Source organism: Sminthopsis crassicaudata, chromosome 2 (genome assembly GCF_048593235.1).
Source record: "Sminthopsis crassicaudata isolate SCR6 chromosome 2, ASM4859323v1, whole genome shotgun sequence".
Lineage (NCBI taxonomy): Eukaryota > Metazoa > Chordata > Mammalia > Dasyuromorphia > Dasyuridae > Sminthopsis > Sminthopsis crassicaudata.
Genome location: NC_133618.1, coordinates 187,515,004 through 187,587,092, shown reverse-complemented (window position 1 = coordinate 187,587,092; position 72,089 = coordinate 187,515,004). Strand labels below are relative to the sequence as shown.

The 72,089-nt window shown below is 34.8% G+C and overlaps 1 protein-coding gene across 3 annotated transcripts; it reads left to right on the top strand.

Moving 5' to 3' along the window:
- The first annotated feature begins 35,167 nt into the window (after positions 1–35,167).
- Positions 35,168–49,864, top strand: CLN8 (CLN8 transmembrane ER and ERGIC protein). Of its 3 annotated transcripts, none has more exons than XM_074287970.1 (3): positions 35,168–35,400; positions 41,303–41,956; positions 45,121–49,864. In XM_074287970.1, the coding sequence occupies exons 2-3, from the start codon at positions 41,414–41,416 to the stop codon at positions 45,442–45,444; spliced, it is 867 nt and encodes a 288-aa protein (XP_074144071.1). In that variant the 5' UTR covers positions 35,168–35,400; positions 41,303–41,413; the 3' UTR covers positions 45,445–49,864. The 3 variants fall into 3 exon arrangements, with proteins under 3 accessions (XP_074144071.1, XP_074144073.1, XP_074144072.1); XM_074287972.1 differs by having other exon boundaries at positions 35,170–35,486; XM_074287971.1 differs by lacking the exon at positions 35,168–35,400 and adding an exon at positions 35,505–35,710.
- Positions 49,865–72,089: the final 22,225 nt, after the last annotated feature.

Genomic DNA, 72,089 nt, shown 5'->3' with positions numbered 1-72,089 from the left:
GCTTCCCTACACTTTACAACACTGATTACTCCTTTACTTATACCATACCACTATCACCATCAGCACCATCATACCACCACACACATACACTTACTCATTTATCATGGTGGTGAATAGAATATTCACAGCATTCTATTCTCACTTCTAGGATCTTTCTCTACCTCCACAATTCAATAAATTCCTCTATCTCTCAATTATATCCAGGGTCATCATTCCCAAAAAGGGTATCCTCTCCTTTCTTCCCATCTTGACCCTTTGGTGAATCAATTAAAAATTATGCTTCTTTTTTTTTTTTTTTTTTTTTTTTTTTTTTTTTTTTTTTTTAGAGTCCCTTGCCCCTTTATCCTACTGAAAATTTTGTCCTGCCAACCCTCAGAACCCTCAGTCATATATAATTCCCACCATTCATTGCTTTTATTTCTACACATAAATTACTAAATGGAATTAGAGGAAATCATAAAACCATGATGATTGAGTCCATTACATAATCTGAAGTAAGCCTTCACAAGAACACGATCTTTTTATTATTGTTATTCAAGTAATTTTTCAGTCACATCCAACTCTGGATATTGGAGTGGCTTGTTATTTCCATCTCCAGTTCATTTAATAGCTGAGGAAACTGAGGCAAGTTAAGTGACTTGTCCAGGGTCACACAGTTAACTAAGTATCAGAGGCCAGATTTGAACTCAGGAAAATGATTCTTCCTGATTTCAGCCCTGGTACTCTATCCATTGCATAGCTTAATTGCTTGATCCTTTTATTGACTAAATAACACTAATTGACTCACTATCTTATGAATCACAGAGTGGCTTTTCCAAACTTCCACATTCCTCCTTTAATTTCCAGCTCTGGGATCCACCCTCTTAGATAAGAATCTTGCCTCAAATTTCACTGAAAGCAATAGAAGCCATTCACTAAGATCTCCCTTTTATCTCTCTTCTTTACTTCACATCACTAAAATAACTTCTGCCATTTTTTCCTCCTTCACCCCTGTTTCACAGGAAGCCATGGCCATTCTTATCAAGGTTAACTCTTTCTACATGCTCAGATTGATCTCAATACATTCTATCTTCTCTAATATATTGCTCCCCTCTATAATACTCATTCCACCAATTATTTTCAGTTTCTTCTCTTTTACTGACCCCTCTCCTACTGTTTATAAGTTCATGTCTTTCCACCCTCAAAAAACTTTCACTTGCTCCACTTTATCTTACTTGCTACTAGTTATCATCTTTGATCTCCCTTTTCTGACAATAATGCATAAAAAAGTCTTCCCTAGCTGGGGTCCACTGCTAACCTGAGGAGTCTTGATCTCAATTTGTTATGCAATTGGCATGCATTGCTTAATAAATATTCTCAGAAGCTCAGACCTCAGTTATTTTAGATTTTATTTATCCCAAGATAGAAGGTTGGGAGAAGCTTTTGTAAAAGGTGGAATTTTAGATGACTTTTGCAAGAAACCAGGGAAAGCAGGAAGCAGAAGATAGGCAAGAAAAAGTTGCAGGCATTGGGGTTAACCAGGAGAAAAACTCAGATTTAGGAGATGGAGTGTCTAGTATGAGAAACAGCAAGAAGGCCTATGTCATTGGATTATAGAATATGTGGATGGAGGGATGGATGAATGAATGGGAGTCAAAAAATATAAAAAAACAGGAAAGGCAGGAAGGGGCCAGGTTATGGAGTACTTTCCAAGACAAGCAAAGAATTTTATATTTGATCCTGGAAACAGTAGGGAACCATTGGCTTTGATTGAATGGGTATTGGTGGAGCAAATGGTCAAATCTGTACTTTAGGAAGACCAACTTGACAGCTGAGTGGACAATAGAATAGAATGGGGAGAAACATGAGACAGGGAGACCAACCAGTAATCTAATACAGCAGTCTAGACATGAAGTGATGAGGGCTTGCATCATGGTGGTTAATATTAGAGGAGAGAAAGAGGCAGATATAAAGATGTTATAAATATAAATCAAAAGACTTGGCAATTAATTGCATACTGTGGTTGTTGCAAGATGAGACAAAATGAAAAGAACTTAGGTTGTAAGTCTGGTTGACTAGAAAGATGGTGATACCTTCGATAATATTAAGGAAATTAGAAAAAAGGGGAGGGAGTGGGGTTAAATAATGAATTTACTTTCATACATGTTGAGTTTCAGATAATCTGTCACATCTAGCTATTGGAGATATAAGATGGAAAGCTAGGTAAGAAGTTGAGACTGTGTAAATAGACCTTAGAGTCATCAGCATAGAGATGAAACTTGAAACTATATGAGCTGATAAGATCATTAAGTAAAATAGTCTAGAAGGAGAAGAGGGCAGAGGACAGAATCTTGAAGGCATGATTTGTCTGAAGATCCAATGAAGAAGACTGAAAAGAAATGATCACAGAGGCAAGAGAAGAACTAGGAGAGAAAATTGTCATGAAAACTTAGAAGAAAGTGCTCATGAGATGGAAACAAATTGGTTTTCTTGATTCTCACACCAAACCAATTCCTGTGTGACTGACCTATACTCTATTTCTTTGCACTTTCTCTGTGTGCATACATAGATACATAAATAAACATAGACACATGGATACATATATATATACACACACATATATATACAACTTGATATGGATACATACATCTATACATATATGTATATTTACATACATATATACATATACTCATGGCAGTCAGATAGTTCAGTGGCCTGGAATAAGAAAGACTCATATTTCTGAGTTCAAATTTGGCCTCAGACACTTATTTGAGTGACCCTGAGCAAATAACTTAACCCTATTTGCCTCACTTTCCTCATCTGTAAAATGAGCTGAAAAAGAAAATGACAAACTATTCCAATATCTTTGAAACCCCCCCAAAAAAAACCAAAAATTCCAAAAGGAGTCATGAAGAGTTGGACATGACTAAAAAACAACTGAACAGCAATATAACATACATACACACATATATAAAATATATCTATATGTAGTTTATACAAAGTTTTCTTTCCCATTAAACTAAAATGTCCTTGAAAACAGGGGCTGTCTTTATCCCTCTTTGTTTTCCCAGTACTTACTTAGCACATTGTACCTACCACATCAGAGATGCTTAATAAATATTTGTTGATTAGTTGTTGACTGAAAACTGGGGCTAAATCTGTTTCCTAAAAAATTATTCATCTCTTTTTACTAAATTTTCAATTTCTTACTACTTAAGGGACTAAAGATATTTTGGATTTAAGGGGCATCAGGATCTATTCACCAAATGATTCTTATCCTAAATAGGATGAGGAATGGAAATAATAAATAGATTTTGGCATTCCATTGACCTTATATAATAGCAGATATCATCTGTCTGTCTTCCCATTGTACAAACTGTCAAGCAGTAATTTTCACAATGGGTTTAATAGACAAAACCCTCTTATGTATTATTTTGTGAAATGAAATTTTAATTTGTTTTTATATTTAATATCTCTTTTAATATATAATATATTTTAAATCCCTTATGACAGATTTGTTTTCTCTAATATTCAACCAGAAAAGACAGATATCTCAGCATTTGCTATAATAATTTCAAACTTACCTAGTACTTTCTCTGCAATAGGAAGAAAGAACTTTGACCCTGAAGCTTTAGGCATTCAACAATCATGAACAAAAATCTTCTTGCAGTGCTTTATTGTAGTATGGTGATAACTTGAGTTCCCAAAGGCTATATACCAGGTGAATCTTAAAAATGCTTCAAGTACAAACCTTGATGCTAGGTTTATGTCTCTACTCTGAAAATCATCCTATATCATTTTGGAGATCATCAGCAACATTGCTCAAGGGTGATATTTTTGGTCACAGCAACTAAAAATAATAATCATAACAACAAACATCTGCATAGTACTTTAAGCCTATAGATCACTTGTATACTTTAGCATATTAAGCCTCCCCACAACTCTGTGAAATAAGTATGACTATCTCTTATTTTAAAATAATAGTCAAATGTAAGGTGGTATGAACTAAACAGAGGTGTGGTAACTGCTCTCCTGGCCTATGCTCTGTTCTAGGAGAGACTTTTTTCACCCCATGTCTATAGTCTTTACTCCCTTACTCATGCTCTAGTTTGCTAGTGCTCCTCCTTGCACTGAAACTGTAACCCACGATCTTGTATGGGTAATGCCAAAGAGTCCTGCGCCAGTGCCAGCAAAGGGATTCTTATGATCTTCTGACCAATTGTCTAATCCCCTAACCATCTGTGGGGCTGAGAGCTCTGGAAGTGGTCACTCATGAGCTCAAGTGAGTCCCTGCCTTTATTCTGTCATCTTGGTTTTGCCTCACATTATATATTCATTTGTAATTCCTTCGTGATTCTTGTATTCCATGTCCCATTGCCATTCAGCAGTAAAGGCAGATTATTGAAATTAATCTTAATTGAAATTAATTGAAATTAATGCCATGGAAAATTTGATATTATTAAAAAAGCTTGGCAATTTCCTGAAAGAAATCCAGCCCACTCTTCTTTTCCTGTTCAACTTTAGGCCCAACATTTTAGAAATGGGGAGATAGATAAGTAAAATGTTAAAAGTTAAAAGATAAATAAAAGTAAATGACTTGCCTAAAGCAAATCCATTAACACAATGAATAAGTGTCAGAGATCAGACTCAAACCCAGGTCAAACTCTCGATGTCTACCTATCTTTCATCATGACTCTCTACAAAAGCATAGCAACATTAGGATGTTGATGCACTCACATAGGAAAAAAAAATCCAATGATCCTTGAAGCATTTATAAATACTAGCATATATCATTTCGTATATCTTTACAACACTTAGAGGCAGGGTTTTATGTTCATTTTATAGCCTTTCATAAACCATAACAAGTAAATTGCTGCCATGCATGCCCTCCAATCATTCTTATTAAGGGAAGCAAAAGAATAGAATAAGAAAAAATGTCAAATTTAAATAATCTATAAAGAAACTAAAATCCTTGTGAGTTGTGGAGTGTGTTTATCGTGGGTGTCCCTTTACCATTCAAAACTTTTGCATTGACCACTTTCTACTTGACTATTGATCATGCTGATTAAAATATGAGTATTGTCTCTTAATCAAACAATGTCTGATTTTATCACTTGGAATTTGTGTAATGTCAACTTTGATGTAATCCCAACTTTACTAGTTCCTCCTACAAACACTGCAGAACTCCCCACCCTCTGCCCTTGGGCAATTGGGGTGAAGTGACTTGCCCAGGGTCACACACCTAGGAAGTGTTAAGTGTCTGAGGTCACATTTGAATTCAGGTCCACCTGACTTCAGGGCTGGTGCTCTATCCACTGTGTCACCTAGCTGCCCCTGGACAATTCACTTTTAAAAGGGAATAGAATCTTGGGAAATATATACCTGTACACATATGTGTAAAAAAATAAAATAGTTTTATGGTTAGCAAAGCACCTTAGCTTATTGTTGTCTCACAAACCTGAGGTAGGTAGCACAAGTAATATTATCCCATTACAGAATATGAGAGATAAAATCAGACCTGTAATTTAGGAAAATTACTTTGGTGGAGGATGGATTTTGAATGGAGGAAGAATTGGAACAGGGCAAAACTTAAGGCAGGCAAACTCCTCAGGAAGGAGGTGATGAAGGCCTAAGGTAATGGCAATGTCAGAGGAGAAAAGGGGGAGTATTTGAGAGATATTGTAGAAGTGAAATCAACAGACCTTGGCAATAACTTAGATATGGGAAGAGATAGGGAGGTATCCAGAATGACTGACTCCTGGCCATATGTTTATATAACCTGAGGGACTAAAAAAATAATATTGCCTTCTACACCAATAGGGAAAGTAAGAAGAGGGAAAGATGTGTGTATTTGGTGCTGAAGGATGATTGCCTCCTGGGTGTGGTTTTTCTTTCAAACCTATACAACATAACTGCTATCAAAGGAGAGAAATGCATTGAGCTTGTCTTTCAAAATTGTTCCTCTTCGTACTTTTAATTTCCTTGCACAAATTGTTCCCCTAATTCTAATCACTTTACCCTAAATCTGTTCATATTAGAGAGCATTCTATGAAATCTTTATTGTCATATTTTTGCACAATAATATTCTGTTATATTTATATACAAAAATTTGTTCAGATATTCCCCCCTTGGGAATATCTGTGCTCTATTTAGATTTTAGTCCTTTGCTTTTATTTTTCTTCTCTTCTTTATAAATCCCCTTTAGGATGAGGGAGCTTGTTTTGCATATGGCTTTACTCCATTTTTAATGATTAATTATAAACAAATCCCCTCCCAAATTTTTCTTCGTTGAGAGTTATACATGTGAGTTTAACCCTTATTTATCCATTTATTTCAGAGAAGAGTTAGACTTATTTGATGCCCATTATACTAGTATATTTCATTCTCTTTTCCATTTTCAAAACCTCAGAATAGAACCAATAGATTTCCCAGTTCTTCTGTTTTGCTTGAGTCTCTTAATCCTCTGAAAATATTAAGGATCTAAAGAGACATGGGTGATAGTGAAGGAAGCAGGGTAGCAGCTAGGTGGCACACAATGGATAGAGTACTAGGTCTCTAAAATTCATTTTCCTAAATTCAAACCTAGAAAGTCACTAAACTATGTTTTCCTCAGGTTTTGTTTTGTTTTGTTTTTTCATCTGTAAAACAAGCTGGAAAAGAAAAATTGCATCTCTACCAAGAAAGCATTAAATGGATTATGAAAAGTCAAACCCAAATTAAAAATGCCTGAGCAACATAGGGACAATCTGTTTTGTTTTGTTTTGTTTTTTAATCCCCTTACTAGAATGTTAGTACTTCATTATCATTTCTAATGGCTCAAATAAATTTGTTTTTCCTGGTTTCTCTTGATGCTTCTGTTCATAATTCAAAATGAAGCTGATATTTTCATCAGAAATGTTTGAAAATCCTCTATTCCATTAAAGATCCATTTTGTTCCTTCTAGGATGATATTCAGTCTTGCAGGGTAAATTATTCTTAATTATAAACCTATATCTTTTGGGTTTTTTAAAATACTGTATTCCAAGATCTTATTTCATTTGTAGTAGAAACTTCCAGATCTTATGTGATCCTGGCTGCTTCTTTTTAGATGTTTGTAATGTTTTTTCTTAAATATGGAAGGTAAAAATTTTAACTATTGTATTCTTGAAATTTTTCTTTATGGGATTTCTTTTAGAAAATGATTGGTAGATTCTTATATCTTCACTTGACACTCTGGTTCTAATATATCTGAGAAGTTTAATTTATAATTTCTTGGAATACAGTTCCTATGCTTTATTCCAGAGGTCAATGATTCTTTTTTTTTTTTTTTTTCCTGAGGCAATTGGGGTTAAGTGACTTGCCCAGGGTCACATAGCATAGTTAGGAAATGTTAAGTGTCTGAGGCCAGGTTCTCCTGACTTCAGGACTGGTGCTTTATCCACTACACTACCTAGATGCTCCAAGGCCAATGATTCTTAAATTATCTCTTGTCTTATTTTCTAATTTAATTATTTTTTATGTCTGATATTTTCTTCTATTCTTCTTTAATCTTTATAATTTATTCTAATTTTCTTATTATCTTATGGTTTTCTAGACTGGAACTAATTCAGATCAGTTTTATTTTTATTATTAATTTATTATTTATTATTAAAACAAAATGAGATAATTAAAAAATTAGCAAAAAGAAATTAATTAGCCATAGGAGGAGAAGGATACTCAATAAGAATAGGCAGTGAGAACATCTTCAGTTGATTCAGCTGAGTAAAGTTCTCTCCACTGAGTTATTTATTGTGATTGTCTCCAGGCCTCCAAATAAACTGTATTTCCTTTGTATTTGAGTGATCAGGAAATTATATCAATCATGTGAATATTTAGTGTCTTAAGGCAATCAATTCCCAAAGATGTCTCAATACCATTAAAGAAAATAAATAACTAGCTTAGCTTGCAATGGCTTAGGGAGAGGTGACATAGGAAACAACATGATAATTTCCATTATGGAAGTCTGGTCTGTTCTAATTTTTAAGAAGTCTGATGCTTGGATGAGTTCTACTACTTTTTTCTAAACTTCTCTCTAATTCCTTCCTCTAGAGCTTTTAATTAATTAATTTTTTTTTTTTTTTTTTTTTGTCTCTAACTTCACTATTTCTAGGTATTGGTAATTATTAAAGAAATTTCTTTTTCCCTGAATCCCTGTTTGTAGTTGCTATTGAGTTACTTTCTTCTTAAAAGCTAAGACCTTTTGACTCTTTGGATGTACTATATTTTTTTGTAATGCTGATTAAAGTTTTTTCTTTGGATTATTCCTCTTTCCAGTTTTGGATCCAGAATTGGATCTTCATTACAGGATCAAATTTTATACCTTGATATACTTTTAGATACATTGGTTGGCCTTCCTTGGTCCAAGTCTAGGTCACTTGGGTTCCTCAACTGACTTCCTCCCTCCCCCAAACTTTATTCTGAGAATCAGAGGATTACCTCCTAAGGACCTTCAATGACATCTCAGAACAAAATGCTAGGAAACTCCAAGTTTTCTGAGTCTGTATGCTGCTACTCTTTCTTATCATTGTCACTGCTGAAATGATTCTCATTGTGAGTTTGTAACCCCTCTGCTGCAGCTTTCTGATTACCTGAGGGCTTTATTTGAAGAGCCCTCTACACTTGAAACCTACATAAGTGCCTCTCAAGCTACATGTATCTCCAGCCATTTCTGGCTCTGTGAAGAGGTACTCAATACAGAAAAAAAGTTCAACAGAATAAAAAGAGCATTGAAGTTGGAGTGCCAAAGTTGGAATCACAGGAACAGAGCCTGAATATTGGTTCTATTGCACCTTTATGGTAAGTCACCATTCTGGGTCTCAGTTTTCTTATCTGTAAAATAAGGAAGTGGAACTTGATAGCATTTTATATGTTCTTTCTCTCAAACCTATGAATAATGATCCTATGGTTTTGAATGATGAATAGAATTGGGAAAGCTAAGGAGGAAAACTGACTCACTAAACCCCAAGTGTGGGAGTGTTTAAGTTGGTAAAACCCCACAATTGGCATAAAATCAAACAGTAAATGAATCGTGACACAATACAAATATTCTGTTCATTCAATGTCAACAAGGTCACTGGACAATCATCAGACCAGTCATGAGTTCACTTGTGCTCTTTTAAAAAATTTTTTTGCAAATATAGACCCAAGCAAAATGAGCACCGCCCCTCCAAATAAAAAAGTTGAACCTAGTCAAGCTGCTTCCCCAAACTACATTTCCTTGCTAAAATATGCAGTTGCAGATGTATAGACCTATTTCCAAAGCAGTAATAGCAGTAATAGTTGGCTCACCCTAAAAAGAGACCAACTCCCAACTTTAACACATACTACATGATTGTGTCACCTAACGTGTTAATAGCTCTGATAATTTTTTCAAAAAAACAAAAGTAATAATATTCATGCTATCTATCTCAAAAGGTTGTTGGGTGGAAATTCTAAGTTATCATAAAGCAGATAATTATGAATTATAATTATTCTTCTCATCTTTTTTTAGGGGGTTCAAATAAAACAGCCAAAAGAATAAATCACAATCCTGCTGCTTTTATTTTCTATTTAATGTTTTTTAAACTACATTGAACAAGATAAAATGATTGCTTTTTGTAAATGAAAAAGAGTATTGGTATATATGCTCAAAAGACTCACTGAAAGTATCTTCAGGACAATTGCATTAGCAGACAGGATAAAAAAGAGGGCCTATGAGTTCATTATTGGATTTATTTCATTGGAGAAAAAACATTTCATCCTTATTCAACAATTATTAGTTACTAATTGTTTTTCCTTTCTTCCTCTCAAATTGTTTGATTTTTGAACTCTTCAATCTCTCTTGTTTGAGGAATTTCTTACTTTGAAAGTTCCATATTGCTGTTTGCCCAAATTTTCAGGTTGTATGTAAAATATCTTCCTTTGTTCTAGAGGTACTAAAAAAAAGGATGCTCCCCAGTGGTATTAGCTTAAAAATTCTAAGTTTATAGGAAAATTTTCATAAAACACCTGCTGAAATATTCTGGCCTTATACCTTCCTCCCAGAATGACTGTGAAGAAATTATTTTTAATTGTTGTAAGAAAAGTGATTGAGGTGTTGCAGTTTTGTAGAAACTGCTTGTACAGAAACTGTGGTTCCATGACCATCAGATTTCCAGAAAGTTCCTGTAGCATATTAATTATTCTCTTTTCTGAATATATGTCACGTGATGTCTTAATGCAGTGCTGGGTTATTCAAATTTTGAATTGAATTTCGTTCAAAGAAGTTGTAATAAAACTTGAGGAAGCTCACTGCAAGCAGCCAAAGTCATATTTGAGATATATTCCTCCACACACTATTATAGAAAGTGTCCATAATAGTCCTCCTCTGGTTATTGCATTTCTTCTGCTGCTGCCTTCTCACCTTCCCCATACACACACATTGGACTTTAACAATATATATAGATTCTCCCTCAAATACTCTTAATCATTCACTTTCTAAATTTACTAATTTCCATAGTTCCCCATACCATCTAACCTACACATAAAAAAGGTAATCCCTTCACCTACAAACACATCACCTCCATGTTCAAGAAATTCCCTTATCTAACCACAGTCTTTGGTTTTCCACTTTTCCTTCTGCCTGTGATCTATAATCCCTTAAGGCCTCTGTTGTCTCCCAGGTCATCACCTTTAGAAATTTTAGAAATTCACAAAAAGGGACTCACAAGAGTATATAAATAATCATTACAATTTTCTTTTCTTCTAAGAAATTCTTACTTTTCCTCAAGATCAACTACCCTCTGGTTTAGCCCCACCTTAGTTAGGTAAAGCTCTTATCAATCCTCCTTTCCCACAAGGTTCTATATAATCTCCTTTTTCCCCCTCTACTATTCCCTCCATCAAAAACAAACCATAAAGTTATCTTGTGAGTTGTACTCCCAAAAAGGAAGAGAAATACTGTTTGGAGGTGTTACTAATGTAACCTGTCCCCAACAGACTTGCATTATCTGAAGAGTACACTTAATAGTAGGAAGAAAGTCAAGGTCTATCATTCCCTCATATTATAGTCTGAGTACTTCACTGCTCCTTCACTGTGAAGGAGATACTATATAGACAATACTCCAAGAGACATGTTGTTCAGGAATTCAGTTTTTCTGGATAGAAAGCTGAATCTTCAACTCTCAAACTTAGTACCCAAGACAGCAAGAAATCTCACTTCTCTGACAGAGGGCTAAATTCTTGGATTATAGTACAAAGAAAACAGATTCAAGAATAATGTTGTCTGTGAATTCCCTGCTTGAGCCATATGGGAGAGCTCATAAAGCTCTTATGTGCCTTTCCAAAGTACTTTACATCTGCTCTGGTTCCTGCCACATTTGGGCCAAAAGAAGTGAATTTTTTAAAGTATGTGTCTTTGATCTGATTTCAGAAACACAAAAGAAAAGGGGAAAACTTTCTTCTTAGATTGAGAAGAAAAATAAGCAGTTCCTTTTTGCGTATTCAACAAGATAGTCACTTATTAGTTCCTCAAGATGTGCACAGAATTCCCTTCCTTTTTTCCTTGCTCTCTCTCCAGTAGTAGAGTAGAAGAGAAAAAGCAAAAAATAAATGCTAAATTTTAAATGAAGAATCCAAGGTAACCAATGCAACTCACAACAGTGCCATTTATCCTTATTACTTTGTGACTTAATTAGGAATTCTCCTTTTTTCCTCATTTAATCATGGGTCAATGGGCATGTACACACCATCTACTGAAGTTAGGAAAAACATCCAAATAAAGGCTTACTTACTGATAAACTGATCTATTGTACTGAAGAGCTCCCCTCACTAACTCCTTTTACAGGTATATATTAGCAAAAATGTTTTAAACTGATAGAGTTCATGTTTCTACCATAAAACTATATTCAAAACAATCATTCAAAACAAAGTACTACTTTCTTGGCAAGAGCTGTCCTGTCTTTCTTTTCTTTTTTTAAAAAATTCTTCTTGCATTTAAACTTGCATGGTATAGTTTAGTGGTGTTATAGCTTTCTCTAAATCAGAAGAGCATTTGGGTAAACACATGTTCAAAACTACAACTATATTTTGGAATTTGCCAAGTAAATTTTAAATGGTAATTTTAAAATGCAAGTACAAGAAAAACTACAAGGAAAAAAATAACACAGTAATGATGTTATTAAAAATTCAGTTAAATGCATAAACCATGCAAATGAAATGATTAAAATGGTTGTCCTAAATTTTAATCTTTTGTCATTAGGCATGACACATAACATTCCAGTGACTGTGTCATCCCATCTAGGACTATGAAGAAATCTGGGATACAAATTATTCAGTATCATAGGATCATAGATTTAGAGTAGGAAAGAACCTTGGGTAGTTGGTGTCAGAGGCAAGAAATAAATTCAGGTTCTCTGGCTCCAATAAATTTTTATGCTATTCCAGGGTATATAGATACATGATGGTGTTGGAGTAGCAATACCTAGTTCAAAATATACATGTGACAAATTCACAAAAGCCATTTTCTTTGGCAAAAGGCGGATTTATTTAGGGAAAGAGGTTACAGACAAATGATGGAATGCATTAGACACCAGGAATGTTAAGTATGAAAAAAGTTGGGAAAGCATCTAGTTAGACCAAGGAAAAAGACAAGTTTCCAGGGGAAGTCACAATTAACCAGCAGAAAGAAAATACTTCGTGAGATGGGAGTAAGCTTTTGATTGGCAGGTTAGATTCATAGAAGAGTTTAGCAGACAAACCAGAGTTAGCTAGTGTAAGGAGAAAAGCACCATTACAGGGAAGGCACTGTCAGTAGCAGTTTCAGCAAACATCCTAAGCAAAGACCCTAAGTAGGCTTAGCAAAGACCATCATAAGCAGATATTTTATACAGGAAATACAGTCTTGGGGGCTTTTTTCAGGGAGATCAGAGAAATAAAGGTAGAACTCAGAGAGAAAAAGAGTCAAGGAGCCAGGTAGCAGACCAGGTCCCAGTTTTATCTAAAGACATGCTAATCAATATTTTTAAAGGTTGTTTTAAAATACCCAAAGGTTGGACAATGGGATTGATAAAAAGTTCCTTCCAGGAAAGTCAAGGAATTATCTGATAATAGCTTCTTCTTGACTGGGAAAGAGAGTAAGTCACATCAGATATGTAAAATAAGTATAAAAGTCAAACATATACTGAAAATAAATCATAATTTTGTGACTCTCACATTCAGTTACCCATATGGACTTTCAACCCACAGATAAAGAAGCTTTGGTTTAAGCCAGGAAATAATAGATAAGGTTTCAAATAATTCATGGTTCATGTCCATCTCATAGTCAACCAAAATCTGCCCTTCTCACAGGTAATACAAATATTATACAGCATTATATATATAAAAACAGAATGTTAAATAAAACATGGTCTTTACCTTCACAAATTTCATAACCTTCTACTTATCACTTCTGAAGCTTCTTCTAATTAATACCTCAGAAAAAATTTTAACTTCTACCATATTTCCCCTTTTAGTTTTCTCTCTATTTTTGTTTTTGTGTCTTTTGTTCTTTATATACTTCTCAACTTTCCTACAAGAATGCTAACCATTTGTTGGTACATGTGAGCAAAATAATTTATAATAATATCCTTTATGTAGTCTTAATTTCATGTGAATTCTTTTTAAATTTTCTTAAACTGACAATTTAATTTCCCTTTTTCTGCTTTTTAAACAAATTAGCTAGTTGTTTACCTTTTAAAAATAGGTCCTATTTTTATTTATTTATTAATTCAATGGGGTGCCTTTTGTTTTCCTTTCAACATAGCTTATACTAAGTCACTATCATTCATTTTTCATCAACTGCTCTGTTTTATTTTTACTACACAAACCTTCTGCCTCTCACAGAGTAAAAGTCATAACCCAAAATCATGGAGATTTGTTTCAGCTTTGATACTCAAAACCTCATCATCATCATCCACAGAAGTCTCTTCTCTCTGACTAAAGAATGGAACAACAAACTCCTCTCCAAACCTCTCTTTAGAAAGACATCAGACTTTTCCAATTATTCATTTCCTATCAATTGCTCTGCTGGATTTGATGAGGTCTAGAATTGAGGTACCTAAATGAAATTAGGGTTTAATTGAGGTCTAGTGATAGGTTCAGGGTACAGGGAGTCAAACAGAGCTCCCCTGCAACTCCTTTGGATTAGGCTCTAGGATACAGAGTTAAGTGAGGTCTAGTAGCGGTGCAAGAGTCCTCTGTAAAGGAATTAAAGATCCGAAAACCTAGATTGATAAAACAGGTTTATTTGGGGTTTGGAAGCAAGGTGAAAGTCTAGTTAGTAAAAGGTAAAGAGAAAAGGACACCAGAAACAGTATTCCAATGGGCAGAGATCCTTGGCATGCCAAGTATAAGGCTGTCATGTTTGGAACCTCTGCAAAGAGAGGACTCTAGCTAGGCTCTTATATGAGAGATTTAGCTAAAGGGTGGAGTCCCAAATTGGCTCCTCGATGGATTTCCTTGAGGGTTAAAATTTGCTAGGTGGGGGTTGGGAAACCTGAGCAGATCATTAGAATGGGGGCTGGGACAGCCTAAAATGGGTCAGATACTATGGGGGCTGGGAGAACCCAATCTCCTATTGGAATTCAAAGAGATGCTTTTGACCAGGATATGTGAATTAAAGGTCCTAGCTTCTTGAACTGATAATGTATCAGCTAGGAGGGACTGGGAATCAGAAAGGAATAAATCAATGTGAGCACAACCCTCATCAGATTTCCACTCCATAAAGCATTATGCCCCTGCATAGGATACTCTGCCTTTCCCCACACCCCAACACTAGACCACCTTTTCTGGCTTCCTTTTATCTACTGCTTCTTCCATTTGATCCAAATTCCTTGGTGGCAGAAATTTTTTTTTCTTCCTTGTCTTTTCCTTTTTCTTTCCTCCAACCCCAAAAGCTGACCTCCTGAAATCTCATCACCAGGCAGATTAACTAAAGTCTGCATATTTAACACTTGTTCAACTCCCTCCACGTTGCCTCTCCTTTCTGCAAAACTAGAATTGTTTTCATTCAATAATTTTATCCATCTCAAACTCTTCCTGAGCTCCCATTTGAGGTTTTCTTAACAAAGATAGTAGAGTGACATGCCATTTCCTTCTCCAGTTTATTTTGCACATGAAGGAACTGAGGTAATAGGGTTAAGTGACACGTCCAAAGTCACAAAGTGTCTGAGGCCTGGAACTCTATACATTGTGCTACTTAGCTGCCTTAGGAGGCAGAACATTGCTCCCAAAGTCTTCCTTTATAGAGTTCACAATCCTTTCATATAACTTAATTTTCTACAAGCACCTTTGTTTAGCTTCTACTCCACAGATCACCTTGCCGGTGTACCCTGAGTCATGATAGCCCTCCCCCTTCTTTTCAACTGCCTTTTATACATTGTCTTCTCCCATTAAATAGTAAACTCCTTGAGAATAGGGAGAATCATTTTTTTCTTATTTGTATCCTCAGAGTTTAACATAATATCTGACCCACAGGAGATGCTTAAAAAATGTTTATTGAAATAAATCCAGTGTAATACATAGGTTCTAGATCCAGTTCTGCCACTAATTAGCTGTGTGATCTTGGGCTAGCAGATCCACCCTCTAGTTCTTAGTTTCCTAAGCTGAAAGAATTTGACTAGATAGACTGGTCCCTTATATTAGTCATAGAACTCTAAAATTGAATAACCAAAAATTCCCAAATAAGGTGTCTACTTGGGTGTAATCAATATGATAATTTAAATCTTAAACAATTAAATAGATGCTAACATATACTTAATTTTAATTTTAAATTCTTTCACCTCTTTGGGTAAAAAAAAATAAAAGGCTAAGGATTATAATTGGCATTAGATCTCAATATAGTAAAGGACTCTCAAGTAAGAGAACTTCCTCTACCAATTCAAGCAGGCATCTTCTCTGAAACTTAGGCTCTTTAAAAGTGGCCCAGAACACTGAAAAGTTGAGATACTTGCTCAGAGTCATACTGTAGATATAGAATGCTAAGAACCTTGAATCTTCTTGGCTTTATGACTAATTCTATCATCTCATCATTCTGCTAAAAGGAAGAAATATAAATGAGGTTCTAAATAATTCCCAAACTGGGAAAAAATTAGTATTAGAATAATGAGCATTCAATCTAAAAGTCTAATCTAAAAATTATAACATCCTTGAAAATAACTAATTTATTTCCAGGGAATAATTAATTGCTCCGTAGTTGACCAAAGGCCTTTAGTTTTATATAAAATTTCCCAGAAATAATTATTAGGGGAAAAAAAAAAAAAAGATAAAGAGAATACCAGACCTGGAGTCAGATATCTGAGTTCAAATGGTTACTTTTTACCTTTGTTGCCTTAGGGAAAATTACATAACTTTTTTGATTTTGTTTCTTCATCTATAAAATGAAATGATCTCTAAAGTCCAGTCCAGCTTTAATTTCCAGCTTGTTTGGAGAAAACATAGTTTATTATCAATAAGCACATTTTAGTTATTTTATGACTAAAGTTCATGCCTCCTGTTGTTCCACATTATATCAGTAAGGATAGTTAATGAAACATTAGGTCCAAAACCCAGTGTTTGAGCTTTAAGTACAGAAGACCTTTCCAGGGCTATCACATTAATGATTCATTTAAAGAAGAGAGTAGGTGTGATCTCAGGGCAATCAACCAGGTTGTTAGATAGTCCTGCTTTTCATGTTAAATGAGTCAACCCTTACTTGTGAGTCACCTCATTCCTGTTCACTTGTTATTAAAATCACAAAGGTGGTTTCCTTCTAGTTGGACTCAAACTCACCCAGGAAAGAAAGATGAAGTAAGATTTACGATTATTATAATAATTACAAACAGCCAGATGAAACGTAGTACATTTCTGCTGTAGCTTGTTACCAAAGAATAATAACAGTGTTACTGAAGAAGAAAAAAGGTTTGGAATTAAACTTCCTAATTATAGTGTGTGACTTCTGGTCACCTGATCAGGACATTCTTGGCTATTGCCACAATGACAGAGACAGACCTAACTATAATAGGTTCTACCAAGAGAAAAACAAAACAAAACAAAACAAACAAACAAAAAAAAAAAAAAAAAAAACAAAGGAAAACTTGGATTTTTTTTTTTTTTTTTAAATTGGGATTTCCACTAAATACCTCGATAAAGATACATTCCTTTTGGCTTCAGGGATCTCTCAAGTACAGTATAACATGCTTCTTGACATTTTTTAAATGAACCAAATTATTTTGTATACTAAAAAAAGTTTATATGTGCTTATTATGTGTCATATATTTAACTTCTAGTATTATTTGATATTGTCATAGTGAAGAAAGATAAATGCTGAATAATTGTGTCTTACTAAAATAATTATCACAGAAAAGCTATTTTTTTAAATAGCAAGTAGTTTTGGTTTAATCATATTCATAGAATGTCAGAGCTGAAATAGAATTTATAGATTATCTAGTTCAGCTCCCCTCATGCAATAGATAAGGGATCTAAAGCTTTGTGATAAATACTACCCAAAACATCTTAAACCTTGAAATAATCTTCCCATAGAATGACAAATTCCAAATCACTTTCTGTAGAACACTTAACTCTGGAGTAGGGAAAGAGGAAATCTTCTGATTTAAGTCTGGTAAAGAATATGACAGCCTTAAAAATTAGATAGCCTATTTCTTCCTGTCTCCAGAGTGCTATGCTCTGGTTTTAGAATGCTTGTTCTAGTGACTATTAGGAGAAGAGAAACTATCAGATAAAAAGAAATAATGCTCTCAGTCTGGATTGAGGCTGTGGTAGGATACCAGCTATGAGGGCAAATGAAGCAACTCATGTTACCTGAGGAGGTAATCTTGTATTTAGAACTTTTCTCCTTTTGTTTTTTTTATTGTTATTGTTTAAGCATTCCTAAATTAAATTAGAACTTCCACTAAGACTTTTAGATTTTCTGAGTATTTGAGGGAACCACTTCTAAATTAAACATTATTCACTGATCTGACCTGAAATGGTTGAGGAAGCAGTACAGTTTATATAGTGGATTATAATTACATATGCTAGCCTCAGAGGTTTGGTACTCTGCTGACTGGTCCAGACTCTAAAGCAGGACAGTTAAGTTTATAAAGTTAATAGTTATGTAAACTGTATCCCTCTGATCTTTCTTAAGGGGTGTACCTAGGTTAGAGAAACCCTAAAATCTCAACCTCTTCTGGCCTCTGGGGTGGTCCCCATCCTCCTGTTCCTAGGGGAAATTCTCAGATGGTGATGCCTACCTACAATTCAATTGGAAATCTTGGCCTGGGACATAATCACTACCCATTATTGAATTGAAAATTAGTCCCTTAAACTCATCTGGAAATCTCTCCTTAGCTTCATAAAAACCCAATATAATTAAAGGCTGAATCCCAAACCTTTGCTAAAAATCCTAACAGGATTTGGCCCACTGAGAAGTTATTTCTTCTCAGTATAAACCCATCTTTGCTAAAAACCTACCTTTGCTAATTCCTTTGAAACTAGTCCTCTTGGAAGTTATTTCTCAGTGTAATAAACCCATTTTTTTTTTGCCACAAACCTCACCTATTGCAATTTCGAATTCTTTCCACAAGAACCTGCAGCACTGACCAGGGGTTCTCTCACCCTCATTTCTCACACCTCAACAATAGTACTCACTACCAAAGATTTGTGTTGTTAGTTTTGACGGGGTGCACCTTCTAGGGCAATTGTGGCCATAACCCCACAGCCACCTGGCCTTGGGAGTGTACTTAAAAATGATTATCTTCCCCTATCTTCTAGAGAAAATATAGCAATACCATTAAGGTCCCATGGCGTTGGGAGTGTTGTAGTTCCACAAACTTTGCTGGCTGTCAGATAATAATCTCCTGATCAGTGATAACAAAGTTTCTGAGACAATAATAAGGTACATTCCTCAAATTCACCAGTAAGCCATAAAATTAGTATATCAGTGACAAGAAGCACCTGCTCTCTAACTTTTCCCTTTAAATTTATCTTTCTGCTTCTGGTTCTTTGCTAATTTTTTTCAGAACTTAGCTTTCTATAATTGGCATTACAATTATAATAAACTTTGCCCCTTGACCTGGAGATGAGTCCAAGTCTATAAATTTTTTTTAAGATATCTTACAACACAGGTCTGGAACCCCAGCCTTTTAGGATCTCCTTTGAACCCAAACAGTTTTTTGTTTCTGAAAAGCAATTGGACAATAAATGCTAACTCAAGAATAGTAAGGGATAGCTAGGTGATACAGTGAATAGGGCCTGGAGCCAGGAAGACCCAAGTTCAAATCAGGCCTCAGACATTACTAGTTATGTGAACCTGGGGAAGTCACTTAACTTAGTTTGCCTTAGTTTCTTCAGATATTAAAGGAACTGGAGAAGATAATGGCAAACCATTCCAGTATCTTTACCAAGAAAACTCCAAATTGGGTTATTAAGAGTCAGATAAGACCGAAATGATTATCCAACAATAGGAATGGTGATTGTTGATGCAAAGTCCCAGCTCTGTTCATTTAGGCCATAGCCTCTTCACCCTTTCACCAAACCTTGCAGAACCATAATTTAAAACCAGAAGAACATCAAATACCATCTAATCCAACCTACTCATTTTACAAGACATTAGGAAGCTAGGATAAGGGAAGTGACTTTGCCCAGTGCCCATATATAAATGGCAAAGCTGCGGTTCAAACTCTGGTCTGTTGACTCCAAATCCTGCTGTGCTATTGTCTCCTTTAGATGATGAGAGCCCCATCATTTTTGCTAGCTGAAGCAGAGGAAATATATTATTAGCAATTTGCTGTCAATAGAAAATATACTGAAAGTTCAAATATTTAATCATTAAAAAAGTCCTTATCCTATAGTGACGATAAGGTCCTGAGTAAGTAGGTTGGGTGGCAGAGAAAGACTGAAGTACTTATGAAATTACTCCCTGAGGCAAACAGGGAAAGGCTTTGATGGGCATTAGTTCAACTTTATAGAGAATGGAATTCTATAGAGGTCAAAGGTAGCCCCACCATGCCTCATGCAACCTTTCTTCTTATAACTAACTCTTTCAGGGTATTATATTCTTTTATGGATATAGCCTGCCAGCTAAGGGTATACATACTCTAACTTTATCGGGTGTTACCTTTATCCAGGTTAATGGTTAAGTTCCATAAGAGAACTTGTCTTTTCCATTATTAATTGTCATATACTCTCCCAAATCTTATTTCATAATTACATAATTTCATAAATTTTATCCACTTCTCCTGAATACACTTATCTTTTTGCCAACAAAGGGCATTCTTCATATTACCAAACACCAACATTTCATGACATCATTTGGTGCTGAAATTGTTTACATAAATCACATCAGTGATTTTTTTTTTTTTTTTTTTTGGCTAAGGCAATTGGGGTTAAGTGACTTGGCCAGTTTCACACAACCAGGAAGTGTTAAGTGTCTAAGACCAGATCTGAATTCAAGGCCTGCTGACTTCAGGGCTGGTGCTTTATCCACTGTGCTATTTAACTGCCCCAATACTTCTATTTTCATGTATATCATTCACTATTAAAACAATATTGTAAGTGGAAAGAGTGCTGAACTAAGTGGTAGTTAAAATTCTGATTCTATCACTTCCTAGTCATGTGACCTTAAAAACATCTTTATATTTCAGAGCTTTAGTTTCTTCTTCTCTAAAATAATGAGATAATGGGAAATGGAGCCAAAATGCCAGAGTGAAGCCAAGAAGCTACTTAAGCTTTCTCAGTTTCCCTTGAAAACCACATGAAACCAAGTCTCTGAGCAAAATCTAATGGAATGATAGCACCCTCTAGTTCAAGATAGACTGGAAAAACTTCAAGAAAGGTCATTCTCACTGGGGTAAAAAGGGGCGTTCAGCTTAGCTCAGGCAGCATCTGGGAAAGCTAGTGAGATCATAATCCCAGCAGATCAGCAACTGAGACCATGGGTCCTGGCTTAGTAGTGGAGCAAATCAATGAGGCAGCTTCCAGCCCCAGCTCAGAAAGCAAATTCTTGGAAAACAGATTATTTCCTGGAAAGATCAGGCAAAACTACCCCCTGAAAACATAAAGTCAAGACTTAGAGCTATACAGGAAGCTTGGGACAGTGCCCCCTTTACCTTAGTGGCAGAACTCAAGCATAAAAGTAAAAAAAAAAAAAAACCTTGAACATAGATAGAAAGCTACTATGGTGCCAAAACATCAACTCAAAAAAGGACAAAATGTCCACAGAGAAAATCTCAAAGGTCTCAAGCCCAAAAAGACTTTTTAGAAGTACTCATAAAAGATTTTAAAAGGGAAATAAGAGAGGTAAAAGAAAAAATGAAAAAAAGAAATGAGAGGTATGCAAGAGAGAGTTAATAGCTTTGAAAAGATAAGCAGTTCCTTAAAAAATACAATTGACCAAAAAAATCCACTGAAGAAAAAAACCACTTTGAAAAGTCAAATTAAGCAAATGGAAAAAGAGACACAAAAAATAAATGAAGAAAATTACACATTAAAAAATAGAATGGGGCAAATGGAAGCTAATGATCCTATGAGACATCAAGAATCAGGCAAACAAATTAAAAAGATTAAAACAATGGAAAAAAATGTAAAATACCTCATTGCAAAAACAGTCAACCTAGAAAATAGATCCAGGAGAGACAATTTAAAAATCATTGGCCTACCTGAAGGCCATGACCAAAAGCAGAGCCTGAAGGCCATTCTTCAAGAGATCATCAAGAAAAACTGTTCTGATATACTAGAAACAAAGGGGGAAATAGTCATTGAAAATATCACTTCAAAGAGATCCCATGAGGAAAATCCCAAGTAACATTGCTTCCAAGCAATTTAAGTATCAAAGAGTAACAGTCAGGATTACCCAGGATCTGGCAGTGTCTACAATAAAGTATTGAAGGACCTGGAATACCATATTCTATATAAGATAAATTTCTATCTTATCCTTTAAAGAAGTATGAAGAGGAAGAGAAAAGAAAAGGGAGGGACTAGAAAAAAGGGAGAGTAGAAATACTAGGAGAAAGGGATAAGAGAAGGGGAAAGGTGATAGAAGTTAGGGCAGGTGGTAAAGTGGGTTAAAAACTGTTAGGTTCTTACTACGTGCTAATGAGATAATGAGATATTGGATTTTTACTAAGTGCTAAGTCGGGACAAAGTCGGGACTTGACAATTTTCTAGTTCTGGCCTTTCCTGGTAGTTTGACTTGTGAATTCCTGGGGAAGAGCTTGGGTGCTTGGGAGGAGAAGCTCATTGGTTGAAGTGGTTCTTCCCAGAAGCCCTTGAATTATCCTACACCCATTCTCTGGGAGGATAAAGAGGGCAGCTCAGGAGGAAAAAAAGTCAGTCTCTGCTTTAGACCAGGCTTGACGCGGCTCTCTGTAGGAAGAGTTAACGGCAACTGTCTGGAGACAATGGTTTTCTACAGGAAAAAGAATCTGTCTGAAAGATTTGAGTTGACACAGCAGATCTCCTCCCAGAAAGCGATCGGCAGCTTCTGGAGACAACAGCACGCTACAAAAAACAACACACTATTAAGGATAATCAGGGTGTAAAGAGAAATAAAGATATATACAGAAGAGAAAATAGGAAGGAGGAAAATACAGAGCTGATAATCATAATTATGAATGTAAATTGGATGAACTCTCCCATAAAATGGAAGCAAATAGCAGAGTGGGTTAAAAAACAGAATCTGGGGCAGCTAGGTGGCATAGTGGACAGAGCACCAGCCTTGAATTCAGGAGGACCCGAGTTTAAATCTGGTCTCAAACACTTAACACTTCCTAGCTGTGTGACCCTGGGTAAGTCACTTAACCCCAGCCTCAGGAAAAAAAAAACAAAAACAAACAAACAAACAAACAAAAAAAAAAAAAAAAAACAGAATCCTACAATATGTTGTTTACAAGAAATACATTTGAAACAGAGAGACACAGAAAATAAAGGTAAAAGGCTGGAGTAGAAGTTATTATGCTTCAGCTAAAGCACAAAAAATCAGGGATAGCAATTCTGATCTCGGATAAAGCAAAAATAAAAATAGATCTAATTAAAACTAATAAGGAAGGAAAGTACATATTGATAAAGGGTACCATAAACAATGAAATGCTAACTATACTAAATGAACCAAGTGATAAAGCAATCAAATTTCTAGAGATTTTAGTCAGTTACAGGAAGAAATAGATAGCAAAATAATACTAGTAGGGGACCTCAACCTTCCTCTCTCAGAATCAGGCAATGTAATATTCTTGCCAAAATGTAATGTTCTCTTATTGGGTTTTCTTGGGGTCTCTGGGAGCAGCCTTCGTTTCAGTTCAGTAATCACCACACAAGTAGCCAGGGGTTAAAGTCCAAATCCTTTACTGTTTCCTTGCTTGGGGTCAGGGCCAGCTTTCTTGAGGTACTCCAGAATGTGTCTTGGTTTCTGTGAGAAGGCAGGAGGACCACCATCACGATCTCTGTCTTTCCTAGTTCTGAGAGCTTAAGCTCCTGCTACCAGTCCTTTGTCTTCTCTGCTTCTGAATGAACCTAGGGGAGTTTGTCCCAGCTTATATGCTCTCTCATCATAGGTGTGAATCTTGTATAACTATATTAAGTACTAAGTACATGTACTGAACTAGAGAACTTATTAAGCACCATGCTAAACAACCATTGTCTTTATCAATCCTTTGTTCCAAGTTCAGAGTTCTGGCTCATAACAAGGCAAATCAAAATAAACAAGAAAAAAAAAAAAAAAATAGGGAGGTTAATATAACCCTAGAAAACCCAGACATAATAGACTTCAGGAGAAAACTGAATAGGGACAGAAAGTAACATACTTTTTTCTCGGCAGTACGTGGCACCTACACAAAAATTGGACATGTATTAAGGCATTAAAAACTTTACAATCAAATGCAGAAAGACAGAAATAATAAATGTTTCCTTTCCAGACCATGAAGCAATAAAAATTATATTCAATAAAGGGCTAGTAAAAATAGAATAAAAACCAATTGGAAATTAAATAATATAATTCTAAAGAATGAATGAATCAAATAACAAGTCATAAAAACAATCCATCCAAGAGAATGACAATAATGAGACACCTTACCAAAACCTATGTGATATAAGCAAATCAGTTCTTAGGGGAAATTTCTTATCTCTAAATAGTTCCATGAATAAAATAAAGAGGAGATCAGTGAAATAGGCATCCAACTAAAAAAGCTAGAAAAAGAATAAATTTTAAAACCTCAATTAAATGCCAAATTAGAAATTCTGAAATTCAAAGGAGAGATTAATAAAATTGAAACACAAAAACTATTGACCTAATTAATATAACTAAGAGTTGGTTTTATGAAAACAACAACAACAACAGCAAAATAGATAAACTTTTGGCTAATTTAATTAGAAAAAGGAAAGGAAAAACAAAACAAAACTAAGTTAGCAGCATCAAAAATGAAAAGACATGAACTTAGCATCAGTGAAAAAAAAAGTTAAAGCAATAATTAAGAGCTATTTTGCACAACTTTTTGCCAGCAAGTCTGACAATCTAATTGAAATGGATGCCATTTGCCAAAATCTAAATTGCTCAGATTAACAGAAAAGTAAATAAGTTACTTAAATAGCCCCATTCTAGAAAAAAAAAAAAAAAGTTGAATAAGCTACAAATGAACTCCCTAAGAAAAATTCTCCATGGCCTGAAATAAAATAAATAGATGTCAGTTATCAGCATTTCTATATATTACTCATAAAGCCCAGCAGCAAGAGATAGAAATTCCATTTAAAATAACTGTAGCCAAAATAAAATATTTGTGTGCCAAGACAAACCTAGGAACAACATGCACACAATTACAGAGCACTTCTCATACAAATAAAGTCAGATCTAAACAATTGGAAACATATCAATTGCTCATGAGTAAGCCAAGCTAATATAATAAAACTTACAATTCTATCTAAATTAGTCTACTCATTCAGTGCCATGCCAATCAAACTGCCAAAAAATTATTTTATAGAGCTAGAAAAAAAAATACCAAAATTCATCTGGGAAAATAAGAGGTCAAGAATATCAAAGGAATTAATGGGGAAAAAAAAGGATGGTGGCATAGCAGTACCAGACTTAAAACTATATTATATCATCAAAACCATTTAATCATTTAGTACTGGCTAAGAAATTGAATGGTGGACCAGTAGAATTGGTTAGACACAGATGATACAATAGTCAATGTCAATAGTAATATAGTATTTGATAAATCCCCAAACTCCAGCTTCTGGGATAAGAACTCACTATTTCACAAAAATTACTGAGAAAACTTGAAAACAATATGTCAGAAACTCAGCATAGACCATACTAAAATAAGGTCAAAATGGGTACGTGACTTGGACATAAAGGTCTCATTTCTAAAATATATAAAGCACTGTGTCAAATTTATAAGAATTGATAACTGGTCAAAAGATATGAACAATTTTTAGATGATGAAATTAAAGGCATCTATAATCAAATGAAAAAATGCTCTAAATCACTATTGATTAGAGAAATAGAAATTAACACAACTCTACCTCACATTTCTCATATTGGCTAAAATGACAGGAAAAATACTCATAAATGTTGAAGGGGATGTGGGAAAACTGAGACAGCAGTGCATTGTTAGTAGAGTTGTGAAATGATCCAATTATTCTGGAGAACAATTTTTAATTGTTCCCAAAGGGCATACCGTTTTACCCAGCAGAACTACTATTTATTCTGTATTTGAAGGAAATTACAAAAGGAGGGGAAAGAACCCATATATGCAAAACCGTGTGTAACACTTCTTTTTGTGGTAGCAGAGAACTGGAAAATGAATAGATGCCCATCTATTGGGGAATGGCTGGATAATTTGTGGCATATAAAAATAGTAAAATATTATTGTTGTATAAAAAATGAACAAACTGATTTTAGCAAGGCCTGGAAAGATTTATAAGAATTGATGATGAGTAAAATAAGCAGAATCAGAATTACGTTGTATACAGTACATGTGATGATCAAATATGAAAGACTTGGTTCTTCTCAGTGATTCAGTGATCAAAGGCAACCCAATAAAACTTTGGATAGAAAATGTTATCTGCATTTAGAAAATGGAGGTTGAATAAAAATCAACATATGCTATGTTCACTTCTTTTTTTCTGTTTTTTTTTTCCTTTTGTTCTGATTTTTCTCTGTCAACAAAATTCATAAAAAAGGAGAGAGAACAATGGTATGGAGAAAGAATCATGAAAAATTTCATCTACAGAATGGACTTAACAAAGAAGGATTAAAAAATATTTGGATTTAGAGAAGAGGGAGTTCATATCACATGGCCACAATTTTCTCAGTAAAAATTTTAATTTTTTTAAAGGAAAGGGAATAAAAAATTTACATTTAGTCTTCCAGAGTATATAAAGCACTTTACATGTACTAACTCATTTCTAAAATATGAATTATAATAGTGCCTCTATCTATTTGTGAAGAACAAATGAAATAGTATTTACATAGTACTTTGCAAACCTTAAAATAATATACAAATAGTACTGTTTTATGATTGTTAGTAGCATCATTATTATCATTATCATTATTGTTTTAAATGCTGATGTCCTCAACTAAAAGGATGGAGGAGTGAGAATTGTGGAAAACTTGAAGAGAAATTTGAAAGAAGTTCTATGGGTTATGGAATAGAGAATGGAACTAGGAAAGAGAGAAAAAAAAAAAGATGTTGCACTGAGGGTTTAGTTGAAGTTAGAAAATATAAAATTTGTAGTACAGCATAAAAGGATATTAAGAAAAAAACACCTTCCTAATGTCTCTAGAAATATCAAGAAATATTTCACTAGTTTACAGAGACATTATCCAATCTTATCTCTATGGGAAAGCAGATAGGACAAATGTCCTTTCTTAGAGAATTAGATTAAGAGTAATAATCAAATCATTGAACAAGAAATAATTCTTATATCATTACCTTACCTAATTCTGAAATGACTGAATTGTTGACTCTCTTAAGGTCAATTTTTTCTTCCCCAATCACTGAATTGATGAAGCAACTATAATCCACCCTTCTCCATTCAGAAAAAAATGATATTGATTACAGGGAAGAAACAAGGGAATACTTATGAACATGATTATCATCTCTTGATTTCTCATAAAATCATTAGCTTTCCAATAAATTGGGAAAACATTTTTACATCCAAAGGATCTGATAAAGGTCTCATTTTTTAAATATATAGAGAATTGACTCAAATTTATAATAGTTTAAGGCATTCTCCAATTGATAAATGGTCAAAGGAGTTGAACAAACAATTTTCAGATGAAGAAATTGAAACTATTTGTAGTCATATTAAAAAGTGCTCCAAATCACTATTGATAGAGAAATGCAAATCAAGACAATTCTGAGATATCACTACACACCTGTCAGATTGGCTAAGATAACAGGAAAAGATATGACCAGCGTTTGGAGGGGATGTGGAAAACTGACACTGATACATTGTTGGTGGAACTGTGAATGGATTCAACCATTCTGGAGAGTAGTTTGGAACTATGTTCAAAAAAGCTAACAAACTATGCATACTCTTTAATCCAGCAGTGTTTCTATTGGGATTATATGCCAAAGAGATCTTAAAGGAGGGAAAAGGACCCACATGTGCAAAAATTTTTGTGAAGCCCTTTTCATAGTGGATAGAAACTGGAAACATTGGATGCCCATCAATTGGAGAATGGAGGAATAAGTTATGGTATATGAAGTTATGGAATATTATTGTTCTGTAAGAAACAACCAGCAGGATGATTTCAGAAAGGCCTGGAGAGATCTACATGAACTGATGCAAAGTGAAATGAGCAGAACAAGGAGATCATTATTCATGGCAACAAAAAGACTATCTAATGATCAATTCTGATGGACATGGCTCTCTACAACATTCAGATGATTTAGACCCGTTCTACCTGTGCAGTAATGAAAAGAACCATCTACAACCAGAGAACCATCGGAACAGAGAGTGGAACACAGCATAACATCCTCACTTTCTCTGTTATTATTTGCTTGCATTTTGTTTCTTTTTTAAGGTTGTTTTTTTTTCTTCCTTCTTGATCTGATTTTTCTTGCACAACTGGATGGCTGTGTGAATATGTATAAATGTATTGGATCTGGCTTGTATTTAGGCATATTTGGCATGTATTGGACTTCCTGCTGGGTGGGGGAGGGGATGGGAGGAAGAAAGGGAAAATTTGAGGCAGTGGGCTATACAGGGGTCAATGTTGGGAAAATTGCCCATGCCTATGCTTTGTGAATAAAAAGCTTAATTTTAAAAGCCATTAGCTTCCATTTGCTCAATTCTACTCTTTGAGGAATCATTTTCCTTTGTGAACTTTTGTACCTCCTTTCTCAATTGGCCAATTTTGCTTCCTCATTAACTTTTTGCATTTCCTTTTGTACCACTTTCAATTCTTTTCCTAATTTTTCCTTTATGAAAATCTCTTTTAAGATCTTCCATGGCCTGAATCCATTTCTTATTTTTCTTGGAGGTTTTGGGTGTATGAGGTTTGACTTTATTATCTTCTAAATGTGTGTTTTGATCTTACTTGTCACCACAATATCATTCAATGGTCAGAAACTTTTTTTGTTGTCTGCTCATTTTCCTAACTTATTACTTGGTTTTTAACTCTTTGTTAAAGTGGGGCTTTGTTTACAGGGTGGAGAGTATACTGTCTCAAGCTTTAGAGGTTTTCTGCAGTTGTTTACAGAGATCCTTCAAGGAACCTAATCTCAGAACTCTTTTCTACCTGGAAGCTGTTAGAATTGTTCCTGCCTCCCTATAATTATTAAAAGTGTCCCTACCCCACCGTAGCTGTAAGATCTAGTATACTGAATCAACAGCGTTATGCTTTCCTGGTGCTCAGGCTCTGGAATTGGGGCCAGGGTTGTGCTGGAGTGGCCCCACTGGGACTGTACTGGGACTACACACCAGACTCTACCCTGTTGCCACAGACCCTCTCCACTGACTTTGAATCCTCTCTGATGTTCCCAGTCAAGAGGTCCAGAAGCCTCTAGCTCTACTGCTCATTCAGAGATCTTCTCTCACTGACACTGGGATCCAGATGAGGGTGGGCCCAGGACTAAGGCAAGTCAGGGCTGACACTGATGCTGGGGCTGTGCTGATGTAGTCTGTTATGAGCTAGGTTCCCAACCTAGTTCCACAGACCTTTTCTGCTGACCTTCCAGGTTCTCTTTGGTGTCTCTGAGCTGAGAGGTCTGGAAGCCACCAGTTGTCCCTGATTCAGAGGTTGAGCTGGGGCCAGGGTGCAATGGAGCAGCCTGCACAGGGACTGCACAGTGGATTCCTTCCCTTTTGTCACAGACCTTGTCTACTGATTTTCTAAATTTTTTTCCACTGGAAAATGATGCAGTACATCTTTTGGGGTGTTCTGACACTCTAAATTTTACTTAGAATCATTATTTAAAGGAATTTGAAGCAGTTTGGGGAAGAAGTTGAGTGAGTTCCTACCTTTAGTCTCCATCTTGGATCTGCCTCACCTTCTAGAGTTTTGTGAATAAAAATATGTAGAAGCATAAGAAAAAAGAAGTCCATAATTAATGAAAATTTATTAGTGTACAGGGCTTCCAAAGATCCTTGAGGAAGGAAAAGAGTTGAAAGAGGAGAAAGAGTTTGAAGGGCATCAGAAATAAAAAAGAAGGGAAAAGGAAGATGAAAGAAGGGAATGTAGAATTTTGGAGTTCTTTACTTCTAATCTATCAAAAACTGAAATAAACAGAGATTGGGAGAAAACCAAACTTTCCTAGTACAAAGCACTACTTATCTTCCAGTCACCAAAGTCTGCAACTTTGTTTTCATCCTCACAACAACCCTATATATCTAATCTCATTTGCTAAATGTTGTTACTTTTACCTTTACAACATCATTTGGATTTGTTCTTCTCTCCGCTTATACAGACACAATACTATTTCAGAAATTCATCACCTCCCACATCTATTATTGCATCAGCTTCTAATTCATTTCCTTACTGCTAGTCTATTCTCATTCCAATCCATTCACTAATTGTATTACCAAAGGGATTTTTCTCAATTTTGACCATCATACTAAACAAATTCTGGTAGTTCCCTTTATTTCCAGGACTTTTTCTTTGCATTTAAAACTCTTCATAACTTAACCCATTCCACCCTTTGCATACATCTTCCACTTTCCTCCCCTCCAAATATTCTGTGATTCAACTACATCAATCTTATTATTCCTAGCATATGTTGGGGAATTCTCTGCACCTCCTGAGAGATGAATACTTGTCAACAGCAAACCCTGGGCAAAATATAGGAGGTCAAACTGAAAATGAAGAGATATTTTATTATACTAAAAAATCTTCTCTACTTGATAGCCAATTAATATTTTTAGGGTACACCTATGATTTCAGACCCACAGCAGCATTGTTCAGCCACTTAGGAAAGTAATGCATTTTACAGGAGTCAAAAAAGAATCAATCAAGGGGAAAAGGAGAGTATTTAAAATTGAGGGGGCAAGACATTATCAGAATAATAAAAAAAAGGAGAAAAAGGCCAAATACTTTTATATCTGTGAAAGAAGTCCTTTTAGATAAAAGTACATCATCTTGTCTAAGTGTAGGAAGTACTTATAATAGTAAATGAGACCATGGACTTTACCACCTTCTTTCATAGGGGTTGGATAGTTTCTAATATTAGGCCACCAAGTGGTTAGGGAATTTCTACATTGTTAGTCTATCAAGTTGCCACAGGATAATTGTGGTTCCTATTTTTCCCTACCCACACACATGCCATTGTTTCTAGTTTTTAGTACCTTTGCCTTTACTGTTTCCTGTTGCTGTTGCTCTTACTCCAGTAAGAAAAGCATTTCCAAACGTTACATTATTACATTACATGGATGATATCTTGGGGTGTGCACCTGAGGAGCAAATGTAGAAGCATGCCTACAAAAGACCATAGAAACACTAAGGAACTACAAATTGCACATAGCTCCAGAAAAAATTCATTCACGCTCCTTTTCAATATTTAGGATATGAAGTGTATCCTAAGGTGCTTACGAGAAGTTGAATACCTTAAAAGACTTTCAGAAATGGCTCAGGAGACAAACCAGACCCCAGGACCCATGCTGTGTAACACAGATGTAGCTTTTATGGAAATCCTAGAACAACTGGCATGTGTTCACTTTGTTACAGAGAATATCTTCAATGGCAGCAGAACAGTGGGCAGAATGAGCCAAATGGGATCAGCTAATGGTTCTAACAGTCCTATCTCAGATTCTGTATCAGTTCAAAGAGCAGAAACTAGTTTAAATAACAGTGAAGGTGCTGCTGGCAGCACATCTGAAAAATTAAGAAATGTGCCTGTGACCACTTTGCCTGTAACACAGCAAAGGAAAGAAATGAGCATTTCAAGAGAGGTCAAACAATGCAATACCCTCTCAGTCAAAGAGGTCAGAGAACAACAACTGCCTCTCAGTTTTCTTGTATCATCCTCTCACACAAGGAGATCCATTCTGCAGGTCTGGGTTGGATCTCCAGCAGCCACTCTCAGGTGGTTCCTGTATGTCAACAGTTCTAAACAAGACAAATGAATTAGGATGTGGAAGGTCTTGCATCGCAGTCAATCACCAGATCAATAACATTTTAAATGTGCCACATACTGTGCTAAGTGGTGGGGATATAATTAGAGGCAAAAGACAGTTCCTGTCTTCAAGGAGCTCAAAAATCATTAGGTTAGGGGAAGACAATATGCAAAATATGTAAAAAGCAAGCTATATATAGGGTTAGTATAAAATAGTTTCAAAAGAGAACGGATTAAAATTAAGACAGATTGGGAAAAGGCTTCCTGTGAAGAAAAAAAAAGGGGGGAAGGAGGAGTTGAAGTGAGACTTAAAGGAAGGCACAATAATAGTCAGTAGATAGAGATGAAAAGGGAGAGCATTCCAGGCAAAGGAGACATCCAGAAAAAATGTGAGTGAATGGGCTTTTGAGCCGTGCTGATAGGCTTTAGTTCAAAAACTTCTAAACGAAATCTACCATCTCTCTGTACAGCACATTTCCATCTGCTAGGAAGTTTTTTTTTGTTTTGTTTTGTTTTTTTAACCACTGACAAATTTAAATTCCCCTTTCAGAACTTCACCTGTCACCTTTTCCAAGAAAAACCAATCTAAATTCCTTTGGTATGTCCTGCAAATATGTGAATACAACTTTTATCTCTCCTCTACTCCCCTCTTTTTGTCAATCTTCTTTTATCTGGGTTAAACATTCACAAAGCTCCTTCTTAACTAAGCTCTCATATACAAAAGACCTCCCACTATTTCCTCTTCTACCCTTACAGGAACTGTTGACTTCCTAGTTCTATGGTCCTAAGTCTACTTAAAAATAAAACTGATATCCTCCAAAGCACATTTATCTAGGCTTCCCCTTCCACAAGAAATACATGCAACAATCCATACAAAAAACTCATGTTGCAGATGTGTTCACATTTTCTAAACTAACTACTTTTTGTTATTGTTTTCAAATTACTTTTGTTTACAAATATAACCCAACTCCTTTTCCTCCATAGGGAGCCATGTCTTGGAAGAAAGAATGCAAAGGAGAGGGGAAAGAGCAGTTCCATAAAATTAACCAATGAAGTCTCACAGTAAGTGCTATGTTTCACATCCATAGTAACCTTCTGCAAAGAAGGGAGAGAGATGCAATTCCTGTAATCTTCTTTGGAACTAAATTCAATGGTTTCTTTTTCTTTCTTTTTTTTTTTTTCTTTCAGGTTATACATGTCCTTTTTTTTAATTTTTTATTTAACACATATACCTCAACACTTTCTTTAGGCATTTTGATCACATTTAGGTGTTCAAATGTTTAGCACATTTGAAATAGTGCTGCTTAGAAGGATTAAAAAAAATTTTTTAAAGGTTAAATCTAACCATAAAAATTCAAAACAGGGAATGTTATCTGTCTGGTTTGGGGGAAGACAAAAGTTGAAAAGGAAGTCATTTATTAATGGCTTGAGGACCAGTAAATCTCATTATAAAAAGAATGGTTGATAAAAAAACATTCCTTCCTTGGTGAGCACCCTCCTTGTAGGTGGACCTTTTGGTGAGTAGGTATGTAATCTAAACATAAATTAACTAATAATTTAGTAGCTTTACTACTACCTTTAGAACTGGTTTTTAAAAAAAAAAGAAAGAAAGAAAGAAAAAGAAAGTCTTCCAATAAAAGAGATTTTAGTTAGGGTTTGAAGGAAGAAATGAGTTCCAGAAACTGGGAAGTCAGTGAAAATATTTGTCTGGAGATAGAGTGTCCAATTTGAGAAACAGAAAGGAGGCCAATGCCACTAATTCTAAGAGCTTAGGGGAGTAGAGCATTAGGGAAAAGATTAGGATGTAAAGAAGTTGGAAAGGTGAGGGCTGGGAAGTGGGACAAGTTATGAAGAACTCTGAACACCAAACATTAGATTTTATATTTGATCCTGGAGGTGACAGGGAAGGGGTAGATATACTTATTAAGTAGAAGGGGTTAAGGGAGGTGTGATATGGTCTTTTTTGTGCTTTTTTTGAATATCATTTTGACAGCTGAATGAAGGATAACATATAATGGGAAAGGACCAAAGTCCAAGAGACCAACAAACAGGAGATGACAATCCAGGCCTGAAGTAATGAAACCCTGGAGAGTATCTGAGGAGAGAAGTAAATAAGAGGTGTTGCCATGGTAACATCAACAGCCCTTGACAACAATTTCCATGGGTAACTAGGAGAATGGATGGTGATGCTCTTTATTAGTCATAGGGAAGTTGAGGAGTAGAGAGGAAGAGTTGGGGAACAGATGAGTTCAGTTTTGAATATGTTGATGAGTTTAAGATACCTACAAAGGCATCCAGTTCAAAGTATCCCATAGGAGCTATACCCAAAGAATTATCAAACTGTGCAAATACTTTGATCCAGCAGTGTTTCTACTTGGCCTGTATCTCAAAAAGAACATACAAATTTCCATTATCATTAAGAAAAGTTTGTAAATTTGTTAGAGATAGTATGGTATAGTGAATAAAACATTGTATTTCTAAGAGGACAAACTTCAGTTTTGCTATTTACTGCCTTTATAACTTTGAGGAAGTCATTTAGCCACTTTGGGACTCTCAGTTTCCTAACTTGAAAAATAGGGAGATTGGTCTGGCCCTAAAGAAGGTCTCTCAACTCTAAACATATAACCCCATAAATATCTATATCTATATCTATATATCTATATATATATATACATAGACAAAAATATACAGATAGAAGCTATTATTATATGTATATTCCAGGAATCTGGAGTTGGGATGGGTGAGGAAAACTTCAACCAAAAATTCTAAACCAAATAACCTCGTTAATAAAAACAAGATTTTTGTTTGATTAGGACACCTGATCCCTAATGGCTGCTGATTGAATCCTTTTCTTAACAAATTTTAGACTGCAAATAATTCTTCTTATTGCTCTTCCCCCAATGTCTCTTATCCCCTGGTGATATAAATGAAGCATTTGCTTTACAAGCTGATGTTGCAGAGGAAAGCTCATAGCCATGAAATAATACATTATTGTTCAGTCAGCTCCACATCTCGCCATTTTTCTCAGCATAGATACTTGGCTTGGCATTTCCTTCTCCAGCTCATTTTCCAGATGAGGAAGCTCAGGCAAAGAGAGTTAAGTGACGTGTCCAAGGTCATGGGGCTGGTGCATGCCTGAGATAGGATTTGACCTCAGGAGAAATTAAATTTCCGATTTTTAGTCCCAGCGCTCTACGTGCGCACGGCACGACGTGGCAGACTTAGCCCTTCTGGCAACTCTGTCAGCGACCACCGGCGTGACTTCTCGGGACTGCCCTGTCCTTCTCTGTAAAATGAGGGGCTTCAGGGAAAGCGCGACGGATTTGGGGGCATAAACTCAAAGCTTTAGAGATGGGAGGGACCTCGAGGTCACCCAGTCCAACCTCTTCATCACAAGACCTGGTATTAATCCGGGCTTTGCCACTTCTAAAACTCCGTGGTCCTCAGACACAGCGCTTCAAATTCTGTGGTCTCATTTTCGTTTTTAGTCACGTTGGAGGACTAAACTAGAAGGAGCTTTCTACCTACAATTCCAGTCTAGGCTCTTAGGACAGTTCCTGAATTCTACCTTTCCGCCCTCAGGTTTCGGACCACTTGGTACAGTCCAGTTGTGCTCCACCCCATCTCTCTACAGACATGGCCTGGGCGGGGTTGGGCCTCACATCACGTGGGTGGGACTAGCTCACGGGTGTCTGAGCCTCTGTGGCTCCTCCCTTGTCCCACGCCGGGGGCTGCTGCGTAGGCGCGTCCTGGGAGACTGGCTTTACACCTGGTGCTTGTGGTGACTTTGCATGTTTCGATTCCGGTGCAGGTACTGAGTTTTGTAGATCAGAGACGAACGAAGTAACCCCAAAGGCTTGCAGAGACTCGAGGCCTGTGGATCTGCGTGAGTAACTCCCCCGAAAACAGTAGGAGGGGGTGGGGTTTAAAGGAGACGATACTAAGGACTTAGATCGCTAAGGAGCCGGGCAGGTAAGAATGGCGTGGTCTGCGTACCTGGAACTCAGCAATATGCCGGGCTTCTCGCTCAAGCTCGGCCTCCTTTGGGTGACCATGGTCACACACCCTCTCCATCTTGACCTCCTCCTCTCTCCTCTCCCACGGGATTGTGGAAGAGCCCGAGAAGAGGAGCCCCCTAGGAACTCGACCTCCAGCCCTTCCTGCATGGAGCGGGCCCTCGGCCCAATAAGTGACCGGTGGGTGGAAAGGCGATGATCTTTTCTCTACCCCCTCGTTTGCTCCGCCCTAGTGGAATCAATAACTGGTAGAGTTTTCCTGCTCCTCTAAAGTAAATGGATTGCCTTAGATCTTTTAAGCACGTCCATTCTATGAGTCTGTTTCTGTGAAATCTACTCCTTCCCAGCTCGGACCTCGGAATGTATTTGTATTCCTAGAAGGGTATTGAGAATGGGAGTGATAATTCTATTGGGAGGGATGGAGTGACTGACACCTTTGTGGATTTATAAACTGTGGGGAAAGATAAACAAATCCTACCGGTGTTTAAAAGTTTGGAACTCTCATTACTCATGGTCCTTTTGTAGAGTCCAAAATGGGGGAAAGGGTACTGGATTGTAGGTAGGTGTTAGGATCATTAAAATCAATTTCTGTTTTCAGCCACTTACTACTTCCGAGCTTGGACAAGACACTTCCTTTTCCTAAATCTCAGTTTCCTTGCCAGTAAAGAGAGAGGATCCCACTAAAATTTACATGATCAGAATCTCCCTCAGTTTTGATTCCAGTACAGTTTAACAAAGAAGCACCTACTATGCATGAGGCCTTGTAGCAGATATCTTGCAAAGACGAAAGAATGGCTCAGATCATGCCCACATTCTTCATAGATTCTACTTTTTGGGAAAGTGATCCATCCATACTTAAATGTTTTGGGGTCAAATGGGTCACATAAAAAAATCACAATAGTGATTAGTAAATGCTTGCTGAATGAATTCTGATGAATAATAATTTGTATTTTAAGCTTTTCAAGTCAGTCATTTCACAAGCATTTTTAAAGCACTATATTAAGGTATACAGCTATGTGGTCCAGTGGATACAACACTGGATTTAGAGTTCAGATGTTGCCTCAGAAAACAACAAAATGGGGTGCTGAAGAATTGGACACTATGAAATAAATGGTGTTGAGCTTTAGAAATACAGAAAGACAAATGAAAAATGTCCCTATTAGGTTATAATAATGTACTTTCTACTTAGTAGCCTCCTGAGGGAGAATAGTCTACCCATTTTACAGACTCAGCCAGTGTCTTGAATGGTATTGAACTCAGATTAATTTCAAGGCCAGACTACTTTCTACTATTAGATTGCTTTAGCATATCTCAGGGAGCCAGCCACTTAGGCAAACCTCCCTTAAACCTGAGGTATACTCAAGAAGTGATAAGGGTTGAATAAATCCATATCTGAAGAACCATGCTGTAATAGGCAAGTGTTCTTGACAGATACTTAACATGAGCTTTCTAAACTTTTTATAAGTTAATTTTAAAGTGTGGCTTAAGATTTCTAATAATACTAGAGGGAATATGGCATAAAATGACTTAATCTAAATGGTAAAATGACGGACCTTCCTTCCAGTCGTTGGGATGAGATGATGGGAATGCTATGTGTTTTGGATTAAAATATTGAAGCCATAAAATCTAGGATTAGAAAGAGGCCCATGAAGATGGAATGTATTCTTATTATTTCTTAGTGCAAACATTAAACTGCTAAATAGATTCACAGGCTCATCAAAAGCTAAAAAGGTTACTTTTAATAGCAAAATAGACAATCCCTTTTCATCAATCAGCCAATTGATCAATAATATTAATGAAACACTGTGTTCAAACTCTTAATGCTTGCTCAGACTATAAAGGGCAGCTAGATAGCACTGTGGATGGAGTCAAAGTCAAGAATATTCATCTTCTATCTTCCCGACTTCTAATCTAATCTCAAACTGTAATCTAACCTGTGTGACCTTGGGCAACTAATTTTACTCTTTGCCTCAGTTCCTTGTCTATAAAATGAGTTGGAGAAGGAAATGGCAAACCATTTCAGTGTCTTTGTCAAGAAAATCTCAAATGGGATCACAAAGAGGAAGGAGCAACATAACAGACTGTGACCCTTGCTTTTTGACTTTATTTTCCTCTCTTCTGGATCATTCCTCCTGCCCAGAGAACATTTCTTATAACAATTTTTAAAAATTAGGAAGAAGAGGGGGATAGAAAATTAAGCAGTCTCATTATAGACAGTGTTCATAGCTTTTCTTTGTGATCAAACTTGGTCTTTGTAATTTTGCAACATTCATTTTTAGTTATTTTCTGGTTGATGATCTTTCAGTTTATAGTGTTATATTGTGTATATTTATAGATTAGTTTAAAATCACACATTTAATCTCAATTATTCAATAGAAAATATGAGCCAGACATTTTGCAAGAAGCTGAGGATAAACTAAAAGGAAAAACTAGAAATTGAAAGGAAAAAAAAATACTCCCTTCTTTTAAAAAGCTTGCAACTTATTGAGGAGAATAAATAGAAAGTTTAAATACAGAATTTAAAAAAAAAAAAAAAAAAAAAAGCAATTTCTAGGGTCAAGTTACTAACAATCCAAAGAGGGAAATATGGACAGATTATAAATTAATCTGAGTTTTGAAGGAATCTGGAGATTGTAAGGGAGGACTAAGAAAAGGAAGTGCATTCTAACTTTGGAGGATGGATGAGAAAGGAGAAAATCATGTAGATGATTTTGACTGAGTGACCTTTTGAGTTTAAATTGGTTTAAGAGGCTGAAAATAGATAAGTATACCAATGTAACTAATTAACTAGGAAAACACATAGAGTTCCCAGATAGAAAGTTATTAGTAGGAAATCACAAGAATAGTAAATAGTGCTGTTGGGGAGTTAATAGACTTTTCAGTAGTAGTTGAAGTAAGGATTTGCTTAAAAAGTAGAGACAATATAGTGTCACGGTAAATATAGAGTGATGGACCAAAAGTCAGGAATTTTTGTGGTTCAGTCAACTCTTTGTGACCCCATTTGGGGCTTTCTAGGCAAAGATATTGAAGTGATTTACTGTTTTCCTTCTCCAGGTTATTTTATGGATGAAGAGCTGAGGCAAAGAGTAAAATTATATCCCTAGAGTTGTATAGCTAGTAGGCATTAGAAGCTGGATTTTAATTTATTTTCGGCAAGCCAGATGCACGATCCCCTGTGCCACCTAGCTGCTTAAGCTTAGATCAGGGGATATTAAAATTGAATGTGTGAACTTTTTTCCTTTTAATTTTCAATAACAGCATAATTATTTTATAATTCTATGTTTAGAGTTTACAAACATCCCAAGAAAGTTCAAAAGTTTCACTAAACTGCACACATTCTCATTACTTATGATCTTTTGATTGCCACCTTTAATATAATTTTCTCAATCCTCATCTTCCTTGACCTTCTTTTAAGCTTTGACACTGTTAATTATCCTCCTGTCCTTGATAGTCTTAAGTTTTCCTGATACTTGATACTTTCTTCACTTTTGTTCTCTATTTCAATCTCCTTTTCTAGATCTTCATCCTTTTCACCATAACCTGCTAACTTTGGTTGCATCCCAAAGTTTCTCCCTCCTTCCCTTATGCTATTACTCTTATTGAACTTCATGGATTCAATCATTACCTCTTTATGGATAAGTCTATCCAACCCTGACCTCTCCTGATTTCCATTCTCTGATGTCCAACTGTTTATTAGACATCTTGAACAAAATGTCCTGTAGACTCAACACATCCACCATCCTTGGAGTTACTGAGGATTGCATCCTGGGTATTATCCTTAGCTCTTCACTGGTACTCCCTAACACTCCCACCCACCCCAAGGCAATTCGTTGTTATTTCCTATAGATTTTACCTTCACAACATCTGTCCTGAAACTCTTATTGTTTGGTGCATATGGGTTATAACTGGACTATTATAGTTACTTTTTGTTTGGTTTCCTTGACTCAAGTCTTTCCCCTCTCTAGACAGCTACCAGAGTGGTACTTCTGAAACAAAATTCTCTTTCCCTCCCCCATCTTCTTTTTCTGTTGCTCACTTTCTCTCCTTTTTCTCTGACTCTCATACATATACACACAAACCTGCTGCTTCTCTGTAAATTTCAATGGTTCTTTCCTTATTATGTCTAGGATCAGATATAAAATCCTGTGTGACTTTTAAAACTCTTAATATCACAGCTTTCTCCAGTTCCACTTTCCAGACTTGTTTTACTTTGCTTCTCTCCACGTACTCTACTATCAAAAGACATCGGCCTTTTTGTAGGAACAAGCTATTTCATCTCTAAACTTAATGCATTTTCATTGGCTGGTCTATGTCTGGAATACTCTCTCACATACCAGCTTTTTGGCTCTCTGAATTCTTTTAAGACTCAGTTCAAGTCCATTTTCCCGAAATTTTTCCTTGTTTCTTTTATCCCATTCTCTTTGAGGCTATTCCCAGTTATTTTGTATATTTCTTGTCACATAGGTGTTTTCTTCCCATTAAATTATGAGCTTTTTGAAAGCAGGAATTATTTTTGCCTTTTAAAAAAATATATATTAGCATCTGCTAGGTGATACAATAAATCGAGTCTTGGACTTGGAGTGAGGAAGGTCTGAATTCAATTCTCCCTTAGATATTTAGTAAATATGTGAACCTAGCAACTCAGCCTTTCAGCTTTAGTTTCTTTATCTAAAATAGGGATGGTACAGTATCTATTTCACAGGACTGTAAAGATAACATGAGAACATATATGACTTTGCAAACCTTAAAGTAATAAATGCTAGCTGTTATTGTTGTTGTATCCCTACCACTTTACACAATGTTTGGCACATAAGAAACACATGCTTGTTTCCTTCCTTCTTTTACCAGCCTTTGCCAAAAATTCATAGAATCATGGCAAGAACTTCAAAAAATTTAATAGTAAACTTCTTGAAGCCAAGAAATGTTTGAATTCTACATTTTTATCTTTAGTATTTAATGCTTGTTGATTTATTGGACCTTCGATTAAAGATCATCTTTTTTTTTTTTTTAATTATAAATTTTTTTGACAGTATAGATGCATGAGTAATTTTTTTTTTTTATAACATTATCCCTTGTATTCATTTTTCCAAATTATCTCCTCCCTCCCTCTACTCCCACCCCTAGATGACAGGCAATCCCATACATTTTACGTGTGTTACAATATAACCTAGATATAATATATGTGTGTAAATCCCATTTTCTTGTTGCACATTAAGTATTAGATTCCGAAGGTATAAGTAACCTGGGTAGATAGACAGTAGTGCTAACAATTTACATTCACTTCCCAGTGTTCCTTCTCTGGGTGTAGTTGTTTCTGTCCATCATTGATCAACTGGAAGTGAGTTGGATCTTCTTTATGTTGAAGATTTCCACTTCCATCAGAATACATCTTCATACAACATTGAAGTGTACAGCGATCTTCTGGTTCTTTATTCATTTCACTCAGTATCAGTTGATGTAATTCTCTCCAAGCCTCTCTGTATTCCTCCTGCTGGTCATTTCTTACAGAGCAATAATATTCCATAACCTTCATATACCATAATTTACCCAACCATTCTCCAATTGATGGACAAAAGATCATCTTTTCAAACTGATTACTCATAAAATGGAAACTCATCAGTTTGGGAACATTATTTTACATTCCTTATTTTTCTTTTTATAAAGTGCTATGGAGTTTTAATACCAGAGGGAAACACATTAGTTTTGTGTTCCAGATTCTACTTGGTCTATATTAGTGAACTATCTTTTTTTTTTTTTTTTCCTTTTTCTCAGATTAAAGAGAAACATATGAGGACCCCAGAAGCCAGAAAAGGAGGCATTGGCACTGGACTAAAAAGTGGTTGAACTATATAAAGCATCACTTAGAATTTAAAGTAGAAAAAAATGAATCTGGAAAGGGACAGCACAGCATCTAAAAGCATTTTTGATATGGACTATGCTTCATGGAAAATCCGTTTAACATTAGTGGTGGCCGGTTTTTTGTTCTATCTGGGTGTCTTTGTGGTCTGCCATCAGCTCTCTTCCTGTCTTAATGCCACCTATCGATCTCTTGTACCTAAGGAGAAGGTCTTCTGGAATCTTGCTGCCACCCGAGCTGTTTTTGGAGTTCAAAGCTCCATTGCTGGTCTATGGGCTTTGCTTGTAGACCCTGTTCTTTCTGCTGATAAAGGATATTCACAACAGAACTGGTGCTGGTTTAATATTGCAACTGCAACTGGCTTCTTTTTCTTTGAAAATGCTGCTGTTCATGTTTCAAATTTGGTTTTCTGGACTTTTGACATGTTCTTAGTAGTGCATCATCTTTTTGCCTTTCTCGGATTTCTTGGATTAGTGATCAGTCTCAGAGCTGGCCACTATCTAGCCATGACAACTCTGCTACTGGAGATGAGTACCCCTTTTACTTGTATCTCCTGGATGCTTTTAAAGGTAAGTATTTGAAAGTATGACACTTATTAATGCTACTTAGAGATGTCATGATAGGGTAAAGGCCACAGCAAGGATATTTATTTATTTATTTATTTATTTTTTTTCCTTTCCATTTATATATATATATATATATTATAATATTATCCCTTGTATTCATTTTTCCAAATTACCCCCCCTCCCTCTATTCCCTCCCCCCGACGACAGGCAATACCATACATCCTACATGTGTTACAATATAGTCTAGGTACAATACATGTGTGTGAATATCATTTTCTTGTTGCACAATAAACATTAGAATCCGAAGGTACATGCAACCTGGGCAGACAGATATTAGTGCTAACAATTTTCATTCCCCTCCCAGTGTTTCTTCTCTGGGTGTAGCTACCTCTGTCCATCATTGATCAACTGGAAGTGAGTTGGATCTTTATGTTGAAGATTTCCACTTCCATCAGAATACATCCTCATACAGTATTGTTGTTGAAGTGTACAGTGATCTTCTGGTTCTGCTCATTTCACTCAGCATCAGTTGATTTAAGTCTCTCCAGGCCTCTCTATATTCCTCCTGCTGGTCATTTCTTACCGAGCAATAATATTCCATAACCTTCATATACCACAATTTACCCAACCATTCTCCAACTGATGGACATCCATTCATCTTCCAGTTTCTAGCTACAACAAAAAGAGCTGCCACAAACATTTTGGCACATATATGTTTCTTTCCGCTCTTTAGTATTTCTTTGGGATATAATCCCAGTAGTAGCGCTGCTGGGTCAAAGGGTATGCACAGTTTGATAACTTTTTGGGCATAATTCCAGATTGCTCTCCAGAATGGCTGGATTCTTTCACAACTCCACCAGCAATGTATTAGTGTCCCAATTTCCCCACATCCCCTCCAACATTTGTCATTATTTGTTCCTGTCATCTTAGCCAATCTGACAGGTGTGTAGTGGTATCTCAGAGTGGTCTTAATTTGCATTTCTCTGATCAGTAGTTATTTGGAACACTCTTTCATGTGAGTGGATATAGTTTCAATTTCTTCCTCTGAGAATTGTCTGTTCATATCCTTTGACCATTTATCAATTGGAGAATGGTTCGGTTTCTTATAAATTAGGGTCAGTTCTCTATATATTTTGGAAATGAGACCTTTGTCAGAACCTTTGTTTTTAAAAATATTTTCCCAATTTGTTACTTCCCTTCTAATCTTGTTTGCATTAGTATTATTTGTACAGAAACTTTTTAGTTTGATGTAATCAAATCTTCTATTTTGTGATCAATAATGATCTCTAGTTCTCCTCTGGTCATAAATTCCTTCCTCCTCCACAAGTCTGAGAGGTAGATTATCCTCTGTTCCTCTAATCTATTTATTATCTCCCTCTTTATGCCTAAATCATGGACCCATTTTGATCTTATCTTGGTATATGGTGTTAAGTGTGGATCCATATCTAATTTCTGCCATACTGATTTCCAGTTTTCCCAACAGTTTTTTCCGAATAATGAATTTTTATCCCTAATGTTGGAATCTTTGGGTTTGTCAAAGATTAGATTGCTATAGATGTACCCTTTTTTGTCCTTTGTATCTAATCTGTTCCACTGATCTACCGGTCTATTTCTTAGCCAATACCAAATGGTTTTGGTGACTGCTGCTATATAATATAGCTTTAGATCAGGTACACTTAGACCACCTTCCTCTGAGTTTTTTTTCATTAGTTCCTTTGCAATTCTTGACCTTTTATTCTTCCATATGAATTTTGTTGTTATTTTTTCTAGGTCATTAAAATAGTTTCTTGGGAGTCTGATTGGTATAGCACTAAATAAATAGATTAGTTTGGGGAGTATTGTCATCTTTATTATATTCGCTCGGCCTATCCAAGAGCACTGAATGTCTTTCCAATTATTTAAATCTGATTTTATTTTTGTGGCAAGTGTTTTGTAATTTTTCTCATATAATTCCTGACTTTTCTTTGGTAGATGAATTCCCAAATATTTTATACTCTCAACATTTGTTTGGAATGGAATTTCTCTTTGTATCTCTACAGCAAGGATATTTAAAGAGAAGTGATAATTATGGAAATTGGCATTTATGTAGTCCTTTTATGTTTGTTACATAAAATATGACATTTATGTAGCAGAGCACTTTACATGTGCAAGAAACTTTTTAAGATAGATACTTTAAATGAGGAAGCTGAAGATCAGAGAGATTAAGTGCCTTGATGCAAAAGTAGCTCTACGTTAGGAATCATATCATGAGTTTGTGTCCTGGCCTTGACATTTATTAAATGTAAAACATTGAAATAGTTGCAACACTTTTGAATTTTTCTGTGAAGTAAGGCTTTTTGAAGGAAAAGCACTTTCTAAAGCTTAAAGACCTATGCAGGTTATGATCCAGTACTGTCATTATGGTTCCTCAGGAGAACAATGTACTTAGCAGTAGGTTCACTTCTGTTTGATTCCATTTTATTTGTCTGTATGTAGAATCCTATGAAAGAAGTAATCCCAAATAGAAAGATTTGGATGGTAGAAAAAATTTTTGTGGTAAAAAGAGGACTAGCCTCTGAGTTAACATGTAAGTTTAAATCTAAATTTAGCTTCATAATTGATTTCAAATTACCTAATTTGCAGTTTTTTATCACGTTACTAAAAAACCTCTATTAGATACTGTTTGCAGGTAGGAGCCTCTACAGTCTGGCTTCAATCGGCCCTTGAAGCCTTTTTTTACATTCTCCTTCATCAAATATAAAGAATTCAGAGACATTCTCACCAAACTAAACGAACAATCTTTTTTTTCTCGTCTTGCAAACTTCTGTGCTCCTGCGTTTGTACAAGTCATACGTCTTCCAACTCCTCTAACACTCCTTCCCTTATGCAATCCTTGCTTTCTACCCCATCTCTAGCACCTTGAGAATGAGTTCTCCTCAGATTTTCTTGGAGTATTTTGTTTTTTTTTTACCACTTTGTTTTTTACTGTTTCAGACTTATTTGTGTGCATGCTATATTCCTCTTATTGAATGATTAGCTTGAATCTCTCCATTACTAAGGTATTGCATATATAACATGTACTTAGCAGGTACTTAATAAATATAAAATAGGAATGATTTTAAATTTATTGGAAAAAAGTGTTGATAGCATGATATTAAAACATTATCACTTTATTTTTACTGTTGCAGGCTGGCTGGTCTGATTCTCTGTTTTGGAAGGTAAACCAGTGGTTGATGATTCACATGTTTCATGGACGCATGTTTTTGACTTACCACATGTGGTGGGTATGCTTTCAGCACTGGGATGACCTACTGAACAGTCTAGCTCTTCCACACCTTGCACTTTTCCTTGTTGGACTGGCTCTTCTTACGTTAATTATTAACCCATACTGGACACACAAGAAGACTCAGCAGCTGCTTAATCCAGTGGATTGGAACTTTGCACATTCAGTACCAAAAAACAGTCAATCTGTAAAAGTGAATGGCCAGACTCTCCAAAGGAAGAAGCAGTAATTTTGTTGGGACAATTAAGGGCCTGCTAAGAACTGAAAAATAAATGGGACACATACTGTGTGAAAGTCTAAGAAAATTCTTTTACAATTAGTAACAAACTGGTGAATAGTTATTTGTTTTGATTTTTGCATTTTCTTGATATTAATTTTGAAGTAGCCATAAAGTATTTTGTTTTTATTTTTAAACCTCACTTTACTTTTATAAGTGGATTTTGCCTCATAACAAGTTCTTTTGGCTTCCAGGGTTCAATGCAGTAAAGTTTACCCATATTGGGTTCATTAGTGTAGCATTAAGAAATGTGAGGCATGAATGAAATTTAGAGTCACTCGATAAATTTTTCTTTTCATGTAAGGAACTTTTAGGTTGTGGATTAACTTTGAGTCAAGCATATATTTTCTATTCTTGTTTTTAAAAAAAAAAATTGTCATAAGGAACTCAAATTATGGATTAACTTTGAGTCACCATCTATTTTCTGTTCTTGTTTTCCAAAATTTTCCTTTTTTCATAAGGAACTCTTATTGTGGGCTAACTTTGAGTCAGCATTTATTTTCTGTTCTTGTTTTCATACAGTAATGTGATTTGTAGCCTTATTTAAAATTAGTAACATTTTAAATTCCACATGTGCAACAGTGTCATCTAGTGGCAAAATGAAACATGAATCGATTGATTCATTTATTTAAGATTTAGAAGACTAAACATGGAGAGAAATAATGGAATGAAATGAAGGAATTTTATTATGGAGTTGGAATTTTTATGCAAGTATTTGAAGGAACTAAATGCATATTAAGAGATGTGTAAAGTTTCTCATTCATACAATTTTGTTATGAATTTGCACCCCAAAAGCAGGTTATTCACAGTATCATAATTCATTTAAATTCTGTTTAATATTCTACAAGACAATGAAGTAGTTTCTTTTCTTTCTTTTTTTTTTTTTTTTTTGGACAAGTCTATTTCTTCAGGTGAATCCCTCAACTGAAGGCAAAATTGAGTAGTAATAATTATCTGATATTATGAATACATTAACTTTAATATTTTTCTCCAAGATATATCTTTCTATTCCTTTAATATAGAATGATTTTATTTTTTATTTGGCTTAACTACTCAGTGATTATTTATTGTAAAACAAATGGTGATGTGGAAAGTATTTAATTTTTCTAAGTTTTTTTTTTTTTTAAGATTGTGTTATCAAGACTGCCTGTCAAAATTGTCAAAATATTAGTTTCCTTATTTAAGTAAGGCAAAATACTAAAAGTACTGTTGTACTAAAATATATTTAAAGTTAACTCTAGTTTATAGTTGTTTAAATGTCCATAATCATTGGTATACATGAACAGGATCTGTGATTTCATTTATCTAGGAAATTCTTTATTAATGTAGGCCAACCCCTTTTCTTCAACCTATAACGTTAGAGAAAAGTATAGAACATTGAAGTTACCTCAGTAGTAGGTATCAGTTGTGTCAGAGATAGGACTTGAATCCAAGTCTTCTGACTCTGAAACCAGTTGTCTTCCATGATGCCATTTTAAGGGAAAAGAGTTGAAGGGAAAACTTTTTTTAAATTGATATTGTAAGAGTTAAATGTAATTTTGTAATATTTTAGCTTTTCTTGCTGAATTATACTTCAAATAATTCAAGAATCCATTTTGTCAACAGCAGTTCCTTCCATTGAAGCACTTGGGTAGTACAGTGCTTAGCATTCTGGACCCAAAGTTAGAAAGACACTTCACTAACCATGTTATCCTGGGCAACTCGCTTAACCTCTGTGTGCCTCAGTTTCCTCATCTACAATCTAGAGAAAATAATAGCACCTATCTTTCAGAGTCATTGTAAGGATGCTATATTTTTAAGCAATTTACGAACCTTAGCATGCTATATAAATGCTGCTCTTTTGTTGAAAAAAAAAAAAAAAAAACTTAGTCATAATCCCTATGGTACTCGGTGTTTCTAAACTTAAGATAGTTGATTTCTAGGTGATGAAATATTCTTCCACTGCCACAAAACTCAGCCTTTTCAGCATGTCCAAACATTCCAGAGCTGGTGTTTCACGAAAATAACCTTTGAAACCTTCAGGTTATCCCCATACTGAGCCAAGGCATCAAAGGACCTCAATTAATGAAAGATGAATTGTTAGAAAAGAAGTTTTAAAGTAATTTTATGTGTATCTTTCTCTCTCTAGAGAGTAAATCTGGTTCTGAATGAATCATCCCTGAGCTACTTCTTAAGTTCAAATCTCATTTATATTGTATTTGTAGGGATAGTCTCAAGGATTCTTGGCCACATTTTGCTTATACCAACTCTCCTCTTCTCATACTTGATTGTGTAACTAGCTGTTCCTGTTGCCCAATTTTTTTAATATTTAAAAATTCAAATCAAAGGAATTCAGAATTATTCAAATGTATGGTTCTTCAAGGGTTTTAAGTTTTTCCAGATTGCATTTTGTATGAAGTCACTTTACAATATTTGCATAATTAATAAGATTAAGTGAGAAGAAATATTAAATAATTTCAACATGATATAATTATTGATTTAGAATTAGGTAGGAATATGCTAAAGGTGTTTTTAAAGTGGTGATTCTAACTCTGGAAGTCATTGGTGAAATTTTAGGTTAATGTATATAAAACCTACTGATATCAAGTTAGGTTTTTTAATGGTTGAGGTTTTTAAATCTAGAGGTCATGTTAATATCTTCAAAGTACAGCTCACTAACTGCCTACTCCTCAAATGACTTGAATATTTTGTTTAATTTTAATTTATCTTTTGTGGTGCAGTCACTAATAGTATTAGCTTTCCCTTCAAAAGCAGGAAAATGCGACTTGTATTAGCAGTAGCAAGTGAAATCCCCTTTCATATATAACAATAAATTAACTTTGCTATTTATCATGGAGCTTTAGTTGTGGATATTTTATTTCTTAAAGATATAAAATATGATCAGCATTTTTGAGCAACAATAAAACTAAGTTTGCTTTGTAGTTTTTAACCTAATTGTTAACTAAACACAACAAATAATGGATCTTTGAAGAAAAGTAAAAATTATGATCAGAGAAATGTGTAATATGAAAAGAACTGAATATCTGGTAAGGTGCAGAGAGTCAGGTAGATGGTCTTAACTATTTTATTGATGTCTCATAATAGAGAGGAACAACTTCAAAATCTTAAGTGAACCCACTTGTCGTGAATTTACAGAAAGACAGAGACAGGAGTTCTACAAGTATGAATGGGTTGCAAAATGCCTCATTAGAAGGAACATTCAAGTTGATGAAATAATAGTTCCATTATATATTTTTAAATTTTTTAAAAGAATTTTAATTTCTTACCTTTATTAGGAGGGGAAGAATATAATTTCTCTAGATCATGCCATCCATTCCCCCTTTTTTGCCCTTCATACCTTGAGTCTTAATCAGTCATTTATTATGCATCTGTTATGTGCCAGGTAAAGTGCTTAATGCTAGCATACAATATACTATTGAAATATAGAGATACAAGAATAGAGACTGGCGGTCTCACTATTGTCTAATATTTAGTATCCTTATAATTATAGATAGGTCACTTAACCTAATGAAATGTTTACTACTTACATAGAAGAGCTACTATGGAAAAAGTGCTCTATAAATCATAAAGTGCCTCAGAAATGTAAATAAGTTATTAGTATCATTTTTATAAAGTAATGGACCAGCCTGTATTCCCATTTTTAAGATTCCTACTATGACTATGTCCTTTTAAATATTTCAATAAAACTATGTTTTTGTTAATACTAATTTTCTTTAATGCTTTAAGGTTTCTAAAGAGATTAACCTTCCTAAAACCTTGTGAAATATCCATGCAAACACTTTCTTGTTTAAATTGAGTTTCTTTTATTTTCTAACAATAAAGCAGGGACCTTGAGCCTTATACATGAGCCACTTAAAACTCAATCCCCTTCCCTTTTACTATGACTATTACTAGCCCTCTTCTCTTAATAAGAAAATAATAAATGTAAAAACCTTTTTTCGTAACAAAAGCATATAGTGACCCAACACAAATTCATTTATTGTCAGTATCTGAAAAAGAATGACTCATTTTGTGTCTCTAGACTCTCACTTTTGCCAAGAGGAGGAGAGCATGATTCCTCTTTTAGCTTCATGGTTGATCATTGTGTTGATCATAGTTCTCTAATTTCTCACAGTTGTTTTTCTTTGCAGTGTATAAAACTTTGTATATATGTATATGTATATATGCTTTTTCCCCTAAGAGAAGGAAATCTTCAAAACAGAGATTTTTATCTTTTTATCTCATGACATGCCTTTATCAAATATAATTGTTTCTGAGCTAGAATTAAATCTCAGCCCTCTCATGTCTCAAAAGTTCTTATCTTTTGACAAAACCATGTTTCTTTTTGCTTTGTGATATCAGTTAACTTTGCTAACTATTAAAACACTTACTCTAAGATCCCCTCCCATATCTAAATCTTATAATTTTTGAAAAGGAAGTTACTGTCCCAATGAATTTATTTATTTATTTATTTATTTCTAGTATAAAACTAAATGTATATTTTGCTGCTACAGTATTTGGGTTCTGGATGTTGTCATAAAATCTTCAAGTAATAAGTGGTTCTTTCCCCCCAACTATATATTGAAACTAAAATGCATATTATTTTATCAGAAAGGGTTGTTTGCCATTTTCAGTCATGTTCAACTCTTTGTCCATTTGGTGTATTCTTGTCAAAGAGCCAAAAAATGTTTTGCTAATTCTTTCTCCAGCTCATTTTACAGTGGATATGAGCTGCAAATGGAGACTTGCCCAGAATCACACAAGTAGTGTCTGAGGACATATTTGAACTCAGGAAGATGAATCTCTTTGATTTCAAGACAGACATTCTACATCCACTTAGCTACCTAACTACTTTTATCAGGAAGGTGATACTGCTAAAAAATAAAAATAATTTGACATTAAGTTGTGTGATTTTATATATCACATTCTAAAAATTAACACTAAAATGAGGCTACTCTCAAAATATTTCATTAAGCATAACCTCTGAAAATAAATATTAAGTAGACAGCCCTAAACTGGAAATATTACATGTCTCACTCAGACAACAGTCCTTGAGATTTTAACATCTTTTTTTCCCCACCCTCAGCCTTAATCTCCCTTAAAACTATAAGAGGTAGGTAGAGCATGAGGCAATAGCCTCAGATTAGGAGGCAGGAGAATTTCTAACAAATTTTTTGGGGGAGGGGGATAATGTACCCCTTTTCAGAATTTTATTTTTATTTTTAATATATTATGCATTAAATATATACATATGTATATGTATACACATACATGTATGTATATATGTATAGTAAATGCATAGGGTTAAAAAGAAAATCAATTGAGATAATTACCATCATCTTTTTGTTTTAAAGTACACAGACCCCAGATTAAGAATATTTGGATTAGGGACCCTAAAATCAAAACGCCAAGAAATATAGTGGCCAAGTTTAAGAACCATCAGACAAAGGAAAAGATATTGGAAGCTGCTAGAAAAAAACAATTCAGATATAGAGGATCCACAATAAGGATAACACAGGATCTAGCAGCGTCCACATTAAAAGAACGCAGGGCCTGGAACATGATATTCCGAAAGGCTAAGGAACTTGGTATGCAGCCAAGAATAACTTATCCAGCAAGAATGAGCATCGTTTTCCAGGGAAGAAGATGGACATTTAACGAAATAAATGAATTCCATCTATTTTTGATGAAAAAACCAGACCTACATAAAAGGTTTGATCTTCAAATACAGAACTCAAGAGACTTCTAAAAAAGGTAAAAAGAAATCTTGAGAACTATACTTCTGTCAAAAAAATATGTAAAGAACATATGTACAATTTGTCTTAGAAACTAGAGGTGAAAAGGAGATTATATCATAAAAAAGTATAAAGTGGTGGTACTACATCTCATGAAGAGGCAAAGGTAACCTATTATATCTGAGAGAAAGAAAGGAGGGAGATGAACATAGCGTGTATCAATAGACATTCGATTTATGGTGAAACTTCTTCCACTTCATTGAAAAGTGAAAGGGAAGGAGTAAGCTAAGGGGAAGGGAATACAGTAATTTCGAGGAAAAGGGGTAAAATAAGGGGAGGATCTTTAAGGTGGGGGAGGGATCCTAAAAAGGGAGGGCTGTGAAAAGCAAGTGGTGTTCACCAGTTTAATACTGTATAGGAGGGTAAAAGGGAAGGAAAGGGGAAAAGCATAAGCAGGGGTTAATAGGATGGCAAGCAATACAGAATTAGTCCTTCTAACCATAAATGTGAATGGGGCAAACTGCCTCATAAAGAGGAATCAGTTAGCAGACTGGATTAAAAGTCAGAATCCTACTATATGTTGTTTACAGGAAACACACCTGAAACAGGATGAGACATTCAAACTAAAAGTAAAAGGGTGGAGCAGAACCTATTATGCTTCAGGCAAAACCAAAAAAGCAGGAGTAGCCATCCTCATCTCAGATCAAGCAAAAACAAAAAATTGATCTAATTAAAAGAGATAAGGAAGGGCATTATATCCTGCTAAAGGGAAGCATCAATAGTGAAGCAGTATCAATATTAAACATATATGCACCAAGTGGTGCAGCATCTAAATTCTTAAAAGAGAAATTAAGAGAGCTGCAAGAGGAAATAGATCGCAAAACTATAATAGCGGGAGATCTCAACCTTGCACTCTCAGAATTAGATAAATCAAACCACAAAATAAATAAGAAAGAAGTCAAAGAGGTAAATAGAATACTAGAAAAGTTTGATATGATAGATCTTTGGCGAAAGCTAAATGGAGACAGAAAGGAATATACTTTCTTCTCAGCAGTTCATGGAACCTATACAAAAATTGATCATATACTAGGGCATAAAAACTTCAAAATCAAATGCAAGTAAGGCAGAAATAGTAAATGCATCCTTTTCAGACCATAATGCAATCAAAATAACATTTAATAAAAAGCCAGGGGAAAATACACCAAAAAATAATTGGAAACTAAATAATCTTATACTAAAGAATGATTGGGTAAAACAGCAAATCATAGACATAATTAATAACTTCACCCAAGAAAATGACAATAATGAGACATCATACCAAAATGTGTGGGATACAGCCAAAGCAGTAATTAGGGGAAGTTTTATATCTCTACAGGCCTACTTGCATAAAATAGAGAAAGAGAGGGCCAACAAATTGGGTTTACAACTAAAATTGCTAGAAAAGGAACAAATTAAAAACCCCCAGACAAACACAAAACTTGAAATTCAAAAAATAAAAGGTGAGATTAATAAAATTGAAAGTAAAAAAACTATTGAATTAATTAATAAAACTAAGAGTTGGTTTTATGAAAAAACCAACAAAATAGACAAACCCTTAGTAAACCTGATTAAAAAAAGGAAAGAGAAAAAGCAAATTGATAGTCTTGAAAATGAAAAGGGTGAACTCACCACTAATGAAGAAGAAATTAGAACAATAGTTAGGAGCTACTTTGCTCAACTTTATGCCGATAAATTCGATAACTTAAATGAAATGGAAGAATACCTTCAAAAATATAGCTTGCCCAGATTAACAGAGGAAGAAGTAAGTAGTCTAAATAGTCCCATCTCAGAAAAAGAAATAGACCAAGCTATTAACCAACTTCCTAAGAAAAAGTCCCCAGGACCAGATGGATTTACAGGTGAATTCTACCAAACATTTAAAGAACAACTAACTCCAATGCTATGTAAACTATTTGAAAAAATAGGGATTGAAGGAGTCCTACCAAATTCCTTCTATGACACAGACATGGTACTGATACCTAAACCAGGTAGATCGAAAACTGAGAAAGAAAACTATAGACCAATTTCCTTAATGAATATTGATGCTAAAATCTTAAATAAGATATTAGCAAATAGATTTCAGAAAATCATCCCCAGGATAATACACTATGACCAAGTGGGATTTATACCAGGAATGCAGGGCTGGTTTAATATTAGGAAAACTATTAGTATAATTGACCATATTAATAATCAAATTAATAAAAACCATATGATCATCTCAATAGATGCAGAAAAGGCATTTGATAAAATCCAACATCCATTCCTACTAAAAACGCTTGAGAGTATAGGAATAAATGGACTATTCCTTAAAATAATAAGGAGCATATATTTAAAACCTTCAGTAAACACATATGTAATGGTGATAAACTAGAACCTTTCCCAGTAAGATCAGGAGTGAAACAAGGTTGCCCACTATCACCATTACTATTCAATATAGTACTAGAAACTCTAGCCTTGGCAATAAGAGCCGAGAAAGAGATCCAAGGAATTAGAGTAGGAAATGAAGAAATCAAATTGTCACTTTTCGCAGATGACATGATGGTATACTTAGAGAACCCCAAAGACTCTGCTAAAAAGCTATTAGAAATAATTCAGAATTTTAGCAAAGTTGCAGGATACAAAATAAATCCACATAAATCCTCAGGATTTTTATACATTACCAACACAATCCAACAGCAAGAGATACAAAGAGAAATTCCATTCAAAATAACAGTCGATAGTATCAAATATTTGGGAATATATCTACCAAAGGAGAGTCAGGAATTATATGAGCAAAATTACAAAACACTTGCCACAAAAATAAAGTCAGATTTAAATAATTGGAAAGACATTCAGTGTTCTTGGATAGGCCGAGCGAATATAATAAAGATGACAATACTCCCCAAACTAATCTATTTATTTAGTGCTATACCAATCAGACTCCCAAGAAACTATTTTAATGACCTAGAAAAAATAACAACAAAATTCATATGGAAGAATAAAAGGTCGAGAATTGCAAGGGAACTAATGAAAAAAAAGTCAGAGGAAGGTGGTCTAAGTGTACCTGATTTAAAGCTATATTATAAAGCAACAGTCACCAAAACCATTTGGTATTGGCTAAGAAATAGACTAGTTGATCAGTGGCATAGGTTAGGTTCACAGGGCAAGATAGTGAATAAAAATAGCAATCTAATCTTTGACAAACCCAAAGATCCCAAATTTTGGGATAAGAATTCATTATTTGACAAAAACTGCTGGGAAAACTGGAAATTAGTATGGCAGAAACTAGGCATGGACCCACATTTAACACCACATACTAAGATTAGATCAAAATGGGTCCAAGATTTAGGCATAAAGAACGAAATCATAAATAAATTGGAGGAACATGGGATGGTTTACCTCTCAGACTTGTGGAGGAGAAAGGAGTTTTTGTCCAAGGGAGAACTAGAGACCATTATTGATCACAAAATAGAACATTTTGATTACACCAAATTAAAAAGTTTCTGCACAAACAAAACTAATGCAAACAAGATTAGAAGGGAAGTAACAAATTGGGAAAAAATTTTTACAGTTAAAGGTTCTGATAAAGGCCTCATCTCCAAAATATACAGAGAATTGACTTTAATTTATAAGAAATCAAGCCATTCTCCAATTGATAAATGGTCAAAGGATATGAACAGACAATTTTCAGATGATGAAATTAAAACTATTTCCACTCATATGAAAGAGTGTTCCAAATCACTATTGATCAGAGAAATGCAAATTAAGACAACTCTGAGGTATCATTACACACCTGTCAGATTGGCTAAGATGACAGGAATAAATAACGATGAATGTTGGAGGGGCTGTGGGAAAACTGGGACACTGATGCATTGTTGGTGGAGTTGTGAAAGAATCCAACCATTCTGGAGAGCAATCTGGAATTATGCCCAAAAAGTTATCAAAATGTGCATACCCTTTGACCCAGCCATACTACTACTGGGCTTATACCCCAAGGAACTACTAGAGAAGGGAAAGGGTCCTGTATGTGCCAAAATGTTTGTGGCAGCCCTTTTCATAGTGGCTAGAATCTGGAAGATGAATGGATGTCCATCAATTGGAGAATGGTTGGGTAAACTATGGTATATGAATGTTATGGAATATTATTGTTCTATAAGAAATGACCAACAGGAGAAATACAGAGAGGCTTGGAGAGACTTACATCAACTGATGCTGAGTGAAACGAGCAGAACCAGAAGATCATTATACACTTCAACAATGATACTGTATGAGGATGTATGCTGATGGAAGTGGATTTCTTCAACATAGAGAAGAGCTAATCCAATTCCAATTGATTAATGATGGACAGAACCAGCTACATCCAGAAAAGGAACACTGGGAAATGAATGTAAACTGTTATTTTTACCTTCTGAATCCAATTCTTCCTGTGCAACAAAAAATTCGGTTCTACACACATATATTGTATCTAAATTATACTGTAATATATTTAACATATATAAGACTGCTTGCCATCTGGGGGAGGGGGTTGGGGGAGGAAGGGAAAAAATCTGAATAGAAGTAAGTGCAAGGGATAATGTTGTAAAAAATTACCCATGCATATGTACTGTCAAAAAAATGTTATAATTATAAAATAAAATAAAAATTAAAAAAAAAAAAAAAAAAAAAAAGAATACTTGGATTAGATGGTCTATATATAACACTCTGTCCCTAAAAACCTAATGACACTTTCTATAAATGTTCAAGTAAAAAACCAATGCAGTATAAGGAAGTGACTAACTAGAACTTTGGAAAGTAGAGAAAAGAGGAAAAGACATTTACTGTGGGGGCATAGGAATTAAAATAATGGGCAATAAAATACCAATGAGGGGATATGGTTTCAGGTTTGATTATGTTTTTAATGTCATATTTGTTACATTATACTTTCCCCCAATATCCTCCACCTCCCAGAGTCATCTCAAATAACACATAGCTTTTGTAAAAGATAAAAAAGGAAGAAAAACAACTAATCAATACAGAGAAAAAAGTCTGAAAACCAGGAATGTTGTAACACCTATGGAACTCTTTGAGCACATTCTCTCGCCTCTTCATCTAGGCTCTTTTAGAACCACTTTTGATGTATATATATAAAACATAGGTGCAATTCTTTTTATTTTCACTGCTGTAGTCATTGTACATGTTAGTTATTTATTTTTTGCTATGCATCAATCTACAAAAAAGTGCTGACATATAAATGGCTTGTTAATGGCTTCCTTGGGGTAGAAATTCTAATGATGGAATATCTGGTTGAAAGTGTAAGGACACTTCAGTCTCTTTATTTGTATCTTTTAAAATTGTTTTCCAAAATGCATGCAGTGATTGACAGCCCTACCAACAATGTATTGGTATGCCTAAGCTTCTATAAAGTATCCAACATTGACTAAATTGTCATTTTTTGATCATCTTTATCAATTGCAAATGTAAGGTAAATACTGGGGGTTGTTTTGATTTGCATTTCTCTTATTAGTGATTTGAAACATTCTTTCATATGATTAATACTTTTCAAATTTTCCTAGAACTATGTTTCTTTTGTTCCCATGTTTGTTCCTGTCTTTTGACTACTTACATACTGGGAACTAATTGGTTGTTGGTCTTACATTTAAACTAACTAGATAATAAACCTTTAACAGAAATTTGATAAGACATACCCCAATTTGGCACTTACTTTCATCTAGGTGCATACAGAAACATTTAACTCATGTAAAAATATCTATTTTTGTCTTTAGTAATTGATCTGTAATTGACTTCTATTTGGGGGAGGGGGATGTGATACTATGATATTAAGGGTATGTAACCATTTAGAATAGAATATGATGTTAAGTATATAAAAAAGCAAATGACCAAACTACTTTCCACTTTTCATAAGGATTTTTTTTCCCTCTTATTCAAATACTGTTTTCTACTTTATGGAATACTGAATTGTTGAGTTGCCTGATTTCTGATTGTCTCTTTTCTAGTCTGGTCCATTGATTTACCTCTGTTTTTTTAACCAATATCAAATAATTTTGATGACTGCTGCTGTTTAATTTATCAATTCATTTCAGACTCCCTTCATCCATACCTGTTTTCATTTCTTCTTTTGATATTCTAGACCTTTTGTTTTTCTAAATGTTTTATAAAGTTCTATTTGGTAATTTGATTGGTTTATCATTAAACATGTAAGTTACTTTTTTTGGTGATATCATGTAAAAAAATTTACATTAAACTTTTACAAAGAGCTTAATGTATCATGCTGTGGTCTCCAGAAGCTGCCAATTGCTCTCTGGGAAGAGATCTGCTGTGTCAACTCAAATCTCTCGGACAAATTCTTCTTCCTGTAGAGAACCGTTGTCTCCAGACAGTTGCCGTTAACTCTTGTCCAGAGAAGTGACTTCCCTTCCTGCAGAGAGCCGTGTCAAGCCTGATGTAGAGCAGAGACTTCTTCTTTCTCTGGAGTGCTGTCCTTTTTTATCCTCCCAGAGTATGGGCCTGGGATCATACAAGGGCTTCTGGGAAGAACCACTTCAACCAATGAGCTTGCTCCTCCTAGAATTCCTAAGGTGTAAACTCCCTTTAAAGGCCCAAACCAAAGGTCTGAGCCAGAGAACTGTCAAGTCAACCTGAATTCTCACCTTGTCACTGTCCAGACAACCTGAGTTCTCACCTTGTCACTGTCCAGACAACCTGAGTTCTCACCTGGTAATCCTAACAGCTTAACATACATTATCTCATTTAATCCTCACAACAACCTTGTGAAACAAGTACTATTATCATTATCTTCATTTTACAAATAAGGAAATTGAAGCACAGAGATATATTTATTTTGATTATATTTGCTCAGCCCAGCCATGAGCACTGAATAATCCTCTGGACATTTAAGTTAGAATCTTTTGTGACTTCAGTAGACTAATCCCCCGATAATAATAATAATGGAATTTCTCTTTCCATTACTGTCTTTTGGATTTTGTTATTATACAGATATGCAGTAGGATTGAGTATTTTGTTGAAAACCAGAGAGCCTAGTTAAATGGTCAAATGAGCAGAATTACAAGTTCAGATTAAAGTTGTTATTAAGCAAACCAGTTGAATCCCAGTTTTAGAGTGAATTAATTTTCAAAGCAAAGATCTGCATCAGGTTGAAGAACAAAAGCAGCACATAGAGGCACCTTGAGGAAAATTTTGGTGATAGAAGCCTTTCTGTCCTAAACAAGTTTCACTTTATAATTATGTATATATAAATTTTAAGTTGCTTATTTATTTTCTACTTCATTGCCTGATTATCTGAGTTTGTCGGTAAGAATTTCATTTTACCTTGAAGGTAACTGAGATATATATAAAATGAATCAAATTTCCACATTGTTCAGTCCAAAACTATATATTTCATTTTGCCCCTGCTGATTCCATTATTTCAAGAGATGAGTAGAATGCTTTATCTGAATTCATGAGTTTATTACATTGATGAAAGTTCCTAAATCTTTCAAAGTTTTATTTTTTTGTTGCTATTTTTTGTGTGAGACAATCAGGGTTAAGTGACTTGCCGAGGATCACACAATTAGCACGTGTTAAGTGTCCAAAGCTAGATTTTGAACTCAGGTCCTCCTGACTTCAGGACAAGTGCTCTATCCACCATACCATCTAGATGACATCTAGTCGTTTTCCTGGTTCTGCTTACTTTGTATAAATTAATTTAGTTCTTTTTAGGTTTCTTTGAAATTATTATAGCACAATAATATTCCATTACAGTCATATGCCATAATTCCTTCAACCATTCCTTAATTGAAATGTACCCCCTTAATTATCTATTGCTAATGATTCTTCTTATAAATTTGAAGCAGTTCAATATATATGTAGGAAATAAGATTTTCAGAAACTTGCTTCAAAGATTTTTTTTTCCCTCAAGGGAAGTATTTAACAGCTAGATTTTTCTATACTTTTCAAAAAGAAAAATAAATGGGAAATGAGCAATTAGTCATCAAGACTTGATGATGTAATTATATGAAATGCTGATTGCTGGAGGAAAGCTGTCTTGTGATAAGGTGTGTTTATCCTGTGTCCTGATTTCCCAGTTACTCTGAAACTTCCAAACATCATCACATTGTCTCATTACTGTACTAACTGAATCTCCAGCAGTTCAAAACCAGAATGCTTAATTATAGTGCATGTTAAATGGGTGATATCTAAAAAGAAAAACTTTGCTTTCTAAACAGTCAGCTGCAGGTAATTGGCAAATCAAAGAGGTTTCTTTGGTTTTTTTTCTCTAAAGACCTTGTGGACACATTTAGCATCATAATATTTAGAAATGAAAGGAAACTTGGAGGTCATCTAGCCTAATCAACCGTAAAAATACTTTCTCTGATAATTGTGTTGTCCTTGGGCAAGATACAATCGCTCTGATCATTATTTTCATCAATAAAATAAGAGGGTTGGACTAGATCAGTGATACCAAACTTAAATAGAAACAGCTCATTAGGATCCCTTTTGGCCAAATAGTGGCTTAGAAAAATACATAAAATATATATTCTATTTCTTATTTTATTAAATGTTTCCTAATTATACTTAAATCTGGTTTGGTCACATTCAGAAAGATGGTCAACAATGCTGCCTGTTTTTGACATCTCTACTATTTTTTCAGCTTCAGTTTTAGATGAAGTTATAGTTCATATATTTCAGTCATGTCTGACTCTTCATGACTCCAGTTGGAGTTTTCTTGGCAAAGATATTGGAATAGTTTGCCACTCTCTCCAACTCATTTTACAAATGAGGAAACTGAGGCAAACAGTTAAGTGACTTGTCCAAGGCACACCGCTCATAAGTATCTGAGATTTGAACTCAGTAAGATGAGTCTTCCTGACATGAGACTAGATATTCTATCCATTGCACTACTTAGCTGCTGCTTTAGATGAAGAAACAGGCCCAAAAGAGAAAGGACTTTGTTTTCAAGGTCACACAGAAAGCAACAGTCAAACCTTGAATATTCATACTTAAAGTAAAAATCTTATTAACAGCATGGTAGAAATAATGTTGTTTATAAGATCCCAGAATTAGAAATGGAAAGACCTTGGTACTTTAGTGCAACATTTTCTTTAGCAAAAAAGCAAACTAAGACTGGGAGAGCTTAAATTACTTGCCTGAGGTTTCACAACTACTTAGGTGAAAGGGCTGAGATTTAGTTAGAAGGTTTATATAAAGATTACAGATTTTGAAGCTGGGAGCCACATGACTTTATTTGGTATAGTATAAAAGGGATTCTTTTTTCGACATATGGGCTGCTAAAGTTCTTTTTGATTTAAACTTAAGTGATTCTATAATCCTGACTTTGCCATTTACTGCCTATTTGATTTTGGGCTAGCTAACATTTATATAGCACCTATTATGTACAGGCACATATGGTCCTCACAACTCTAGGATGGAAGCACTATTATTATTCCCATTTTACAGATAAGGAAATTGAGGCAAATAGGGTTCAGTGACATAGTCACATAATTTATAAGTGTCTGAGACTAGATTTGAACTCATGTCTTCCTAAATCCTGTCCTTACATTCTATAAACCACCAGCTAATTGCCTTAAGTCACTTAGCTTCTCTAGGTCTCAATTTTCTCAAGTACAAAATGAAGGGGTATTTCATAGCATGATAAAACTGGGCTAACTCCTCTTAAAAAATGGAAAAACTGAAGCTCATAGAGCATGTCATTTTCCCAAAATCACATAGATAGTTGTAATGTTCTGTTGTCTCCAAAAATTGCTGATCACTCTCTGGGAGGAGATCTGCTGTCTCAATTCAATCTCTTGGCCAGATTCTTCTTCCTCCAGAGAGCAGCCAACTCTATTTCTGTTGAAGTCACTACCATTACCTCAGTCATGCAGGCTTACTAGCTCAATGTCATTCTTAAATTCTCAATCATTCATTCACAGGGCATATCTAATCCATTGCCAAATTTTATCATTTTTGCCTATGTATGTCTAAATATAAGTCCCCTATTCTACTTACATTTAATGACAATAATTCAAGCCTTCATCATTTCTTGCCTTGTTCTTTAAAATTGGCTTCAGTTTTTTCAGCTTTGTGTCCTTCCTGATTTTAATACATTCAATTTCCAAAGTGATCTTCCTAAAGTTTATATCTGCCCTCTTTTATCCTCCCAGAGAATGGGCATGGGATAATGCAAGGGCTTGTGGAAAGATTACTTCTACCAATGAACTTGCTCCTTTTAAACATTAAGCTCCTCCCCAGAAGTTCAAAGGGGTAAAACTCCCTTTAAAGGCCGGAACTAGAGAGTTGTTAAGTACCGACTTAGCACTTAGTAAGAAGTTAATATCTCATTATCTCATTAGCACTTAGTAAGAACCTAACAGGTAGTAAGTGATGGGAGCAAAATTCAAACTTCTTTTAACCCCAAATAGTTGAGCCAGATACACTCCAAAATCCCCTCTAGCTCTGAATCTGATTTTAGTAATCCTAGATCAGCAACTTATACTAGTAAATTTTCAGATTTAGTTGATAATTTTCTATTATAACTTTCATCAACAAAACTGGATTATAATCACATACCTCACAAGGTTGTGGTAAGGAAAATACCTTTGTACCTTTACTATAAATTGGCAATAAAATGTGATTATTACTACTATACAGGATAACTAATACATATTGGGGACACTATGAAACAGGGTATACAGAAAACAAAAGTTGCAACATGGTAGCAGAAGACAGAAAGGAATCCATTCTTTCTGGTTAGTTTTCCATAGTTCTCAAAGAAGACCAATGACATCAGGAAACTGATGTCTTGACTTGGAATTGAATTGGATTTAAGAGGCAGAGCTATGCAGTCATCAGTTTTACTCTTTCCTCCAGGGTCATCTGAATCTAGTGGCTAGACATAAATTAGGATGACTGCAGATGGCCCTGGATATAGTGGGAGACTTTGTTTTTCTAAAAAATAAGGTATTTTTCCAGGTCTCAGTTTGTCTTAGGCAACATCCATTCAATGATTTAAGGCTAGATAAGATATAAGGCAAATAATGGCCTTATTTGTCTTTTCAGAAAAAAGAAAAAAGGAGGGAAGAAAGACACTCAGGATTTCTGACCAGATAGCATTTTCTTAAAGAAACAATGAATTCAAAGAAGAGTCCTTAAATTCATTATTATTCATCCAAAGTTTTCCATGTACTTTTCTACAAAATTATGTTATACTTAACAGCCGTGCCTAATGACTGAAGTTTATTCAGCACTCTGACTCAGAAATTCAAAAACAAATTTGCTAGAGTTACATCCTCCTTTTACAGAAAAGGAAACCAAGTTTTAAGAGGTAAACACTTGAAGACAGTGTTAAACAGTTATTTCAGTTTCAATTTCAAGCTTTATACTAAAATGTCCTTATTCCAAGTTCATTGCTGCTCCATGTGCATTATGTTTTTGCCATGTGCATTATTATTATGTTTAATGCTATTCTGTATAGTTTGCAAGGTCATGGATGATGGTCAAGTGGGGACATATTGGTGACTGAATTCAAATTCAAATTCCTCCAAATCCAACACTATCCATTGCATTCCCTAGCTACCTATAAGATTTCTAATTCTGTAAGATAAATTGGAAAGAACTCTCTCTAGTCTTGATGTCAGAAAAGATGGGTTCAAGTATGGGCATTCTTACAGTCATAAAGTTGTTCATTGAAGTTCAATCTCTTCAACCTTAAGGGGGGATTATCAGTCTTATAGAACTGTTTTAACAAAAGAGCTATATTAACTGTGGAACACCATAGAAATATAAATTATTCTGTAAGTTATCTAGGTACTATAGTTCATTTTAAAGCTGTTCCAGTTAGTGAAATAATGTGTACTTTCATATTGTTATTAAAATGCTAATTACTATTCAGCATGAATACAATTGTTTTAACTTACTGTATCCTAAGAGAGATAGCATAAAATGAAAATACAAATAATTTTTTAAAGTTTTTATGTGAATAAATAAATTGCCTACTTTATTTTACATGAATAAATGGCCTATTTTAGCTTTATCTCCTTAACATATTACTTTGGAGAAGGGAAACAGTTTTTACCAAGGTCACACAGGAAATCTAAGTCCCATATTTCTCTCCATGATATTGTGTTGTCATTCTGGAATATGGAAAAAAAGTTTCTTTGAAAGAAACTTTATTATTTCTGACTGTTCTCAGAGTTCGTAACCCCATATTCCTTTGCCTTTTTCTCTTTTTGGTTTGTGAACAAATTTCAGAGTTGAACATGAAGTAATGCATCACTTGAGGGTTCTGAACTTCAGGGGACTAACATAATGAGGTATCTGCAATAAGAGTGCACCAAGCAGCCTAATGAGGGCTTAACTGGCCCAAGTTGGAAACACTAAGTCAAAGCTCTTGTGCTTCTCTTAGCACTAGTTGGGTCCATGAATGTCCACTGATCTTGTAGCCTGTGAAGTCTCAGTCCCATTCCTTTGACCCATCAAAGAAGAAGAAAGAAATGAATTTGTTGTTTTGAAACTGTTAAGTTTGAGCCCATTATTCTTATGTCTTTGCAAAGAAGCTAGTTGATTAAATGAAACTGGAGTGCTAATCCTTCATAATGGAAAAAAATATACCATGATGAAGGCTTGAACCCAAAGGTGTATTCCCAAAAACATAAGGAAGAGATTTAGACTCTGAAAGAGAGAGTCCAGAGCCTTGATATAAAATCAAGGCTTAATAATTTCTTTTTCATTCATCTTTTCACACATATTGGTACTACATATTGAAGACAACTGAATTTCAATTAGATGGGGCTTAGTTAACCATCTAGTCCAAACCATATTAAAAAAAAAAAAAATTCCTATTCCAAGTTCACATAGATAATCAGAGCTACATGTGTTTTTTACATTTCATCTTGCCATCTCCAGAAAGGAAAAATAATTCTTTTAATATAGAAACTGAGGTACTAAGGGATGAAAAACCACTTGTAGAACTAAAATCAAGGTCTTCTGATTCCCAGAATTAATTTATATCAGTGAATTCTATGTGAAGCCACTTACTGGAAATTTGAAATATCTGTACTGTATTTATTAACATAAAATTTATTAATCTATTAAGTGCCTACTATGTACCAGTCATATTTTAATACCATTATAATCCAATTAACATGAGGACTTCTCTGATGTATGATTTCTGTCCATGTTCTCCTGTAAATCCTCCACAATCAATCTACCCAACATTCTAGGGTGGTCTCTAGGTCTCTTGACATTGTATGGAAAACCTCACAAATCATCTTTAAGTTGTATCCTTGCCATCTCTAATTTAGTCAATATGATTGATTCATTTTTCCAGCCATATATCTATCAATATTGACAGCACCATAATGAATATTTGAATAATGCAAAAACCAGTAGCCACTTCTGTTTTGATCTTTGGCTAATATAAACAAATTTTTAATTATACATTGTCAACTTAATCCCATAGCACAGAATTATTATTCATTTTTAATATGACATCTAATTCATTAGAACAGAAGTGCTTTCTTTTTGGGGAATAGATGAGTTTACAAATTGCTTTACAGCATATTTTATTCCTATAAATACCTTTACAAGATTTTTACATGATTAAAAATCAATTTGGCTACGATGACAGGGACAAATAATGATGAATGTTGGAGGGGATGTGGGAAAACTGGGACACTAATACATTGTTGGTGGAGTTGTGAAAGAATCCAACCATTCTGGAGAGCAATTTGGAATTATGCCCAAAAAGTTATCAAAATGTACATACCCTTTGATCCAGCAGTGCTACTACTGGGCTTATATCCCAAAGAAATACTGAGGAGGGGAAAGGGACCTGTATGTGCCAAAATGTTTGTGGCAGCTCTTTTCGTAGTGGCCAGAAACTGGAAGATTAATGGATGTCCATCAATTGGAGAATGGTTGGGTAAATTATGGTATATGAAGGTTATGGAATATTATTGCTCTGTAAGAAATGACCAGCAGGAGGAATACAGAGAGGCTTGGAGAGACTTACATCAACTGATGCTGAGTGAAATGAATAGAACCAGAAGATCGCTGTACACTTCAATGTTGTATGAAGATGTATTCTGATTGAAGTGGATATCTTCAACATAAAGAAGATCCAACTCACTTCCAGTTGATCAATGATGGACAGAGACAACTACACCCCGAGAAGGAACACTGGGAAGTGAATGTAAACTGTTAGAACTACTGTCTATCTATCCAGGTTACTTATACCTTCGGAATCAAATACTTAATGTGCAACAAGAAAATGGGATTTACACACATATATTGTATCTAGGTTATACTGTAACACATGTAAAATGTATGGGATTGCCTGTCATTGGGGAGAGGGAGTAGAGAGAGGGAAGGGAAAATTTGGAAAAATGAATACAAGGGATAATGTTATTTTAAAAATTACTCATGCATATATAATGTCAAAAAATTTATAAATAAAAAATATCAAAAAACATATTAACAGTAAAAAAAAAGATTAAAAATCAGTGATCCTTTGAATTTTATCCTAATAAGTTATCCTTAAGAATTATAGCATAATTGTAATACTGTAAATTTCCATTATTATTTGTAAATGCTGTATATATTTCCAAATGAGTGATAAGATTTCTTCAGAGTTGTACAGTAGGAGAAAAAGGTCTTAGTTCTTTATTTAAGAAACGGTTTCTTTTCATTGAATTCTTTGATTCGTCTTTGCAAGTTTAATATAGAAGATGCAAGGCAGAAAATGAATAAATATTTCCTTTGAGCAGAAAGTACTTCTTTTCCCTCAGAGTGGAGATAGATTATAAACTGGTTTGTCAAGCAAGAGCTTGTCCTGTGATCCTTTACAAAGCAATCTAACAGGGCAGGTGGTGTAAACTTGAATTCCTGAACTGGCTCTCTTTAGATCCATAATTCAATTAGTCAAATTAACTGATTAAACATTTTAATAAATAGATCTGGGTGCCGGCCAACACAGTCTTTATTTCTTTTTGGCATCTAATGGCTTTGTGTTTGATTTATGTAAGTAAGGAACTACTTCTAGAAATTCACAGATATGAATAAAAATAAGCTCATGAGTTTCATACATAAATTCACCAATATACTATATTTTTTTGTGTTCATTGATTCCATTTTTTCCAATAAGAACATGAGTTTTATACCCAAATTCACCAATCTACTATATTTTTCAATTTTATTGATTTCATTATTTTTTTCCACCTGAAGCTGTTAGTACCAACCAACATTCCCAGAGCAATAACTAAAGGGGGTAGAGGATTATCTACCACTTTGTTCCAGAACATGAAAATTTAAAGGATATGTATACCACTTTTTATGTTTTAGTAGCAACTGAACTTGGTACCTTATTAATAAGAATAATTAATCAAAATTGGAAACTGTCAAATGGTGACTTATTACTCTTTTCATATTTCATATTTCCTTCCTTCCTTGCCCTAGACTTCTCTACTTCCTACTCCACAACAGCAGCTTACCAAATTGCAGACTCATGTTGTCTTGGGAGTATCTACTCCACCTCTAAATTAACTAATGATGTATTTCCTGTCAAGTGTTCTGAGCACAAAATTATGAGTTATGATCCTGAGTGATGTGATTAGTATGAAACAAGAGTGGAAATGAATGGATTATTTAATCTTTCAGCTTCTTATTTGGGCAAGTTTTACATTCCGGTTGATGTGCTAGATAGGGGTAAATAAATGGGAAATTATTTGGTGTTCATTTGTTTTCAGCCAGTGGATTCTTCATGATCGCATTTAGAGTTTTCTTGGCAAAGACATTAGAACAGTTTGCCATTTCCTTCTCCAGATTATTTTACAGATGAAGAAACTGAAGCAAATAGGGTTAAGTGCCTAGAGTCACACTGCTAGAGTGTAAGGCAAGATTTAAAATGAGGAAGATGAATCTTGAGTCCCAGTCTTGCATTCTATACATTGTACCACCTAACCACCCAGATAGAGGAGGGGATAGTTTGTATGTATGTGAAGGCATACTAGATAAATTGATAAACTGGAAGACACAAAGATAGATTAGAATCCTGCTTCTGATTGAAGATGTGAACAAATAATTTTCTCTCTTTTGTTTTCCTTATCTGTAAAATGAGAAACTTTTGCCCTGATCTTTCATTATACTGATAAGTGACAGTCTCTCCTGGACCAGTCTTTTAGGAAATCCTTGATCATGTTTCATTTGTTACTCTCCTGACATCTTAATAACTGCTTTTTTGACCACGGAGGAACAATTTTTTCCTCTATTCATCTGCCCAGTTCTGGACACATGAGTCACGAGCAATGATTAAATTATTTGTCATTGTTTCTGATCTCAGTTTGTCAATTTACTTTCCAATGGCCCCATTAATCACCCAATTTATTTCTTATCCAAAGTGTCCCTCTCTGAGTACCATTTTCCTTCATGTATTGTTTCCCCCAATAAAATAAAGATCCTTGACAACAGAGACTGATTTTGGTTTTGCTTGCCAACAAAACCTCAAATGGGTCAACAAAAAGTTGGACATAGCTGAAATGACTGAACAGCAACAAAGCACTTAATAAAGGATTTGTGTTCATTCATTTAATCAAAAATCCAAGTTTTTTCCCCCTTCTTTCCTTGCTTCTTCCCTCCTTGAGACTATAAGCAATCTGATATAGATTATACATGTACAATCATGTTAAACCTATTTCCACATTGATCATGTTGTGAAAAAAGAATCAGAATAAAAGGGAAAGAAAAAAATAAGAAAAGTGAAAAGAATATGCTTCAATCTGTATTCAGACTCCATTTTTTTTCTTTATTAAAACTTTTTATTTTTCAAAACATATGCATGGACAATTATTCAACATTAGCCCTTGCAAAATCTTGTGTTCCAATTTTTCCTCCTCTTTTCCCACCCTACCCCCCCAGTAGTCCAATATATGTTAAACATTGTAGAAATATATGTTAAATCCAATACATGCATACATATTTATACAATTATCTTGCCACACAAGAAAAATCAAATCAAACTAGAAAAAAAGATGAGAAGCAAAATAAAATGCAAACAAACAACAAAAAGAGTGAAAATGCTATATGGTAAACCAAATTCAGTTCCCACAGTCCTCTGTCTGGGTGTAAGATGGCTCTCTTCATCACTAAACAATTGAAATTGTCTGAGAACAACATCTCATTGTTGGAGAAAGCCATATCCATCAGAATTGATCATCCTATGATTCTGCTCATTTCACTTACCATCAGTTCAAATAAGTCTCTGCAAGCCTCTCTGAAATCATCCTGCTGGTCGTTTCTCACAAAACAATAATATTCCATAACATTCATATACCATAAATTATTCAGCCATTCTCCAGTTGATGGGCATCCATTCAGTTTCCAATTTCTTGCCATTTCAAAAAGCATTGCCACAAACATTTTTGCACATGTCAGACTCCACAGTTCTTCATCTGGATGTAAATCACATTTTCTATCATGAGTCTTTTGGAAGTGTGACTCATGATTTAAGAATTGTCTGGTGCACTTACAGATGAAGATACATCTATAGTCACATAACAAGTATGGCACAGAAGTAAGATGTCAGTCTAAGTTTTCTTGATGCCACAAGTAGCCCTCCATCTACTCTAATACTCTGTCTCACATTCTGTACATTATATTTTACTTGCCTTTGGACCTCTAGTCTTAGAATCAAGGGAAACCAGGATTCAGCTCTTACATCCAACAATTCTAGATGTAATATGAACAAGTCAACTTCTCTGAAATTCAGTTTCTTTATTTGCAAAATGATGATAATAATACCTATAGTACCTGCCTCATACAACTGTGAAAATCAAATAAGATAAAGTGTCAGTAAGATTTCTAGCTGTGCAAAATTGTCTGAGAGTATACTGACTAAATATTGCTACTAATCACCAGTCAATGATGCAGAGAGAGGAGAAGAAACTACAGTTTTATTATGCTTGGAGTGCAGTACTAAACACCAATTAGTCAGTGATCTTTGAACATCAGTTTTAGCAACCTTGTATAGAATGTGAATTCAAAAGCAGAATGAATACATTGAAAAATTTCAGACAGCAAAGAAGGAAGATAAGAAAATCTGCATCAGAAAAGTCAGGAAATAATCTAATCAAAACTAGAGCTATAGTTTATGTCTCAAGCTTAATTTTTGCAACTTCATCAGGATATATGACCTGTTTGCTTCAAGCAAATGATGTCAGGAAGTTCAAGATAGAGTCTAGGAAAGAGGTTTTGTTTTGTTTTTTGTTATTTTAAGTATAATGGTGGCAGAAAGCCTGAGCCAGAATTTTCTTATCACAGAGTCAAGTCTGGGGAATTTTTCATGAGACACTTCTAATTGGAGGAAGAAATGCTGTTGGAATATGACTTGGCTATAAAGTGGAGGAATTGGTATGAGAGTTTTGGAGAAGAGAGACATTGTGTGGTATCAAGTTCTCTTGGAAACCAACTCTAGACAAGTGAAGAGGTTCTAACTTTAGAAATGGCAGACACATAGAAGATACCAGCTCCTCAAAATGTCTCTGATTTCTGATTTGTCTCCCTAATGACTTTGGGAGAATTTCCCCTTGGATGAGGTCAGTTCTTTCTCTCCTGGATTGAGCTGAGTTATGTTTTTAGGGACAGAGCTCATACCTTTTGTGTTTTCTGGTATATTCTAATCTGAATATCCCTGATTTTTGCTTATCATTTGTTTAGGTATATGGATTTACTTACTATTCACTATTTTTGATAATCATTTGTGTAACTAGCATTTAGTAGGAAGAAGTTAAATTGAAGAGTGTAAACTAAGAGAAACGCTCTTCCTTTTAAGGTTTAGAAGCCAGGAAAGTAGCTTTATTATGGGTCTATATATCTATACCATTGATATTTAGTGAAGAATGAGTAGGCAGAAAGATATGGTCTTAGTCAAATATCATTGTTGGAAACTAGAGAAAAATCCCAATATCTAAATTTTCTCAAACTGCCAACTAATTTTGTCTTTGTCTCTCCCTATTACCTCTGAGATAATCCATACCAGCTATGGTATGGATTCCTTGTCTATATATTTAGATATGCATATCTTACATGTGCAATATGTATATAATAAATGTACATGAAATGCCTTGATAATCTTAAAGTACTGTATTAATGCCAACTATTATTGTACAAAGTCAGACTGAAGAAAAGAATATTCTAAATTATATAAGTTATGTATTCTAAGTTAACAGGGAATTTACTGAGGTATTTGAAGTTCCACAACTGAACTACTTTGGGATTTTGGCCAGATATATTTTTTAATGTCTAAAATAAAAAAGGAATTTGCCTATCATCCTCTTCATAGTGAGGCAAGGGTGTCCTATCAGTGGGACACAAACTCTGGAAGTTTATTTGGAACTGGAAAGGATTAAAGACAGACTTTATGTCTGTCATGGGGAGCTTGCTAAACTAAATTCCCGTATCTTGTCTCCTTTAGCCTTCATTATTAAGTAGGCTCATGGGAACTTGAATCATGATCATAAGATCATGATTAGTTTTTTGGCCTCTTCATCAAAATGAATTTTTTGGCCTCAACAACTCAAAGATCAGCTGCTAAGAGATGAGTCAGAAATGCTTAAATACCAAACATGAAACAAGTGTCATTCTTCATTCTATTGATGTGTGTGTGTTTATGTGTGGATGTGTTGGCAAGAGAAATCCCAATCATTTGTAGAGATATTTGTTTGTAAAAAGTAAATCTGTGGGATATCAAGAGGAACAATGTCAATCACTTTCAATGGAAGAAAAAGATGGGAATACTTCAGATTCTTAGTAGCTCATCTCAATTTGGTCAATTCTTTTCACTTGGGGATATTTTTTTTAAATGGTCAGGTAAACAATTATATTGGCACATAAAAAAGATCAATGCCAAATTCACTTTATCACAGGAAAGAAAAAGTAATTGTGATTGCCAGAAGAAAGAAAGATTATTTTGAAAACATATGCAAGTAGGGCAATGAAAATTTTGATGCAATGAAAATTCACATATTTTCTCACTGTGAATATGTAGTCAGCACACTATGAAAATATTGTGTTTCATGTCATATTATAACTCTCTATGTTTAAATATGAGAAATCCTTCGTTCATTTTCCCCAGGTGAGTCAAACTTAATATTACTATGAGGGAGGCTAATTCATAAAAATCCTTTATTATTAAATAATCATTTAGGTCTTTTCTTCATTATCTGGCTCCAATTTGCCTTACCTCTTTGTATTCACTTATATAAGTGCTATTATCCAGGAATATATCTAATAATTAACCTCAGTATACTATATAAATTCCCATTTCCATCCTTTTGGCTCATTTCTTAACTGAAATCTAATTCCTTTTATAAGCCTAATGAATCCTGTCAATACTTCAAGAGTTCTTTCATATGTTTCCTCCTCCTTGAAGGCTATTCCAATTATAAAAAATACACACATACACACACAGAGTAATCTTTCTTTTTGATCCATCTACATCCAAAGTTACAGTGATTTATTGATTATTCTTTTATTATCCATAAACTTCACAACGATAGTATGTTTACACAAAGTATGCTCTAACAATTCCAGCATGTTCTTTAACACAAAAGAGCTACTTAATTAACATTGTTAATTTTATTATTAATACATGCTTTGCACACATGTAGTTACTAGAAAAGTGTTGATAGAGAAAGGGTGAGTTTTGTGCCAGAGAACAGATTTAAATCAATAAAACAACATAAATTAGCTGCTGCATCTCATTTTACTCTCCACCGAGTTCATTGTCCATCTTCCAATACTGCCAAAGAAACATGTACCATTTGGCTATCAAAATAGCCAAATTCTAGAAAATAGGTAGTTTCCATCAATTTAGTT

Excerpts from the sequence above, each read along its gene's own strand:
- CLN8 (XM_074287970.1), top strand. The coding sequence starts at position 41,414 with ATGAATCTGGAAAGGGACAGCACAGCATCTAAAAGCATTTTTGATATG. Across the intron at positions 41,957-45,120 it reads TCTCCTGGATGCTTTTAAAG|GCTGGCTGGTCTGATTCTCT; the intron begins GTAAGTATTTGA and ends TTACTGTTGCAG.